Here is a 72,089-nt window from a genome sequence, read left to right on the forward strand (position 1 = left end):
CGGGCGTTTCGGTCAGGACTTGCGCTGCGGGCGCGCGTAGGCCGAACGGGGCTTTCACTGCGTTTTCGTGAAACCTGGCCATGGTCAGTTCGGCGTTTATAGTCATTGCGGTATGACCGGTCGTCACCACGGGACGAACGATCGGTGCTTCGTGGTGGGGATCTTGAATTTCTTGTCTTCTTGATGAACTGCCGCAAATGGCCAGCCTGGATGAGCTCTTCGATTTTGTCCTTCAACGTTTGACATCCCTCGTTCGTGTGGCCTAAATTACGGTGATACTGGCAATGTTTAGCATTGTCTGCATTCGGTGGTGTTTGATATCGTTTTAGTGTCGGAATTAACTCCGTTTGTAATGCTTCATCTAAGGCTCGCCCCTTGGGAACAGTTAAAGGGGTGTAACTGTTGAACCTGGGAATTTGGCGTCCTCTGTTCCGGTCGAACCTTGGAGTGGTCCGGACGGTTCATTCTGTCTCAATTTCTCTTTCTTTGCTCGGGGTTTGATCCTTGAGGACTCCGGATCCGACGGCTTTGAACCGTTGGTGATAGTCAATGTGTTCCTCGATTTGAATGAATTTGGTTGCCCGAGTGCGAAGATCTTCCATGTCTTGAGGTGGCTTCTTGATGAGACTTTCAGTAAAACGACTCGGCCGGATGGCCGAAACCAAATGGTGTAATGCAACTTCCTGTTTGAGCCCTCGGATATTCATACATGCTTTGTTGAACCTATCTAAAAAGGTTCTAAGGGATTCACCTTTCTCTTGTTGTACCGCTAGGAGAGACATGGAGAACATGTGATGCGGTTGGCTGGTGGCATATTGAGTAGAAAACTTTGCGGCTAAGACATCAAAGTCATCTATGGAATTCAGAGGCAGCTCTGTAAACCAAGTAAGAATTTCTCCTTGAAGTGACGTGGGGAATACTTTACACCACACATTGTTATCTGTGGTATACAAAGTCATTTGCGTTTTGTAAACATTTAAATGCTTGTCTGGGTCGGTCGAGCCGTCATAGAGTTTAATTGTGAGGCCTCTCCAGTTGTCAGGAAGTGGTGTAGTGATAATTTCGTCTGTAAAAGGATGACCCCTTTTACTTAACTTTCTTTCGACAACTTCAGTTCTGCAACTAGGATTGGGGTCGGTCGGTGTAGGTATGCGAGAAGTTGTTCGGTCGGCCGTATGGGATTGGCCTTCTCGTTCGGGATTATCAACCTGTTGCTGGAGTTGTGCATTTTGCTATCTTAATAAGGCAATTTCTTCCTCTTGACGACGTCTATTCTCTTCATGTTGGCGACGGTCTTCAATCCCCTTTTGTCGCAATTCCTCCATCTGAGTTTGGAGGGTTTGAATCATAGTCATCTGCTCTGCCATAGCGTCGTTGTTGTTCCTCGTTGCAACCATTTTGCCTCAAAAATTGAAATCTTGCCTCGGCCCCACGGTGGGCGCCAATTGTACCTGAGTGGAGAGATGGGGCCCATGCACGGTCGATTGACGTAATATAATTGCTGACGTGTCGATCTTCCTCTTCTTTGGTCGGTCGTTCCTTCTTGATGTCTCCTTCGGTCGGGCGGGGGAGGGTACCTGCGAAGGCACTCCGACGCTCAAGTAAGTGAGAGATTCTAAGCGTGGTTCAATGAGTGGATGAAAAAACGTACCTTTCTTTGGCTTGAGCAGAGTATTTATAGGATTGCCTAATGGGCTTTCTGTCTCTTGGGTTCAGGATGGTCGTGAACAGGTCTTGCTAGGTTTTCCTCGGGATGCCCGGTGAGTATATCTTTAATAAGCACGTTCTCCTTGGTTTTCGGAGGTGTTATCTTAACTACCTTAGCTTGCCACATTTTTCGGAGGTGTATCTTAACCACCTTATCTTGTTACGTAAATGGTTGTATTTATTATGCATTCGGTCGGTCGGCCACGTGTTCGTTCGGTGCCTACCGGTACAGTGAGGATGTGTGAGGATATGTGAGGTTGTTTGGATTGAGGGATGATAGAGTGGATTTGTGAGGATGGTTTATTGTAAATTTACAAATTTATCCTTGTTATAAAAAATATTTGAATAATAAATTATAATTTTTTTTGTAGGTTAGAATTAATTAAATATTTATAATTATTTATATTTTTTAATAAAAAATTAAAAAATATAATGAAAATATTTTTGTGTTAAATTGAAATAAATTTATTAAATATATTAAAATTTATAAAAATAATATTTATTATTATATTCATTTGTTATTCTATATAACTATATATTATATATATTGTTGATATATATTATAATTTTTATTTTTTTAGTTTTATTATTTACAATTATATGTTTTTATTAATAGTATAATTAAATATTTTTGAAATTATAAATAATAAATAAATTTATATAATATTTAATTTTATATATTGTAATAAAATGAATGCAAAAGGGTATTTTGGTAAAAATACAATAATCCACATCAATTCCTCCAAATCTCTTCATTTTGCGAAGAGTGAAAAAAATCATTCACCCTCTCCCCCACTCTCAAAACCATGGAAACAAACACAAAAAACACCCCCTCCCTCCTCCCACTTGGAAGCAAACACAATGTGTCAAAGATAATCAGTTAAATTGCAAAATAACAGATTATACTGCATTGGAAGCATTTTCAACCCACACATTATAATATTAAGGTATATTGTCAATTTAGCTACCGAACATCCAATAATACATCTAATTTTCAAACAACGATTTTACCGAATTATGAAACATCTTCAACATGGACATTTTACAGGAACGTCAAGATTTTTCAAACTTCTTTTTCTCCAACCCTGCAAAAACAAGTAAATCAAAGTCTAACTAAGTCTCAAAATATTCCAATCCTCTCATGACAAATTGTCTACCCTTGGAAATGTTGATTATTGATTCTGATTTTATTACCCTTAAATTATTTTAACCGTTATTATTGCATTAATGGTCAGTTTGCATGTCTATTAGTATTCCTATTTTAGCTTTCAGTAATTGTAATTTTATTATATATATTATTGAGTAAATCAAAATACATGGATTAGTTCACCAGTTTTGCAATCTTGTGCAATTACGCTCAATTAGTTTCTATAACCTTTTGTCTTCTATTATTTCTTCAATTAGTTCCTACAACTGGTATCAGAGTCAGGTTTCGATCCTGGGACATCAAATGAAACTCCAAACAATCAGACTTGGTATTTGGATACAGGTTGCACGAATCATATATGTGGTCAGAAAGAGTTGTTTGCAGATTTGGATGACTCATTTCGCACAAAAGTGAAATTCGATGATGGTAGGTTCGTTCCGGTAACTGAAAAATGGCGAATTCTTATCACATTAAAGAATGGTGATCACAGGTACATCTATGATGTTTTCTATGTACCTGATATGAAAAGTAATCTTTTGAGTATGGGACAGCTATCCGAAAAGGGTTACGTGATGCACATAGTTAAAAATCAATTCTCAATTTTTGGTAAAAAAGGTAGTTTGATTCTTAAAACATTTTTATCAAAAAACTGCATGTTTCCAGTAGATATTCATATGGGTGATTTTAAGTACTTGAATACAATAGTGAATAATGAATCGTTATTGTGGCATTTATGCTTTGGGCACTTAAATTTTCAGAGTTTGGAAAATCTCTCCAAACGAAATTTAGTGAATGGTTTACCCCATATTCATCACCATGATCAATTGTGTGAGGCTTGCATTTTTTTGAAAGAATCACAAGATACCATTTGTTAAGGAGCCTTGACATGCAAAATTTCCTTTGGAGCTTGTTCATACAGATGTTTGTGACCCGATGAACATATCATCAGTTGGAGGTAATAAGTATTTTTTAACTTTTATTGATGATTTTTCAACGAAAACCTGGATTTATCTATTGAAAAAGCAAGGATGAGGTATTCCACTGCTTTAAAATATTTAAATCATTTGTTGAAATAGAGAGTGACAGACTAATTAAGATGGTGCGTAGTGATGGAGGAAGTGAGTACAAGTCTAATGAGTTCAAGAGACACTGTGAAGAACTTGGGTTGCAGCATAACATAACTTGTTCCTACACACCTCAACACAACGGAGTTGCCGAGAGAAATAATAGAACAATCATGGACATGGTGAGGAGCATGCTTAAAGCGAAAGGTATGCAAAATTATTTTTGGACTGAGGCCGTAACATGTGCGATATATTTGATAAACAAATCACCCACTCGGAGTGTTGCTAACACAACTCTGATTGAGGCATGGAGCGGATTCAAACCCAATGTGCAACACTTGAAGGTATTTGGATCAATTACTAATGCTCATGTCCCCAAGGCAGCAAGATCAAATTTGGATGATAAGGCAGTGAAGACCATTTTCATTGGATATAAGCATGGAGGATACAAATTGTACAATCCAATGACAAAGAAGGTGATTGTGAGTCGTGATATTACATTTGCTGAAGATGAGGAATGACAATGGAATGCAACAACTGAAATGGATTCAAAAAAACGATATATTTACGTTTTGAACGATGATATGGAAGATGGAGTCACTCTTGAAGCACCTGTAGTTCAACCTGAAGTTGTAATTCAACCTGAAGTTGCAGCTCCAATTGCAACTATGATGGAGCGACCAAGAAGGCAACAACGACAATTTGTACACCTTCAAGATTGCGAAGTAAATCTTGATGATGAAGTTGATGACAATGGAGATTTAGTTCACTTTGCTTTTCTTGTAGATTCAGAACCGGTGAGACTTGAAAATTCCATTCAACACCCCAAATGGCAAGAGGCTATGAATGAAGAATTGATGGCGATTGAGAAAAACAATACATGGCAGTTCACTGATCTTCCAAAAGGACACAAACAAAGCAATTGATGTGAAGTGGGTGTACAAGATTAAAGTGAAAGCAAATGGTAAGATTGATAGATACAAGGCAAGGTTGGTGGAAAAGGAATTCGAGCAAAGAGAAGGTTATGATTACCGAGAAATATTTTCTCCTGTAGCTCGAATGGAAACAGTGAGATTAATCATTGCTTTAGCTGCACAAAGGCAATGGAAAATTCACCAAATGGACATCAAGTTTGCGTTTCTAAATGGCGCACTTGATGAAGAGGTTTATGTAAAGTAACCGCTAGGTATTATACAATCTGGCAAAGAGGAGAAGGTGTACAGACTAACTAAGGTTTTATATGGTCTTAAACAGGCACCAAGAGCTTGGAACAAAAGGATTGATTCATTTCTTCATGCCACTGGATTCAAAAACTGTGCATTAGATCATGGTTTTTATGCAAAGACTAATGATTATGGAGATTTGTTAATTTTATGTCTTTATGTTGATGATGTGATTTTTACAGGAAGTAATCTCAAAATGATTGGTGATTTCAAGCATATCATGATGAAGGAATTTGAGATGACTGATCTCGATCTTATGTCCTACTTTTTGGGCATTGAAGTCATCCAAGGAGACGATGGAATCTTCATTCATCAGAGGAAATTTGTTGTTGAGTTTTTAAAGAAGTTTAAGATGCAGGATTCAAACCCAGTTAAGACTCCAATTGACACAGGAATTAAGCTCACGAACGAAGGTGATGGGCGAATTGTAGATCCAACATACTTTAAGCAAATTGTTGGGAGACTTAGATATCTCACGTGTACTAGACCCGACATATGTTATGTTGTGGGATTGGTCAGTCGATACATGGAGTCACCTCGACAAGTTCATTTACAAGTTGTAAATAGAATTATGCGCTACATCAAAGGTACTACAGTTTTTGGTCTATTTTACTCTTCATCTAAGAAGATTGAGATCGTCGGATACTAAGACTATGATTGGGGTGGAGATTCAGACGAGAGGAAGAGCACTAGTGGTAATTGTTTTATGATCGGAAAGATTGTTTGTTTGTGGTCATCAAAGAAATAATCAATTGTTGCATTATCTACTTGTGAAGCTGAGTATGTAGCAGCAGCAAGCTTGTCAATCAGTTTGGCTTAGCAATATCATGACTAAAATTGGTTTTAATCTAGATGTTCCAATTAAGATTTATGTTGACAACGTCTCTGCAATTAATCTTGCAAAGAATCCGGTTATTCATCAAAGAAGTAAACACATTAATATTCGATATCACTTCCTGCGAGACCAAGTTGGGAAGAACATGATCAAATTTGAATACTGCAGATCAAAACATCAGATTGTATATGTTGGGCATGAAGGTTGTTCCAAATCAGAATTAAGGGAGGATGTTGATTATTAATTCTGATTTTATTATTATTAATTCTGATTTTATTACCTTAAACTATTTTACCATTATTATTGCATTAATGGACAGTTTACAGGTCTATTAGTATTCATATTTTATAGCTTTCAGTAATTGTAATTTTATAACCTTTTGCCTTATATTTTTTCTTCAATTAATTCCTACAAGAAAGTCATGTATATTTCTCCTTAGTTACACAAACTTTTATGAAATAACATTTATTCACTGTATGGTCATTTTCATGCAATAGAAACAAAAGACATGACATTTATATGTACAAATATCACTAGTAGAAAATCATTAAATAAAAATTAATTTTAAAAATAAAATATAATTAGTTACTATATTGACTAAACTATATACTATTTTGATGACTACAAAAATTATTAATATTTAAATTAATTTTTATTATTGATAAATAATTTTTAAATTGATATCTAATTAGCTACTAAATTTTAACTATCAATTATTTAGATACTAATAATTTTTTAATTTCTAATAATATCTAATTTAATTAATATAATAACAAAATATTTTTTATCTTTAAATTTTGTTTAGCGTATTATATTGGAAAAATGTGTAATAACAAACTGGAAACGTGTAGTTATGATATCTCGTCAATTTAGCATATATTCAAATTATTGATAAGGATATATAAATAAATTTCCCTGACATTAAATACAACTAAAAATACAAATCTCCCTTTTCTCATCTTAACACATTAATATTACATAATATCATCAAATAAAAATTTATTGTTACCAAACTTCACGTTAAGAAAAGGAAGGGACAACAACAAATATTAAGATAGTGAAGAACTTAAAAATTATGTTGAGTACACATGTGAGGCGAGCCTGGGCCTGGGATGTACTGAAAGAGGCTCAGCCCGCTGTAGGGTTAGCCCATAGGCTTCATCCATGTTCAGCTTTTCTGGGTTGAGCCCATTTTCCAGTTCCCAATCAAAAGAATGGGCCAAGGTTGCAGTTAGAAGTTGGACCATACGAAGCCCAAGACTGAGCCCAGCACAAATCCTTCGTCCAGCACCAAAGGGTATAACCTCAAAGTCATTGCCCTTGACGTCAACATCAGCTTTCTCACCACCCGGAAGGAACCTCTCGGGCCTGAACTCTAGTGGGTCGGCCCATTCCTTTGGGTCACGGGCGATGGCCCAAACATTCACCAAGAGAGTTGAACCCTTAGGGATGTGGTAGCCGAATATCTCGCAGCTCTCAGCAGCGACACGTGGCAGAGAAAGAGGGGTTGATGGGTGGAGCCTGAAGGTTTCCTTGATCACAGCTTGTAAGTATGGGAGATGGGCCAAGTCCTCTTCTTTCACGCTCCTCTCTCGGCCCACAACAGTGTCCAACTCTTGCTGGACTTGGGCCAGAATTCTTGGGTTTCGGATCAGTTCTGCGATGGCCCATTCTGTAGTGCTTGATGACGTGTCTGTTCCAGCCGTAAACATATTCTGCAAATTTGAAAATGTAAATAAGTAGAGATTTGTAGCTTTTATGTAACATGCTCACTTTCTTTCTTTAAAAAAAAATTCTGAAGTAGAAAATTATTAGTTCATATTGTTACTCCAAATAACAGTTGATTACTCTCTTTCTTTTAGTTCTATGTTTACGGAACCGAATAAAAAAATTAATAAGTGATTTTTTTATAAAAAGAACAAACATATTTATTAAATAATGAATCTCTGAGCCAGATGATTCTAATATATTTTGGTGTTAGAAAGTGGAAGTGCACTATGAAATTATGTAACTTTATTTTAGATTTCTAAAAATGAAAACAAAATATTTTGAAATTGAGTAATTTGTAAAATTAAAGTCCTATTTAACATATATCACATGTATTAAATTTTACTAAATTCGTATTTCAATGTAAAACTTGTCTAATTCTGAATTTTTGTTTTAAATTTCTAAAATAACAAATGAAATTATATTATTTGGAAAGCACCTCGAAATAGGGTATTAAAGAGATTTAGTTGGAACTGTGGAGAAAAGGACTTGTGTTAAATTATACTGAAGTAAGTCTTGGAATTAGGTAAAGAGTTTTTCTATTTCTTAAAGAAAGTGTCCATTGGATTCTCAACAGAGAATTGCAGTTAGAACTAACAAGTTAGTTATGGATTTGTAATTACAGAAGAAAAATGAAATGGGCCATTAAAGTAAAAAGAATAGATAATTGATTGTTAAGGAACTTTGAAAACAGTGAATCTAAAAAGATAAAGTTAAGTAGTTGGATAATGATACGATCACAAAACACATTTTTTACATTTTTCATATAACTGATCACAATTTTTTTAATATTTTTTTAAAATCATTTAATTACAAATTTACTTTTTATTATATATATTTATTTTTAAATTCATCACATTAATAATTATAAAATCATTATTTTTGATTTATTTGTACTCTCAGCAAAAATCTGAAGTAAACACATGGGTTATTAAGAAGTGGGGCGATGTAATGAAGTGATAGAGAGAGTGAGTACCAGAAGGAGTGCTTTGATCTCTGTGTGAGTGACATGGTTTTCATCATCATCCTTCAGATCTTTAAGGGACAACAAGATACTCAAGAGATTGTTGGAAGAAGTATCGTGTTCCTCAATAATGGTGCTCAAAAATCCATCAAACCTTTTATGCAGTTTCTTCATCTTCTTCTGCACACCTAGAAGGTCAAGCCACTCAAGGGAAGGAATAAAGTCTCCGATGTTGAAAACCCCTGCCAACACCATCAACTCCACCACCATGCTCTTGAACTCATCAGCCCTAGGATCGCACCCTCCATTCCCGTCGTTGAACACTCGCCGTCCGATCATCACCCTCGCCAATGCGTTCGTCGTGCACACGTTCAACACTTGTCCCAGGTTCACTGCTTTTGCGTCAGAACTTCCCAAGTTACGTGTCAATCTTCCTACCTCTTCCTGAAACCGTGTTTTTCATTTTGTGAATTAGGTTTACACTATAAAGGCATCACACTTTTCATTAATGTCACCTGCCACACCTACGTCATTCACATCAACTTCAATCTCCATCATCAAAAACTCAGATCTACACTATTTCTCTTATTTTATACAAAAAAAAAATATCCCACACTTCATTCTTTTTCTCTTCAATTCAACTTCTATTTCTAAAATAATAATTCGATCATATGTAATCAACATTAACATTAAAATATATAATATTGTAATTTAATAATACTGAAAACTAATAGTGAAGCATTTTATCATAATATATAAAAATTGAACCGAAATAAATAAATAAATAAATAAAACTATTTTCATGAAAAGTTATGAGATCTTTTGAAGATGACGTGGCTAATAAATAACCATGCTTCTGACCATGAAACAGTGAAGTGGATATGTGGCACTTTTGTATGAAGTGACGTGAATGATGCCAGACCACAAACGAAGCAATCTAAGGTGTGGATGCATTCGCGTTCCATAATATACTAGCATCAAAATTCTACACGTCATTTTATTTTTCATAACAATAATTGATTATGTTAATGGATACATTAAATGAATATTTTATTTTTATATATTTACGGTAAAGTGATACAATATTTAAGTTTTTGTAAAAAAATTGTATAGTGAAGAACAATAATGGAAAATTGGTAATAACTGAAAATTTTAACTTTTTTAAATATGTATTCGGGACAAAACTTTAACATATTTTAAAGACTATTAGGAAAGCTTTTTTTTTAAAAAAAAATGTTAAACAAAACATATGCAATAAGTGAGACAAATCTTTTGAGTATATATATACCATAAGTGAGAAGCATTGAAAAGAGTTTTTGTAGATTAAGATATGTGACGTTGAAAAAGAAATTAATTATACCGGTGTGCTTGTTACTTTTAATTAATTCGCAATTAAAGTGTGTCTTGGTATTAAAATTTACGCTTCTGATATGTGGCGTTGAGAAATAAAAGTATACTAAGCTTGTCATTTTAAATAAACTAACCTAAATAGCTTTTATGACTAACACAGAACAAAATCTACAGTTATAGCATTTTAAAAAGTTTATACAGGTCAATGGTGTAAAATAGTTGAATTTACAAAATAAAAAAGTGAAAAGCGGAAAATATTGTTTTGAAAAGAAAAAGTAAAAAAAAGTTAAATATTTTCACGTAAAATTATTTTTCGTCTTATATCAAAATTTTAGATCTCCTAAATAATTCTAATAAAAAATTACAAATGTTTAAAATTTAAATTAAAAATAAAAATCAAATTACATTAAAAAAATATATTTAACCTAAAAAATGCAGTTTTAATTTAAAAGTATGATACTCCATGTATACATTTAGAAGCAAAAAAAATGAGTTAAGAATATTAACTTAAAGAGTAGTAAAATAAAAACTAACAATAATAACATAAGGTTATCCGTTTTAATTTAGAAATGAATTAATTTTTTATTTACTTTCTTCATTTTAAGCCACTCAAATAAACTGACTCAAAGTAGCATGTGCTCTTTCCCATTTAAAAAGTATAATGTAAACCAAAACACAGAATCCATGTATAGACTTAAAGTCATTATAAACAGTGAATAAATCTATAAAAATTTAAATCAAAGCATTCACAGAAGAAAAACAAAATAAATTTTTACATGAAGATAGAAATATCATGCATGATATGTAAATATTGTAGGTGCAGTAGCAGAAAACTCACCTCACGCAAGTGTCTAAATACATCCAAGGCCTTCCCGGAGAAGAGGTGAACGGAGGTGAGTTTCCGGAGCAACCGCCACCGCGGGCCGTAGGGGGCGAAGACCAGGTCCTGGTAGTTATAAGCGATGTATTTGGCTCCGGCGTTGGGCGGTCGGCTGCTGAAATTAGAGTCATGAATCTTCAAAAACTGTTCGGCCACGGAGGCTGACGCCGCCACTACCATGTCGACGAACCCGAGACGCAGGTGCATCAACGGGCCGTGAACTTGGGCCAAGGCGGCAAGGGAGTGGTGCGGCACCGGGCCCATGTGTGGGAAGTTTCCGACAACAGGCCAGGGTTTTGGGCCTGGAGGGAGGGGCAGAGAAGAATTACGCGTTAAGAACTTTATTAAACGATGTACGAGAATAACTGCTGCCACTGTTGCGAAGGCAACCATGAACGGAGACATGGTTAGTTTTGGAAGAGATGGTGTTATATGAAATGAAACTGTAGTAGTAGAAGTAGGGTGTTGGGGTTTTTCCTCTGCTTGGATCAACCTTTCTGCTATTATATAGAAAAGGAAAAATAATTTTTTTTTCTCTAACTATTTTTTAACAATTTGTTCTAACTATTCACACGGTCCCTTTTTGTCCTTTTATATATTAAGAGGTTGGTTGTCGGAGGCCAACCGGAGGCTACTTATGATATTTTAATAAACATATATATTATCAACTATATGTTTTGAAAATCTGTAACAACTAATAATAAAAGATTTAATTTTGTAACTATATAATTATAAAGAGTAATAAAAATATTTTTATAATTTTTTTGTGTAATAACTTTTAAAATGCTTGAGAGTTAGGTTGAATAAGTAGTTAGTGTGTGAGATTAAGGTTATCTAAGATTTGATGTGTTTGTTGTGAGTTTGAGTGCTGTCTTGTATTTTTATTCATTATTTATGATTATGTTGGATCTTATTGTATGTACATCAAACCTGAGTTTTCTAGTAGATACTTCTTCACGTGCTTCTAACATTTATCATGAGTATTAGCATGATAAAAATAGTTAACTTCAACTTTTTTATACATTAAAGCTTAGAGTCAAAAGTTAATTTGGTGATGTTCTTTTAAGAATTATTTCCTTAATAAAAAATTTATACACATAATTGTAAAAATTTATCATAAGCATATTATTTAATACATTATTTGTTTATATATTCTTAATTATAAAATAAAATTTATGAAAATTAGGAAAATGGAAGCTATAAATTCCTACAACAACAGCATATTTTGAAGATTCTTTTTTGTATCTCTCAATTTTTCATTATAATTACATTTCAATGTTTCTCACTTTCCTCTCTGTCTCTCTCTTCACCCAATTTTCCTGTTGTACAGTAAATACAGTGATTTTAAAATTTATTGAAATTTCAGCTTACATTTTTAATATTAATGTCAGAAATATATTTTTCTTCACATTTTCTACACCATTAGTTTTTCTATGATAAAATAAAGCAACCATAAATTCATTCTTTTGTCAATATTTTCGTCCAAAACTAGAACACAGTACACAGTAGAAATGTCATTTTCACAATTATTTCACGAAATTGAAATTTATACTTTGTGATTTATGAACTCAAAGAAAGGAAGAAATGATTAATTAGAGTGCAGTATGAGTTAGGTTTTGTATTGGATATGATTGAAAGTGAAAGGAAAAGGAAAAAGATTGAGGAGGTTTAAGTTTGTAGGTAGGAACGTGGTTGCAATGAACTAGTCTTGGTATGACTGTTAGTTGAGAACGTTTTCATATTCTACTACAGCTTCTCATACAATCATGCGTCAGTGTTAGGTAAGCACTGCATCAATTTCACCTTCCCTTTTCTCCTACATAGACTTTGATTCAAAAGAAAAAATTAAAATAAACAAAAACTCATTAAAAATTAATACAAGTTCATTTTAAAAATATAATATTATTTATTGTTATTTGGTATTATACTTAGTATAAGATCTAGATAATATCTGTTTAAATAATTTCTTCTCATACTTTCTTTGATAGTTTCTAATTCATCTTTCACTACAAGAAAAAAAGTTTTAATAGAGATTATTTAGTGGAGGTTAATATAACCTTAGGAATTGATTTAATTAATGGAAGTTTTTTCTAAAATCTCAACAAAATAACGGAGGTTTTTTAACTTTAGCTAAATTCCAAAGGTTTATTCTAAAACCTCAGTAAAATAACAGAGGTTTTTTTAACCTTTATTAATTTCCAAAGGTTTATTATAAAACCTCCGCAAAATAATGAAGGTTTTTTTAACCTTCGTTAATTTCCAAAGGTTTATTTTAAAACCTCCACAAAATAACGAAGGTTTTTTTAACCTTTGTTAATTTACAAAGGTTTATTTTGATGAAATTTCTTCTCGTATTCATTTTGTACTCAATCGGTTTTTCAACAATCAAATAAGTGTTTTGTATTAGAGTGAATAATATATTAATAAAAACGTATCTTACTTTTGTATAAGTGTTTACGGTTGATTATTTCGTTTAAAAATCGTACTTAATACAATATCTTTGTTGAAAAACATTAAAAAATTTATCGTGTGTTACTGAATTTATAGTATATTATCCTATTTTTTATGTACCTCTTTATTTTAATTTAATATATTGAATATATTCAATGGGTCGACTTCCAATACTGATTGACGTGTCTATGATCGGGTATTAATATAAGAACGGAATGAGAAGTTTTTAAAATTAATATTTTTTTAATTATGATATGGTTTGAAGGAGTTGTTGAAGATATTAATTGTTAGATTTGATGGAGATACACATTTTTATCATTTATATAAATCTGCCTAACTGATTATAAAATTGAAATATAAAATGTTTGTGTTTTTTCATTTTACATTTTTTTATGTGTTCTCTAAGATTAATAGTTATTTATTAATCTTCAATGAGTTTACAAACACACAAATCGTAAAAAAATTGAACTTTGCAGTTTTTTAGCTTTAGATGATAGAATTATTTTTCAAGGTGAAACTCATGATTTTAATGAAATATACTATAATTTATTTCTTTTAAAAGTACTGATTCACTTTCTTAAAGAAAATAAATCATTCTAAATTAACTTTTTAAATGTTAATATCAAATGTAAACTATTATTTTTTAAGAAAAAAAAAAGAGTTCATGTACTAATGAATAGTTGCTTTTACAATACAAAAATAAATTTATTATTGTTCAAGATAATTTACGTTAAAAAGTTCCATGTTTCGAAATATTTTTGTTAAAGCTTTTTACACGTAACATTAAATGAAAATTAAGTTTATTTTAAAAAGTCAACTGTTTGAAAATATCTAACGTTTATTTTAATAGTTTATTCAACGTCATTTTTCATTCAGTATATCATACTTTACCTTTATTTGGTTTAATGAAACTAAAAACGATGATTAGCACGATTTTACGATAACTTCATACATAAATTATTTATCTGGGCAATAACTCAGGTATATACTTAGAAAATACGTATTCGAAAAAAAAACTGTATCATTACCCGAAGGAATACTTGTTAGGAGAAATTGAAATTGTGACACAAATAAAATTAAAAAATAATTTAGTTCATTATTAGAATAAAGTAATTTTTGGAAATCCTACCTTGACTAGAGATTAATATATAAGTGGGTGTAAACCTCATCTTATAAATCAGTTTTATGAGGTTGGTTAGACTTAAAGTTCACTTCTTAATAAGGTACAGAGTCATTTCGAATCTATCCTATAGATTGTTTGTTAGACTTATCAGGCTACCCGCTATCAAGGCATTAACAAATCATCCATAATATATAGTTTCACACACAAATTAATAGTCTCACAATGGTGTGTTGGAAATCCCACATCATGTGATTGATATCAAAAACTCAATTAGTCACACTATCATTGTTATACACACTTTACAAAACTTAGTGTTTATTGTATTTGTGTATTTTCTGACAATTTTAAGACTTTCAAAGACTATGTATTTATATTAGTTTAAAAAAATTAGTTATATAATAAATATTAATTATTATCTTAATTTTGAGAATGTCAAACACATTCTACTCTTTTATTTCTCTCTGACTAGACTTAACTAGTTTTTATTAAACAATTTTAACCCTACATTAATATATTTAGAATTTATTATCTTACATTCATTCTAATCGTATTTATACATAATTCTAGATTTTTTTGAGTGATAACACCTTAATAAGCATATCTAATACATTCTTGTAAATGAATCTTCACTCGATTCAATTCAATGATTGTGATTAGTAAGTGAATTATCAATTAAGTCTATAATATTATTGTGTATTCAATATAACAAACATCAATATGCTCTATGCAAAAATATATATTGAATTTTTACTTAAATTTTAAAGTACTTTTACTATCATAATATATAATGTACTTATTTTGCTTAATTATAAGGTTTTTGAGAAAATATTTTAATCACAATTATTTGTTCTGATTTTAAGTGTGGTTATATACCATACATTTATTGTAGATAGACTTTAACTGTGGTTATATACCATACATTTATTGTAGATAAAACAACATACTTATCCAATTTTGATTGTGAAGATTTCCCACAAAAATATTTATGTATGTGTTTCTATAATATATATATATATATATATATATATATATATATATATATATATTAGTTTTAATGTATACTTCGTGTCATCAAGATCTTTAGCCATGTCAATATCTATATAACCTTTTAAGAATGAATCAACTCTCCATAACACAAACACATCTTAGATGTGCCTTTAAGATACCTTTAAATTCATCTAGTTGCCTTCTTACTACTCCAATAGTACATGAGTTATATCTAGCCTCTTGCACATCATTAGATCCAACAAACTTCCAATCATTCATGAATAAGGATATATTAACATTTTTATCAATTTCCTTTTTGAAAGAGGAGCATCAATTTCCTATAAATGTGCATGCCAAGAATTTGCTCAAGTGGTCCTAAGTTTTTCATATCAAAAGACTTGAAAATATCCTACTTCAAATATTTATCTTTTGATACATCATTCCTAACTATTAACATGTCTACATACAACATAAGTGGACAAAGTCTCTTCTTAGCAACTTCTAAAAATATACACACAATGAAAGGGTTGAATTTCTTGTACCATTATCAGGGTGCTTACTTAAGACTGTTAAACTATTCTTTGGTTTACAGACAAGGATCTCTTTTTCAGGAACATTGAAACCTTTAGGTTACGTCATGTATATTTCTTCACATAAGTCTTCATGAAGGAATGCAATCTCCACATCCATTTATTCACAGTAAATCCAAGAATGACATGTATTGATGTCATCTTTACCATAAGTGAGAATATTTCATCAAAATCAATTCCTTTCTTCTAGGGGAATCATTTAACTCCCAACCATACCTTGTGCTTCATAACTGTGAAAGCAGCCTAAAAGCGAAGGAAGAGTTAAATTATGTTTTAAAAAAAAAACTTATATTTGCAATGTATCATCTAATGTTGTATGGTCAGATGATAGTTTTACTTGATAGATTATCTGTCAAAAAAAATAATTCTCAAACATTTTGTAAAAATCTCATTATTTTTGTTAGTTACAATTAAATAACATGCAATTTAAAGAGATAAGAGACAGTAAGGATATACACTATGTTTTTATAATGCTTAGTTTGTTAACAAAGATTACATCCATATTTCAATCAACTAAATTGAGTTCCATTAGACAAACTGACATTGCAAAGATACAAATGAGTATTATTTAGACCTTGGTCACTTTTGGCTAAAATTGAGTATTATTTGGAACATATTTAGGAGTGATTAGACATAGTGTATTATTTGGAACGTAGCCAGTCTTAAATAAACACAAAATATTATTTGGAACATAACCACTCTTGACTAAAGCTTGGTATTATTTGGATAACAACCATTACTGGCTAAGACTAAGTATTATTTGGAATGCAACCACTCTTGACTAAACACATTATTATTTAGACAACAATCACTCCTAACTAAAACCAATAGATTTACAAAGAAAGTGATATAACAAAGCACTAGATTGGTCACTAAAGAGAAGTTATGTCTTAAGGAGGATACAAAATTTGGTTCACTCTTTTAGATCACTCTTGAACACAAAAAGTGGTCTTCCTCACAATTACTAAGACTAAGGATACTTTAAGATCATATGCTCATTCTTGTTGCAAGACTTTCGTCAACCTTCCTTCTTCAAAAGAGATATTCTATATAAAGAGTTTGAGAAGAAAAAAGCTTATAGGTTCTATTTTGATCTCTCTAACTAATTAACTTCCCTTACTTGGACTTTATGTTCTCGAGAGTTACATGATCGGGTGAGAAAACACCTGGAGGCTCTAAGATGTTAATGTTCAGTTAAAACAAAATTTAGAATCTTGCAGCTGCTACAGGTGGGATTTCATTCTGAAAAGAAGGAGGTTTGAAGAGATGAAGGTATAGAGAGAGATAAGTAAATGGGACAATTGCATGCAAGTGAGAAAAGGAAAAAGAAAAAACATGGTCTTTGTACCGCTAGGAACTGAATCGTCAAGGATTTGTCGATATTCGATACTGACTTAATCGCGCAAGATATCATTGTTACTTAAAACACTTTAACAATTAGGTAATACACGGTTAATTATGGCTGATAAAAAAAAAAGGACTAATTATGGCACACACACACTTTAATCTAGGCCCAACAGTAAAATGATTCATTAATATACTATAATTAGACAGAACAACCAAAGTAAATGCACGTCATTATTATAACAATTATTGAACCTGAATCTAAACACTTACTTGAACGTTAAACATGATTACTTATTAAAGGTATAATCTATAATGATTGTTCATAAATGTAAAGATTTTTATAAACTCAAAAAAATAAGTAGTTGTATTCAAATATATCAAAATAAATAATTAAATTAAATCATAATATAAAATTCAGTCGTAAAAGGTAGAGGTCACCAAACTTGTTCATCCTCGTAAAAAAAACTAATCATCCAGATATTCAATAAATCAATAAATTTAGAATCTAAATAATTGGTAGTTAAAACCTTGGTTGTTAATTAGATATCATTTTAAAAACCATTTAATAGTAATAAAAAGTAATTTAGAAATCAAATTTTTTTAGTTTCTAAAATGATTTCTACTTTAGTTACTATTGCAACTAATTATTTTGGTATCTAAAAATTAGTTTTTATTGAATGATTTTCTTGTAGTATAACCTTATTAATTGAGTGATGCACAAAGAGTTTATCCAAGAAAACTACATATATTATTTGGTGATTATCTTCATTAATAGATACACATATCCAAAAACCTATAAATAATATCATTATTAAATGAAAATATATACTGAATTCTTTTTACTTATATTATTGTCATTCAAAAGCTTTTACTGTTTGGAGCATTAGCGTAGAGACATATTGTATGCAATCTAAAAAAAATTTATAAGTTGTCGGTACTTTCTAATTTAATATATTGCAACAATGAAATCAGAATTGCATATTTTGAAAATATAAAAAAGGAAAAAAAGAAATAATAAAGATTAAAGGTTCGAATTCTAAAAAAAAATCACTATAAATAACATTAAAAAAATTATCCTATGTAGTCCTATTCTAGAATACAAGTTATTGTCAAAAGAAACTATTTATGGAATTGAAATTATTTTATTTTATTTTATTTTTGCTATTGCATGTGAACAACTAATTAATTATACTTTTGTCTAATTTGAAATTTGACAAACATGGTATATCGGCAAAGACACAGAATCAAAAACCCACCAAAGGTGAATGAAATGAAAGACCAAAGCTTTGGATTTTTGTTGATTCAACGACCTCAACAGTTTTTATTTTATTTTTCATTTTCAAAATTCAAATTAATCTGCTCATAAAAGGTCTATTCAAACAATTATGGGCATAAAATAAAATAGTAATGCATGATTTTTTCCAAATAAAGATGCAAGTACCTAAAGTTTTTCTCATGTGTTCATACTAGAACATTTTGTGAACACATTGAAGATTATTTTCTCATGTTTTCGTCAGATATATACAGAAGAATTTGACCAAGGTAACTTAAGGAGAATGGTAACTTAATTTGACAGTGCTTACAATATTAAAAATATAAAAATGACTAACTATGTAATTTAAAAAATTAAGATTGCATTATCTTATAATACTTTATTAGGATAGTGATTAACAAAACCATAACCTCTAACTAATTTTATTAAACTTGGTTTAATTACATATTGACTTGATCGGGTATTCAACACGTCAATCTTATAGTCGGCGAGAAAAGTTATTTGGTGGTTTGATGTTCTTGAAATTTTTATGATCATGGACCTAACGTTGAATATTTTGAAAAACAAAACACTTTGTGACTGTCAAATAATTAAATATATATTAGCCATATTTTATTTAATATTTTATAATAAGACAATTTTAAGAAAAATAAAACAAAAATTATAAATAAAACACTAGGAAGTAAATCAAAAAACAAAATGATAAAAGTTGAAAACAGAAAATTAACTTTTATTTAACTGTCTTTTATTATATTTTTAACTTTTAAACTATTTCCTTTGGCTAAGAAAAACAATGAAAAGAAAATAGGCATGTTTCCAATTAAGAAATCTTGAAGTAAGTGATAAAATAATTTGAGCTGAATTAACTTTTTTTAAGTAATTCATATATTTGATTTTTTATACAGTGCTGTGAGAGAGGAAGATTTTTGATTGAATAATTAATTTTTTTTAATTATGCTTTCGTTTTTTCTTTCCTTTGTTCCTAAATCTTAAATTTTGATTTTCGATTAAAAGGTATTCTAACACGTTTAAATAAATGTGTTAGATATTCAATTGCAATATTTGATATTATAAATGACGTACCTTTTTATTTTGATTGTTATACTTATTTATAATATATTAATAAATTTTTATACTGATGAACGTAAATTAACGTGTGTATACCATAATCATTCACATTACATAATTACTAATCATGATACTTTTGATCAGTATAGTATACCACGTTCTGGATCATTTGACTTTTATTAAAAAATTATTTATTTATTTTAAAATGTTTTTTTTATTTAAATGTCTTATTATTCAATTTTTGTAAAAATGTGACTATTATTTTTATTTTTTTATGTTTAATTTATTCATCAACTTGGTTCGCAAGTCTACTCATTCGTTCTCTCTCCTAAGTTAATTAACTAGTAAGTTGAAAAAAATTGGATGGAGAAAAAATGTGCAAAGAGAAATAGCAACCACATTATTCTGTTGACTACGAAATAAAATGATATAATATTTAAATAAAGATAAAAAAATATTTTAATACCTAATAGAATGAAAATTTTAATTAAAAATATTTAATTATAAGTTACTTAAAATTTAATTAGGTCAATAATTTTTAAAAATGACACACATAAAAAATTAAATAACTAAAATATAAAAAAACATAAAGCAAAGATAAATAAAATAAGATATTTAAAGTTATAAATATTTGTTAAATAGACGCAGAAAACTAAAAGAAAAGAAAACGTTGACATAAGATAGAGTCCAAAAGTAAATCATTAATTTAAATGACTTCTTCATTGGTTCTGTTCCGTACAGCACTCTGCCGTCGTTTAAGATCTTTCCTCAGTTAGTTCAAAAAGAGAGAAAATTCAAAACATAGAATAAGTCGTGTTGTTTTTGTACAAAAGTGAAGTTTATATATTAAATAAATACGTTAAGATAATTTTTAGTATTTAAAATTTCACCGACTTATATGGATTTTAATGCATTTAAATATATTTTTTATCTTTCAAAATAAATTTTAAACAAACTGTAAAATGCTAAGCAAATCAATTTGGAATCTTATTTAAATTTAGGAATAACTCCAAACGCAAGTTCTGTAATACTTAACCCATTTGTATATAGTTGCCATGAATCTAGGTAAAGTAAAAGCACCTAAAGAGAAGAGTGAAGTTCATAAAGGGAATAGATTTACCAAATTGGGATAACTTGCTTTTTTGCAATTACATTTATTTTAAAAAGATACATTATGGGTAAGTTTGATAAATTAAAAAAGGGGTTCTTTCGAGTACTATTTCTATTTCTTTTAGTTTATAGATAAATTATCATTCTAAAGATGATTTCTCCTTTTCTTAATCTATGAAAAAAAGTTGTAATTTTAAGTATGATTTGTGTTTTTTAATTATAAAAATATGTATAACTTCATGACCATGACATATACATTTCTCATCCTATCAATATATTTTATTCTATCATATCTTCATTTTCTTTTCGGAACTAAAACTGTTTATTATATCTTTTAAAATCGGTACTTTTACAATCGTCTTATAACTATTAACATGGAAGTTTTCAATCTTTCACTTGCAAAATATAGTCCCACGCACGAGTTGGCAGTCTCGGCGTGAGGGGAGTGTGTTGGAGATCCCACATCGACTAGAGATTAGAGCCTTTCATTGTATAAGTGGGTGCAAACCTCACCCCATTGAGCCGGTTTTATGGGGTTGAGTTAGGCTTAAAGTCCACTTTTGTAATATGGTATCAGAGCCATTTCGAGCCTATCCTATGGAGTATTTGTTGGGCTTATCAGGCCACCCGCTATCGGACCGCTATCGGACCACCCAAAATATGTTATCCCACGCACGAGCTTCTATCTATCACTCTCGGCGTGAGGGGGGTGTGTTGGAGATCCCACATCGACTAGAGATAAGGACATTTCATTGTATATATGTGGGTGCAATCCTCATCCTTATGAGCCGGTTTTATGGGGTTGAGTTAGGCTTAAAGTCCACTTCGTAATAAGTTACATTATCAACTAATGCAGCACTTCACTCTCAACGACATCCCACTCATGATAATCAAACAAAACTCTCATTTGCACACACCACCGATTGTAATTTTTTTCATCAAGGATATGGACTGATAATTGGGTAGAGTTCATGATAACAACCTGACTTTGATACCAGTTGTAGGAACTAATTGAAGGAAATAACAAAAGGAAAAAGGTTGTAGAAACTGATTGAACGTAATTGCACAAAATTGCAAAACTGTTGAACTGATTTCATTTATTTTGATTTACTTCAATAATATATATAATAAAAATACAATTACTGAAAACTATAAAATAGAAATACTGATAGGTATGTAAATTGACCATTAATGCAATAATAACGAAAAAATAGTTTAAGATAATAAAATCAGAATTAATAATAATAAAATAATAACCAACATTATTACTATTGACATTTCTCCTGTAAGTCAGGTAGTTTTTCCTCTTATATGTTTTGCAATAGTTAAACTTCATTGAGCTGATTAGGTCGTGCAACAGATTGACTTTCACCAAAGTATTCGAACTGACATATTAAATCTAGATCAGGTGCACAAAAAGAACATGAAATGAATAATTGATCGATATTGGCCACAATAGCACACAAGGTGGATAGTAATGTAGAATCACCAACATAACCATGTAATTGAAGGAATTCAGTCCCATATAAATAGTCACTTGTGTGATAATACACCCTACATGCAATGGTACATTGGACATAATATATTTTACATAACACCTTTAGAATATGTCTGACGATGATGTAAGTTCATTTCACAATTCTTCTATATTATTGTACTTTTATTCAAAATAAACTAACATATTATTTTCCATCAACACAACACCAGACAACAAAGTAAACAACCTCATTCCAAACCCCCCCCCCTCCCCTCATAACTATCACCTAGACTTTTGCTCTACCAAGCGAAATGATCAGATATATGAATTATCACCACAACATGTTTTCTCTATTTTCGTAATAAGAGGTTTCATCCACTTACACTCTTTTCCATTGCAACAAAAATATGTTTTCTTGTCCATCAAACATGTTTGGTACTTCCATAATGACACCATCGCATTCGTCCAATATAATCAGTGCCTTCACACAAATCTGATAATCCACCTGACGACAACCAATCAAAATATAGTGATAATAGTATAGTACCACCACCTTTTAATACCAAACATGATCCAAAATGATGACTTCAAAGACAGAGAAGAAGACCACCATGTGATACAACGTCTCATAAATAGTTTGTTTCCATTCATGTAATAACAACAATGTTATGGTCCACATTTACTTTCAATGTAATAATTTTCTTCTTATTTTACTCTATTTACTAATACTTTTTTTACTCAATAAAACAATATAAACCACAATATACATTAATTCTACAATATACATACTCATTAAATCTACAATATAGTTATTAAATAATATTTAACATAATTCATTAAAGTACTGTAAAATCAAGCACTAACTAAACTTTTAATGCATCCACTCTTTACTTTAAATATTATTACACGCAAATTTAAAATAAATTATTACTTATTTTAACTTGCTAGATTATACACAACCATTGAATTAACACAAATACCTAATACGTATGAACCACAACTGAAGTCGTGCAAGGGTTCAATGTTAAATAAGAGCAACTGAAGTCATTAGAGCCATGCATGACTTTAGTTATTTTTTTTTACATTAAAGTCGTGACACCCATGCCCGAATTCAATTAAACCATAGTACACATTCTAACTAAAGTTGTGCATAGCATGCATAACTTCAATTTTACAATTTTTTAATCTAATTTATTTTACCAATGACTTTGTTGTGTTACTTGAAGTCGTCTTGCACTAACACAACTTCTTCCAAACGAAATCATGTCAATGAGACAACTTACTTAAAGTATGAAAAATAATTCGGTCTATTATAGTAATAAACCAACAAAATTGCACCACTGTGAAAACCTCCATAATTAATTTTATTTGTATAACCTATTTCAAAATTGAATGTTTCTTTCCTTCTTTCAATAAAAGAACATGTATAAAAACAATTTATTTATACAAAGATTATATTTTCTATTCCAGCATCCCATGTCTTTAAAATATAATCACTTTTACGATTTAGAAAAGAAATTTTTTTAAACGTTTCTTTCTATTTTCAAAAAGTATATTTTTAAATTAATATTATATGCATGTTCATTATTCCAATTAAGTAAATAGTGTATTATAATTCAAAATTTTATAAAAATTAAAATTTTCATCCTTTAATTTTTATTTATATCATGTATCTTCATAAAATTTTATAAGAGTTGGTATTTGGAAATATTTAGTATTTCATGATTTATTTAATGTCCTTTTCTTGGATATTCAACTTCTTCCTCCTTTTTCTCTTTGCATGATTATTTTTCTAAACCTTCATTTATAAGAGATGATTTTATAATTATTTTGAGAAACTTGAAAGGATTATTTTATTAATAACATTTTTTTTATGATATGAATTTTTCTTTAATTTTCAAAAATTATTTCTTTTTTAACATTCACATCTTTTTTTCTCTCTTTTTGTTTTTCTTTTATTTGGTCCCATTCATATATAGAGGTTTGAGTATGACTTGGTGCCACTTCAAGTTAAAAGAAATTTATTTGTAAGGTCATTAAGTAAAATCTTTCCAAAATATTGTGGGTTTCTTCCATGGGCACAACATTACGCCAAACTTCATCCCCATGTTCACAAATAGAGAAGGTAATGTGAATTTGTTTATTTACTACAATTTCTTACTCTTTACACAACCACTAAAGTTTGTAGGGTTTGGTAGGAGAAATAGTGGATAATCCAACCACTTTAGCACAAATACCTCCATATATAATCATGGAACATAATTTTTCGTTGACAAAAATTTAACCTATGAAAAAAAAATCTTTAAGTAATGTCAAAATACTTGGGGACTTGACCAAAGATTCTCCTTACCATCAACAAATCGCCTTCATATGGAACTCCAAATTCATTATAACTAGATGAAGGCGAAGACTCATAATTATTTGGATAATATTGTTCATTATGGATTATTCCCTCTTTAGTTATCATGGTTGTTGTTTTCTTGGGACAATTAAATGCAATATGCTCAAATTCAAAACACTTAAAACATTTCATTTGACTTGTATATTGGGATGTGCTAGAAGAAAACGATGTTAAATTTTTATTCTTAGAGACAATATTTTGTGTGATCTCTTGGAAATTTGTAAAAATGCTCATCATTTTTTATTTTATCTCTCTAAGATGAATTGTTGAAACTATCATTATAAATTTAAAAAAAAAAACATTTTTCCTCCTTTTTCTCCTTCTTCTATGCATTCTCCTCCTTCTCCCCTTTCAACTCCTCCTCCTCCCCATTTTTCTTCTTCTTTCTCTTCTTCTTCTTCCTCATCCTCTTCCTCTTCTTTTCCTCCTTCTTCTTCTTCACAAAAATTTTCATATAAAATTAATATAAATTTGGTTTAGGAGGACACTTGAACCTTCTAGCTTAAAATCCATCAGACTTTAAATCAAAACATTTTAGCTTTCATTGTAAGACTAGGTAAAAAATTTCCTAGTCCCACAAAAGAAACCATGAGAAATCAAAGACAAACAGTTCAACCCGAGGAAGATGGGAATGCCTCTACTTTACAACAAATCTTCAACATTATAAGAGATTTTCAACGAGATAATGCAAAAGTTAAAAGAAGGGTAGATGAGGCTCAGGAAGAGCAAGAACGACTATAATAAGAGATAAAATTATCTCGTCATCTACTGGAAGAAACCTTGAAAGTGAGAGCTTCAAAAATCAATGAAAAATTACAACAAGCCACGTGCAAAAAGATGACCTACCAAAGACATGTTGATCTGCATCTAATCTACACACAAACAGATTGTCAAAATCATGAATGAACCAGTACCACCACATTATATGGTACACAAGATCACTTCATTTTCCAAATAAGGAGACTCAAAAAAATCATCTCAAGACCTTCTAAGCTTGGATGTTAATCTCGGGAGGCTTTCACTTGGATCGCCATGCAATGATTCAATGGATTTTTCTTCAATTTAGTGAACTTCGTAAATCATTTCCTTCAAGTTGTAATAAATTGGATATACATAATTATTTTAATTTTGTATTTCAACTTAACCTTTATTTACTATTATTTTTGACTAATTTTAGTTGGATTTGATTCTAAATTTCCAAGGCTTCAAAATAAACACATGGTTTGTTGAATTTAGATTCTTCTTTTGTTTTCTGCAATCTTTAGAAGTGTAGGCAGAGTTACTATTTTTTTATATCGAAACCCATACAAATTTGACTTTCTTAGTTTTAGTTAAAATTATGGACCTAATTAGAGTCCAAAATTAAGTCCATGTGATTATAGTACTTCTATGTAAATTAAATGAGCTATAGGTAAAGAGACTAAATTAATTTGGTTAGATTTTCAAATTTAAACATTGTTTCTTCATTCTCTTTTCTCTCAATTTCTAAATTTTCTTCATTTTGTTCTCCTTTTTGTGTTATTCATTGTTCATTCGTAAAGCTCGATTTCCTAATATGATTCATTTTATGTCATGTGACAAAGTAGACGATGTTAGTCATATCTCAACACCTCTTTTTAGATAAGTTTCCAGAATTTTTTTCAAATAAGTTTCCAAATTGAAGGTTTACCCAAAATCTTAATGTCATATGGGGATGTTAAGTTCCTAAGTCTTTTTTGGATAATTTTTTCATAAAAACTTGAAACTAAACTTCTATTTTCTACTACTAATCACTCAGAAACTACTAGTCACCCATAAACTAATTGACAAATAGAAATAGTAAATATATTAATTTCTACATTATTAAAGGTACTTTGAAAATCCAAGAAGTTTTGGAATGAGTATCTTCTTCATGTAGAATTTGTTTATAATGAGGTTGCTCACAATACTGTCAAACTTTTTTCTTTTAAAATTGTTTGTCGTTTTAACCTTATCACTCCTCTTTGTTTCCTTTCACTCTTGAATACACCATTTTTGTATTAAGAAATGAATATATAAAATATGAATTTGTTAAGAAATATCATGAGAAAACTAAATTGATAAACAACTAAAACATATGTCCCATCACAAGGATAAAAAATAATTGAAAAGAAATATCTAATTTAACTAATAAGAAAGATTTTTATCTCGAAGACAATTAGAACTTAATCCAAAAAAGATGATTTATTCAAAGTCTTAAAAAAAGAGTTATAAAGAATCAATTATGTAAATTCATGTTAAACTTATAACATAACTACAATAATTAAAGAAAAATAAGTTACATTGAAAGACTCTATTTATTCCGAAATTAGACTACTAAAATTTCTAAAGTAAATAACTTTAGAAGTTTAATATTGTTTGTACTTTTCGAGCCATTAGGAAATGTAAATAGAATTGGGCCAACCTTCAATTTAAGCCAAGACTGTTTCTTCCTGCACCTCCATACCTTCTTCTCTCACCTCCATAAATTTTTAAATTTCCAAAAATACCCTTCTATAAAATTCCGGATTATGTAATCTGGAAGTCATTTTTCAAATTTATAATTAGCTTCCGGATTATGTAATCCGGAAGCCTTTCTTCAGATGCATGATTACTTTTCAGATTACATAATCCAGAAGTCTTATTTAGCTTCCGGATTATGTAATCCAGAAGTCTTTTTTTCAAATGTATTCCGGATTACATAATCCGAAAACTAGTTTATGAAAGTGACACAAAAAGGATAAAAATGTATTTTCATGTTGTATATGGAGGTGGGAGAAGAAGATATGGAGGGGCAGGAAGAAACAGTCTAAGCCAAACATGGGCATCAAGACAACACATTAATGGCCAAGAAAAACCAAAAGAAGCAACATCATTTGAAAAAGGTGCCAAATCAAGAGTACAAAAAAAAAATCCAAATGCCTATTCAATCAAAGTGCCTATGCAAAATTATATTTAATTATCTTTATCTCACGCTGATTTACGAAAACCTCCTCACAGTGAGGCCACAATTAAATTATATTTATTGTTTCCATCAAAATCCTTCAAATACACAATTCAGTTCCCACTTCTTATATATTTTTCTAACTCTATATTTTACAGTTTTCACAATATTTAACACATACACACACTAACTCAATTAATCACATACACTAACTAGAACTTTTCTACTAAATAATTATAAACAAAATTTTATTAGTTTAGACATTTTTAAAAACACATGTCAGAATATTAAAGCTTTATAAAATTTAGGAAAATCTATATGTAAACTTCGTTGATTTTTTATATATAAGAAAAAGAGCTTAATACTAAAAGCACCATTTCTTTTAAAAATAGAAAAAAAAATTCTATTAAAATACAAATGAGATCTTCATAATTTATCACTCTTTTCTCTTTTTTTTTTAATTCTTTTATCACTTTTGTTCCACTCTACTTCCCCCTTCATAATCTTGTTCTGAAAGAAAAGAAAATTTGTGATATTTGTATTGGTTTTTCACCCTCCCTCTAATCACTTGTTTGTTTACTTCTTCCACTCTTCCTCTCCATTCTGCTTCCACGTCTTCTTCTTCTTTTACTTCAGTCTTCCATTGATAACCTTCAATCTTTACCTTTCACACAATTCCTTTCTTCATTCTCATCGTTTTCAAACGATACCAAATCACTTTGAATTTTAATCATTCTGGGGTCGTGTCGGCGAGTTTGTGTTTTATGTGCATTAAAAAATAGAAAAAATAAATCATTTACATGATGAATATTTTTCATATTAGATAACAAATTAGTGTAATTATTATAATTTTGTATATTTTTATTATGACTATAACTTTTTTTATATATTTTTATTATGTATTGATGATATTTACAACTTAGTATAATTTATAATTGAATTGTAATGTTGTGAATTTTGAATTTGAATAAGTGTGATTAGAGTTTAATTTGATTTTAGTGTGTTTTCTTTAAATCATTTTGATGGTAGATTTTTTAGAATTACTAATTATATATACGTGTGTGTAGTATGAGGATGTTTATTGAAATCAAAATAATTAAATTTCTAATTATATGCATTTTGTAAAATAATATAAATGTTGCACGATTTTGAGAATTTCAACGCACATTCTTAACTTCATCAACTTAAATAAAGAAATAATATATTTTTTTTAGAGAAATTAATTTTAAATTTCTAACACATACATCAGGTATCTCTTCCTATCGAGAGGTTTTCTTAACAAATCTTCCTTGTTTACCTATTTTCTGACCATACTTAAAATCACATTCCTCAGAAAAACAAGTATGAACTAGCAATTTGCGCAGAAAGTGCTTGAGTAGAAAATCAGGATTACAAAAATAACATTCCGTTTATAATTTAGCTTATTTCTGAAAACAAAATTCCATTCATCCTTCAACAACCTCATGCAGAAAAAAAGTTGCTCAAAAGGAAAATAAACATCAGCTTACAAAAAATATTTACAAAAGGATGCTCATCCTGCAATCACTCCCATTCACAAAAACTTAGAGATGATGCAAGAGTATAAAAAAACATGTTCAAAAGAACCTGCACTCACATCTCCATTTCACCATCTTCATCCTCATCCATTTGCTCAATCTTCAACTTCTTTACTGCCTGGGCAGCATCAGATCTTGGTAGTGATCCATTAGGGATCTGAATCAGAATATCAGACTTCTGACCAGTTACAGCATTAACCATCCCTCCATTGTTTTCCACCCGGTAAATTAGCTCGCTGCCCTCAGGACCAGCATCAATGTAAACAGTTGAGTTCTCATCAATTTCTTCCTTCACGAGCATTCTAGAAAGCTCCGTCACAACCTTCCTCTCGAGCCACCTCCTAATTGGTCTGGCACCATAAACCTGAAACATAACAGAAAGCTTATTCAGTACTCACACTCTGTGTTGAACGGTAAACAATGTTTACAATATCATGATAATGATACCAACCGGATCATAGCTCTCACTAAGGATATAGTCAAGAGCTGCTTCAGTCACTGCCATTGCAATTCCCCTCTCAGCAAGACGAGAAGCAACATCCTTCATTTGTAACCTTGCCACCTTCCTTAGTTGCTCGTGCGAAAGAGGATCAAATACGACAATTTCATCAAGCCGGTTCAACAATTCTGGCCTAAAATGTCTTCTCACCTGTTGAAGACATATTCAGCAGTCACAACAAAGAAAAACACCAAAAATCTGTTCGAAATAAAAAATGGTGCCAAGAAATATACCTCCTGCATTACTTTATCACGAGCCACTTGCATCGAAGATTTTCCTGAAAGTCCAGTAAGGAGGTGCTCTGCCCCAAGGTTAGAGGTCATGATAATGACTGTGTTTCTAAAGTCCACAGTGCGGCCTTGGCCATCAGTTAACCTTCCATCATCCAAGACTTGAAGGAGAGTGTTGAACACAGATATGTGTGCCTTTTCTACTTCATCAAACAGAACCACATTGTAAGGTCTTCGCCTTACAGCTTCAGTTAGCTGACCACCTTCTTCATGTCCAACATACCCAGGTGGTGCACCAATCAAGCGTGACACAGAATGTTGCTCCATGTATTCAGACATGTCAATTCTCACCAACTGATTTTCATTGTCAAAAAGTTGCTCGGCGAGGGCCTTTGCAAGCTCGGTCTTGCCAACACCAGTTGGACCCAAGAACAGGAAGGAGCCCGTTGGCTGTTGAGGTCTCCCAAGCCCGGCTCTTGATCTCAGCACAGCCTCTGCTACACAATTAACTGCTTGGTCTTGCCCTACAACCCTATTGTGCAATCTGTCACCAAGACCAATCAACCTTTCTTTATCATTTTGCCCAAGTCTCGTCACTGGTATGCCAGTCCAGCGGCTCACGACCTCCGCAATGTGTTCAGGTCCAACAGTTTCTGTCAATATTACATTCCCCTCAGTGTTCCCTTCAAGCTCTTGAATTGCAGATTCCACCTCCTGAATTGCCCCATACCGCAAATCCGCAGCTCTGGCAAGATCATATCGCCTCTCAGCCTCTAGAAGAGCGAAGTTCAGCTCTTCCCTTTTTTGCTTTAGTCGTCGAATATCATCAATCCTATTCTTCTCCTTTTTGTACTTCATCATCAAAGGTTGCAGCTTGTCTCTCAGGTCATCCAGTTCTTTCCGCACCTAAACATAAAAATAGAATTACAACGTTGTAAAACAAAAATAATCCAAATTACAACGATATCAAATTAGCATGTAAATAATCAACACTTACTTCTGCTAAACGAGCTTTGCTGTCTTTGTCTTTCTCTTTCTCCAGAGCATGAAGTTCCACTTCTAACTGCATTCTCTTCCTTTCAAGGTTGTCAATTTCCTCTGGCTGGCTATCAAGTTGAACTCTCACATTCGCGCAAGCCTCATCAACTAAATCAATTGCCTTGTCTGGAAGATGACGATCTATACAACCCAAATTAATAGCCATATTAATAATTTAAAATAACTTACTTAAACATATAAACTCCGTTTACTTTATCCAATACCTTAATTCGATCGTTCTATAGTACTCTATATTCTATGTTTTAATTCACATACCACAAAATTGTAAGTTTTAATTATGGAACATTTGTAGCAGCTTTACGAAGCTTTCAATGAGAACCAAAACTATGTAGAGACTAAGCTTCATACGAGGACTAAAACTTACAACGAAAATAACTAGAAGAGCAAGCAAATAGTATAACCAAAATTAATATACTAAAACAGAACAGCACATACCAGTGATGTAGCGACTAGACAATTGAGCCGCAACAACTAAAGCACGATCAAGAATCCTTACACCATGGTGACCTTCGTATTTTTCTTTCAAACCACGAAGTATACTTACAGTATCAAGTACACTCGGTTCCGCCACATACACCTGCTGAAACCTTCTCTCAAAGGCTGCATCCTTCTCCACATACTTCCTATACTCGTCGAGTGTGGTGGCACCAATGCACCTCAACTGACCCCGCGCAAGCATAGGCTTAAACAAATTTGCAGCATCCATGCAACCCCCAACTTTCCCAGCACCAAGAACCAAATGAATCTCATCGATGAACAAAATAACCTTCCCCTCAGCCTCTTCCACCTCCTTCAAAACTGCCTTCAACCGCTCCTCAAACCATGTCCAACGCAATGAGCCTAACATCAGCAAGATTACTAGGAACATCCCCTTTAACAATCCTCTGAACCAACCCTTCAACCACGGCAGTTTTTCCAACACCCGGTTCACCAATCAAAACCGGATTATTTTTCGTCCTTCTAGATAAAATCCTCACAATCCTTCGTATTTCCTCATCCCTTCCAATAACCGGGTCGAGCTTCCCAGCTTGTTCCACAAGATCTCTTCCATAGGTAAGCAAAGCCTGAAAACAGAGACACAAACTAGGTGAGTTATATATTTGAACTTGTTAAATGCTTGATCATGATCCTTGTTTGTTTGAGTAAGCAAATGTTTCATCAAACTAGTCCAACTCGAATTTCACAAGTTTACTAAATTATAACTTCTTTTCAAGAATTATCACATTTTCGATAAGAAATTATCGGATTATCATCATGCGTCCTATCAAGCTAGTTAAACTCACATTTTACAAAGCATATTCAATTATAATTACAATTGCGTTTATTCATTCGGAAAACTTAAACCAAAAATCTCATTTATTAAATGTAGTTGGGCTAACATGTCTTTTAGCATTTAACGACGAGACAAGAGGAATTTCTCCTTAAATAAATTATGTAAGCTAAATGAAGTACCTTAAAGGTTGTGTCACCGGTGGCGCTTACCACTTTCTTCCGATCCTTGCGGCGAAGCTTCTCGACTTCCGATTTGACATTCGATGCCTCCACGCCGGCTTCCTTGAGCAACTCCGCGATCTGAGAATCCCCCAGAAGGCCGAGGATGAGCTGGTCGACGGCCAGGTGCGTGTCGCCACGCGTCTTCTGGAGAGTCTGAGCTCTGCGCATGGCTTTCATGAGGTTCGTGCTTGCCGGAACCTCGTCCGGAGGAGGAGTTTGCGAGGGCAGTTTCTTCAGCGTTTGGCTGAACACGCTCTCCGCCGCCCGCGCCGATTCCTCGCCGCCCACGTTAGATAACACTTGGAAGAAGATTCCACCCCTGTCGGAGAGTAGAGATGAGGCGAGGTGAAGAGGAGTGAACTGCGCGTGGCCATTGCTCACCGCCGTTTCGTGAGCACTCACGAGAGCCTCGTTGGTCTTGTGCGTAAACTTCTCGGCATTCATCACTTTGCCTGCATCATCAAAATGACGATTCATGTTATTAGATTAATGACAATAATAATGATTATAATAATTTATTGGAATAAGAATATGGAAGATTATTACTACGTGACTTCTTATCGTGGGATGAAAACTTTGACTTGTGGGAATGTAGAGACGAATAGTGAAAGAACGAACGAACAGAATTTGAATTTGAATTGGTTTGAGTTTTGGAGTAAAGAGTTTTTGGTGATCAATGTATGAAGTGAAGAAGAAAGGAACCAGACAATTTATGAAGTTGAAAAGACCTTTCTTAAAAGTTTGAGAGCTTCCTTACGAGAAGAAGCTCCCAGACTTCCATTTTTTTGTTTTTATTCTAAGCGGTTAATATCTCCCATACTATTTAGGCATCTTTTTATTTATTTTTTAATTAATTATCCAAATTTGAGTATGAGAAGGACTTAGTTTCTCGCACTATTTAAATTTTTATTTTTATTTGTTTCTTTTTGTTTTTATTTTTCTATTTAATATCTTTTTATTTTTATTTACTTATCTAATATCATTTCAAAAGTAAAAAAAATAGTAAATTAAAAAAATTGATAATTTTAATTTTAATTGCATTAAAAAATTAAATATTTTTAATATTTAAAATAGTTAGAAATATAATTAATAAATAAAAGTAGAAACAGAAATAAATAAAGAATGACATAAAAAATAATAATAACTAAAAACAAAAAGTATATAAAATAAAAGCAAAACAAAATAAGATAAAGATCAAAGATATAAAAAAAATAAAAAATAAATCTAAACAAGATAAAGATAAGAGATATAAGACGATATTAAATAAGTATGTCACACTCAATATCTTTGATTTCTCTATCTTTTCTTTTGTATTTATCTTATTTTACTTTTATTTTTATTTTTATTATTGTTGTTTTTATTTTCTATACTTATTTATTTTTGTATAATATTTCCATTTTTTTTTAAGATTTTGCATTTAGGGTAGACACTTCAATATTATATGTGTGCATTACTAAATAATACTAATTGACTTTAATTTTTTTATAATTATGTCCTATATTTTTTATATGAAATTAACATGATTACATCATCAATAATAATAAAAATAAATACTAATTTATGTTTATAAATTCAACTTTTATGTTGTTGTAGGGTTTAATTTTTTATTTTCTTTATTCTTTAAAAAAATAATTTTAATTTATTACTTTTTTTTATTTTGTAAAAACTCATTTCTTTATTTATTAATTATATTTTTAACTATTTTAAACATTAAAAATATTTAATTTTTTAATGCATAGAAAATTAAAATTATCAATTTTTTAAAATTTATTATTTTTTTTTATCTTTTGAAATTGTGCTAGATAGGGAAATCAAAACAAAAAGATATTAGATGGGGAAATAAAAAATTTAATAGTGCTATATGAGGAATTGAGCTAATAATGGGTGTTTATTTTTTTATTTTTGACATTAAATTTAAGACAAAAATCAAAATGAGATTAATAAAAAGGTGTTACTAATTTTTTTAATTACTACATTTTTTTATTATATTTAACTATTACTTACAGTGAGTGAGTGAGTATGAATATTGGCATAATTTTTAATTGATTAACAATATAGAAATATTGAACATATTTTTTTCAATTACAAATATGAAATCTAGTAACTACTAGGATCGAGTTTAGGAGTGAGTTTAGGAGTGTTATCGTGACGTCTAGTAAATAAACATGGATTTTCCTTACCTAAACTAGGTTCGTCTTATTATTTATTTTCCATCTTCATGTTTTCTCTTTACATTTTAATACTTTATATATACATGAAAAGATTAAACTATTCATAGATTGAAAATATTTAGAATTGTAAAATTTACAAGTTAATTTTAAATTGTACAATATGAAACTAAAAAATGTATTATACATTGTATAATCTAAAATAACACTACATTTAAAGATTCATAAAAGTATTCTACATTATATAAATTTTTAGATTATGTAATCCAAGAATTTGAAAATGTATTATAGATCACACATATCAGAATACATTTCTAGATTCAAAAAAATGTTTCTAAATTTCATAATCCAAGCATAGGCTTTGTAGACATTTCCGACACCTTCATGGAGGTGCATGAAGAAACCATGAGGTGCAAAAAGTAATTTTTCATTTCGTATCGTTTTAAAATTCTAGCTACTTACAATCCAATTCATTTTATGTTGAATTTTTTTTGGATCGAGCTATCACATATCTAATGAAAACAAATATTATGTTTTGTTCTACATACAGTATTTCCTCCTACACTCCTCTTTCTAAATATTTATTTTATGTTTTTTTATTTATATCTCTTTGAAGTTCCAAACTCCATATTTGTGTTGGGCACTTCAACTTGTGCTTTTGACATTTCTTTTTGCAATGGATATTATTGGGAATCAAGATTTTATTGAAGTTGAAGTTGGGTAGGTCCCTTAGTAAGTATTCTTTTCATCAATTCATTCAAACAACGATGGGTCAGGTTTTTTATTTGCTTTTGTGTGCAGTTTGAAAGACTTCTAGATTGAACAATTTATAATAGAAAATTATAGTTTTAGATTGTATAATCTATAAGACCAAATATTTCATCTTAGATTGCATAACTTCTAACTTAATTCTTGAAATGGATTGGTGAATGTAGAAATAAAAAAAAATTATTCCAAATTGTGTAATTCGTAAACAAATTTCAAGTTTTAGAATTGGTAATCTAGAAAACAATACTACTTTGGCATAAATGATTATGCATGGACATAAATGATTATATGTTGGAAAGTTGAAATGGTGATTATGTTTGACATAAATGGATGATCAACTTTGGAGAAAAATATCAAACAAAATGGATATGTTGACTAGCATGAATGAAACTCCTTATATCTTAAATTGTGAGTCAACAAAAGATGAATGAGTTAAATGAGGTTGCAGTGAAACTTCTACAACGAACAAATTGAATACAATATATCATTATTTGTGTTAAAAATGTCACAATTAACATATCTTAATATTATAATGTATTTATGTTATTTAGTAAGTGAGATTATCTATTTGAATGGGTCTGATGTGTAGTATTCGAGTTTGGATTTTTCATTGTCATATTAAGATCTAATATCTATAACCAAAAGGAAAAGATGTGACTTAACCTCAAATATCAAAAAACAGAATTACATCTTAATTTATATTGTTTAGGAAAACAATATCTACCATGTTTACTTAGCTAACATGACTCACTTTTTAAGGCTTGAAGTTTACTAAGTTCAATAACCACTTTCTTATGTATATTCTGATAATAAACCAATCAAATATACCATTTTAGTGCAAAATCCTCTATAATTAATTTTATTTGTGTACTTTATTTCAAAATTTAATGTTTCTTTTCTTCTTTCAATAAATAAAAAATATATAATCACTTTTATGATTTAAAAATAAATCTTAAATATAATCAGTTTCACAATTTAAAAGGAATTTTTTAAAACTTTTATTTCTATTTTCAAAAGTTTATTTTTAAATAATTCTTGTTTATATTATATGAATGTTCATTATTTCAATTAAGTAAATAATCTATGTTATAATCCAAAATTTTATAAAAATTAAATTTTCATCCTTTTATTTTTATTCATCTCATGTATCTTCGTCAACTTTGATAAGAGTTGGTATTTAGAAATATTTAGTATTTCATGATGTATTTAGTATCCTTTTCGTGATACTCAACTTCTTCCTCTTCCTTGCATGATTTTTTTTCAAAACCTACATGTATAAAAGGCAACTTTATTATTATTTTGAGAAGCTTAAAAGGATTATTTATTAATAACAATTTTTTTTATGATGTGATTTATTTTTTTCAAAAAAAATTTATTTTTTAATTTCCACATCCTTTTTTTTTCTCTTTCCACTACCAAAAAATGTGTATGTGGTGGCGGTTATTTTCGTATAACGTAACGTTTATAACCGCCACAATATACGTGTGTGGCGATACTGCGTATCGCCACAGATCTGGCCACCACAAAGTATAATATGGCAGTCAATTACGAACTGCTGTAGCAAACACCATATAATACATTATATAAAGTGACGGTTTTAAGCGTGAAATTATGTCAGTTATAAATGTCATAATTTTGAAACTGAATAAACCAATTTTAATGTAAATAACGACAGATTTAAACGCCACTTAATATGGTATAGTATGACATTAATAATAGTCATTACAACGGTTATAATTCAAGTATTAAATATTTATTTTTATTTTTATAATTTTTAATAATTTATTCAATTATGCTTTATAATTTTATTTCATAATATAACTTAATTTCATATTATAATTAAATTTCAGTACACAATTAAATTTCATAATATAATTAAATCATAACATAAACTAATTAATTATAATACCATTTAATAAATATATTTTCATAATAAAAAATAAATACTCTTAAAATGAAATACTATATAAAGTTATAAGCATTCACTCATTGCATTAAAAATTAGAACAAGTTGATACATAATTGTTCAAAAATAAATAAAACACACAAAATATTTTTAAATATCATCATAACATTCAAACTATTACAACATGTTCATCTTTAATCGGTTTTGCTTTCAACACTCGATCCTCTTCCACCACCATTGGAAAACCTATCATTTGAAAATCTAGCGTTCCTGCCTCATCCACCTCTTCCAAACCTGTTACCACCACCGTCACCAAATCTACTACCTCTTGATTGTTCTCTCTGTTACAAACGGGGCAAGGTCTTCAAAACCTTTATACTTACATTAGCTTAGCTGCATTTTCCTGAACTGGAGAACAAATGTGATTTAATGAAAAACATGACCAAAATATGTAGAAATGTATTCTCATACTATAGTGAAATGACTGAAATCCTAAGTCAATAGTTATGTGAAATTTTAAATGCAATCAAAATTCCAATTCAATAATCAAGTGAAACTTTACCACTAAAATATGTATCTAAATCTTTCGCTGCTAAAAAAAATAGCACAATTTCCATCAGTAGTGAGTGAAAGACCTTTCACAACCTCCACCTTCTCTTCAGGCACTAAATTATCGCTAAAAAAAGAAAGGAACAAGAATGGTAAGCATAAATCCATTCGAGAAAAATATCAAAGATATTTAGGGCAAGAGAGAAATAAGCACAAAAAATATTAGGTCATTACCTCTTTTCGTACTTACAACAGGTTAAAGATTTTGCAGATTTAGAACACTAATAAATACTTCATCTGCCCCTAAATGAATGTCGTTTAACCTTTAAAAAAATGAATTTAATTGATAATTTATTTTATTTAATTATGAATTGATTTTTTTATACTTTGATTTATTCAATTAATTATGTTAAGTATACAGTTTTGTTGTACTCTATAAATATACTTTTGAAATAATACAAAGTCATTGTTTTTAGCTTCTTAAATTTGTTTCTTCTTCTCTGTTTCTCTTATAAATTAATCTCTTTGTAAAAAAGTTATTTTAAAAAAAGTATCATTTTTATTATATTTCTTAATTTGTTTTAAAACATATGAAACTTCGACTAACTATTATGGAAGAGAGATGAGTCATTTTAAATTGTTTTTACTAGAACAAACATACTTTCTTCATAAATAAATTAATAGAAAGAATAATTAGTGTCAAATTAAGAATAAAAGTTAATATATTATTAGAAGTTGACTACATTAATTTGAATTTATCTCCAGTTTTAAAGTAATTTTTTTCGAAACTAAATTTGGAGGTGGGATAAGAGTACATAGTAACATATTAAAAGGTTAGACAATTATACTAAATTCTAAGCCGATTAAATTATTTTTTTTTTAATTTGGGCACGTTAATAAAAGGTATCCGAGGAAGAATCATTTGTGGGAATTGGTGTTAGAAAAAATCAATGAAATATTCTGAAGATGAAATGGGTAGACCTATTCTTTGATGGTAGAATACATATTTCTAATGGAGTGTCTTTTTTCACTTTTCTACTTATCTCTAAATACCAATCTTGATTAAGAAGAAGATTAGGAGTATCCAAAGGAATTTCTTCTAAGGTCAAGGAGGAGTGAAAAGAGGAAAGATATAGTGCAAGAATAGGAAATCACTGGTATTATATTCATTCACAAATTGCACCCAAGGCTTTACTTTTTGCAAAAGTTATGCAGTAGTGTATGAAATGTAGGGTGAATATAGTTGTTAACAATGTGTTGATTTTTTCTTTATGGTTAAACTTTTGTGTGGTCTTGATTGTAGCAATTTAATGCTATTTTCTTATTATCAATTAAAAAAGTATTATACATGTGTCCATGAACCCAACACATGCAGGGGAAAAAACATGAAGAGAGAAGTGAATGGAGCATTGGATTGGAGAATTCTCATGCATGCTTGAGTTAATGCAAAATAATTCATCATCATATATTAAAGATTACTTATTGAGAAGAAAATTCCCAATTTAGATCAGGAATCACAGTGCATTTATGATATATGTTAACAACAAACAATAACACCAAACACATTAACAAAGTTAGCAAATTACAAGCATACCTATAAGAAACTTGGATAATAATTTCAGCAGCTTCCCCACCAACAACTTTGACAATCATCAGGCCGAGAGGCAAATGTGTGTTCAAATTTTACACCAAACTCTTTTTCTATTTTAGATATGTTAGATCTTTTTGGATAATAAAGCGTAACAGCAACCCACTATTATCTGAATAAAAACCAAACCACAATATAACCTTAAAATTGATAACGACAATAAAAATATTAAATCCCTATTTCTTATTAAAACACCACTCACAATAAAGAGATGGCAGAAGAAGTAAAAATGACATATGAAACCACAAAAATCGAAATTTTTTCTTCGTGGAATATTCTTACCACACAAATCACACAACTTTAAAGAAAAAAAATGTCAATAAGTTCTTACCTTAGTAGCGAGGTGCTTATTTCCAAAGGTCGTGATGATGAGGTTAAATATAGAGGGTTTGGAAATCAAGAATAAAAGAATTGGCGGTAAGGGTTTCGAAATTAGGAACTTCAAAATCATATTCGGTAAAGGAAATACACCCAAAAACATAACTTTGCAGAAGAAAAAAAAAATCATTCCACATACCTGTTGTGACAACAAACCAACAATTGAGACGGTAATGGCGACCAAAAATTGCAGTGGAAAGAGTCAGAGGGGTGATATGGTTTGCAGTGATGCTGAGAATAATGATGGTGAGAACGTTAGCGGTAAGATTGAGAAGAAGGGTTTCCAGTAAGAATAAGAAGAGGGTTTGCAGTGAGAATATGAAGGGTTTTCAGTGAGAGTGATAAGAGAAAGGTTGCAGTGATAATAGAAAGGGAACATAACGAGAATGAGAATGGTTAGGGTGTTGGGAAAAACGGGTAATTTTCCCACTAAAACAAAACCCTAACAGAGCTACCCGACAAATAATATTGAATAAATAAAGCGGAATAATAAAAGAGATAAAGAGGAAAAAACACACCCGAAAATTGTTAACGGAGTTCGGCCTGTTTAGCCTAATCTCCGAGCACAGCAAAAACAACTCCCTTTTATTATTATGAGAGAAGATATTACAAATTGGGATATATAACAGTGAAGGAGAAGAGTTTAATTTATAACCCTCAAACCTCCTTCCCAAACAATGAACCCACCGATGTGGGACTTGGGATTAAGCCAAAATCAACAAATCTCCACCTTGGCTTAATTTCAAGTCCCACCTAAAACAAATCTTCTCACAACATAACAAAAAACAAACTTTACAGTGCTTCAAATTTGCGCCTCCGGGCGCCAACTTCAAATGTGCAAAATATTAACCAAGTCTAAACAATATTCAAACTTGGCCCTTGTAACCACCTTGCCTTGTAGCGAACATCTTCTTTATTAGAAAATTCTTCTTTCTTTGCAAATACCCATTTGCACCCAATTGCCTTCTTACCTTTTGGTAATTGTGCCAACTTCCACGTCTTGTTCTTCTTCAAAGACTGCATCTCCTCTTCCATCGCACCCGCCCAATTACCACTCTCTGAACTCAAAATGGCTTTTGGGTAAGTGGATGGAATGTCATCAACAACTGGAAGTGCATAGGCAACCATATCCATGAAACGAGCAGGCTTCTGAATATCTCGTCTTTGTCTTCTAATTGCAATTGGCGCTGATTGTTGTTGAGATTCTTGGGTAGGAACCTCTTCCTCATCTGACTCTTCTTCTGCCATAGGAGAGTCACTTGTGGTATTTCGTGTTGGGATCACCACTGTCGGCTCAAACTCCACCTGCTTCCGAACACACTCCACCTGTTGTGGAGTACTATCAGCTCCTTCTGGATTTACCTTCTTTAACATGGCAGATTCATCAAAGGTAACATCCCTGCTGATAATCGTCTTCTTTGCCTCTAGACACCACAAACGGTATCCCTTCACTCCAGGACTAAAGCCCATGAAAAGAGCCTTCTTTGCCCGTGGATCCAACTTTGATTCAATCACATGATAATATGCAATAGAACCAAAAACATGCAAAGAATCATAATCAGTTGCAGGTTTTCCAGACCATACCTCTAACGGGGTTTTGCCATCTATAGCAGATGATGGCAAACGATTGACGAGATGTTGAGCGTATGTCACAGCCTCAGCCCAAAACTCTCTGCCTAACTCAGCATTAGACAACATACAACGAACTTTCTCCACAAGTATCTTGTTCATACGCTCCGACACCCCATTCTGCTGTGGTGTTTTTCTAACAGTGAAGTGCCGAACTATGCCACAATCTTGACATACCTTCAGGAACGGATCACTCTTGTATTCTCCTCCATTGTCTGTTCGGAGAACCTTAATCTTCCTTCCTGTCTGGTTTTCAACTTCAGCTTTCCACTTAAGGAAAATTTCAAGCACATCATTTTTGTTCTTCATAGTAAACACCCAAACTCTCCTGGAAAAATCATCCACAAAAGTGACAAAATAATGCCTACCTCCGATTGACGGAGTCTTGGCAGGTCCTCACACATCTGAATGCACATAATCCAGAATACCCTTGGTATTGTGAATTGCAGTGCCAAACTTCACTCTTCGTTGTTTTCCCAGAACACAATGCTCACAAAATTCAAGTTTGCAAGCCTTCGTACCTTTCAACAATCCCTGCTTGGTAAGAATTTGCAAGGATTTCTCTCCAGCATGTCCCAACCTCATATGCCACAACTTCGTTGCCTCAGCATCCTTCTTAGAGCTAGAAGTTTCTGCCGCTACTGTCCCCACCACTGTACTACCTTGATAGTAATACAAATTGTTCTTTATCACGCCTTTCAACATCACCAGTGCTCCCGAAGTTGCTTTAAGAATTCCATCTCGCATCGTCAAAACTAGGCCTTTAGATTCTAAAGCCCCCAATGAGATGAGATTCTTCTTCAACTTTGGCACGTACCGTACATCCCGCAAAATTCTGGTGGATCCATCATGATTCCGCAGCTTGATTGAACCTATCCCGACTGTCTTACATGGATTATCATTACCCATGTAAACAACCCCGCCATCGAGTTCTTGAAAATCAAAGAACCATTCCCGAATGGGACACATATGATAAGTACAACCTGAATCCAATATCCACTCATCTGGATACGATGATGCTGAAAGCGAGACAATTAAAGAGATATCTGATTCCACGTCACTTTGCATTCTGCAACATTTGCATCTTGTGGAGTCTTCCCTTTCTTCTGCAGTTTTGGGCAGTCTTTCTTCCAGTGTCCTTTCTCATGACAGAAAGCACACTCATCTTTGGCAACGACTCGACCTTTAGACTTAGACATCCCTCTTCTCTCCTTTGTTTGGCTTTGCTGACGACCTCTTGCCACCAATGCTTCTTCTGATGTCGTTGATTTGGTTCTCATCTTATCCTGCTTTCTTAATTCATGACTATATAAAGCAGAACAAACAGCATCTAACGACACATTCTCCTTCCCGTGAAGGAGCGTAGTCTCCAAATGTTCAAATTCATCAGGAAGAGATGATAACAACATCAAAGCCAAATCCTCATCCTCAAACTTCACATCTAAATTCAACAGGTCTGCTACTAATTGATTAAACATAGTGATGTGTGCATTCATAGTAGTACCTTGTTGGTAGTCAAATCGGAACAACCTTTTCTTCATCAGGAGCTTGTTCTGACCACTCTTCTTCAGAAACTTGTCCTCCAATGCCTTCCACAGTTTGTGTGCAGAAGTCTCATTTTTTACAGCGTACTTCTGCTCTCTGGACAGGCAGGATCGAATAGTTCCGCATGCCAACCGGTTGATGATGTTCCAATCTTTCTCCTCTACCTCTTTTGGTTTCTCTCCTTCAATAGCAATATCAAGACCCTGCTGAAAAAGAGAGTCCAAGACCTCTCCTTGCCACATGCCAAAATGTCCAGTGCCATCAAATATTTCCACCGCCAATTTCAAGGTGGACACCGGGAACCTCGACCATGATGAAGAGGAGCCCGACACTCTGGATACATCATTGGCTTCTTCTTCTTGATTTGCCATTACAAACTCAAAATATAATATTCAATATTACAAATAATTTCAAACAACCCAAGGCGAACCTTCGGCTCTTGATACCACTTGTTGGGAAAAACGGGTAATTTTCCCACTAAAACAAAACCCTAACAGAGCTACCCGACAAATAATATTGAATAAATAAAGCGGAATAATAAAAGAGATAAAGAGGAAAAAACACACCCGAAAATTGTTAACGGAGTTCGGCCTGTTTAGCCTAATCTCCGAGCACAGCAAAAACAACTCCCTTTTATTATTATGAGAGAAGATATTACAAATTGGGATATATAACAGTGAAGGAGAAGAGTTTAATTTATAACCCTCAAACCTCCTTCCCAAACAATGAACCCACCGATGTGGGACTTGGGATTAAGCCAAAATCAACATAGGGTTCACTGAGAGAGGGGAATATGAAAGAGGGGAAGGTTTAGTGAGAGGGGTTTTGTTTCAGTGAGAAGGTCCAGTGAGGAGAAGCTTGATCAGTGAGGGGGTAATGTTCAGTGAGTGAGGGGGGAAAAGAAAAAAAGAGTAAGGTTGTATATTTTCGAAAAGGGTAATACGAAAAAAAAAACATTGGGAAAGAGGAAGGTTACGGAGGGAACGAAACGCGGCAATGCGTTTATTTCAAAGGATAATTGTGGCGATTCTACATGCCACATTTCGAAGGAAGATTATGACCGTTATGAAGTTGTCGTATTATACAGCTAATTGTGACGATTTTTAATACCCGCCACCACATACAAGTTTTTTTGTAGTGTTCTCACCTCTCTAACGAAAACAAATATTATGTTTTGTTCTACATACGGTATTTCCTCCTACACTCCTCGTTCTAAATATTTATTTCATGTTTTTTTTTATTTATATCTCTTTGAAGTTCCAAACTCCATATTTGTGTTGGGCACTTCAACTTATGCTTTTGACATTTTTTTTTTTTTGCAATGGATATTATTGGGGATAGGTTTTATTGAAGTTGAAGTTGGGTAGCTCCTTTAGTAAGTATTCTTTTCATCAATTCATTCAAACAACGATGGGTCAGGTTTTTTATTTGATTTCATCTGCAGTTTGAAAGACTTTTAGATTGAACAATTTAAAATAGAAAATTGTAGTTTCAGATTGTATAATCTATAAGGCCAAAAAAATTCATCTTAGATTGCATAACTTTTAACTTAATTCTTGAAATGGATTGGTGAATGTAGAAATAAATAAAAAAGTATTCCAAATTGTGTAATTTGTAAACAAATATCAAGTTCTGAATTGGTAATCTAGAAAACGATACTACTTTGGCATAAATGATTATGCATGAACATAAATGATTATATGTTGGAAAGTTGAAATGGTGATTATGTTTGACATAAATGGATTGAGAAAAATATCAAATAAAATGGATATGTAGATTAGCATGGATGAAATTCCTTATATCTTAAAATGTGAGTCAACAAAAGATGAATGAGTTAAAGGGGGTTGTAGTGAAACTTCTACAACGAACAAAGTGAATACAATATGTCATTATTTGTGTTAAAAATGTTACAATTAACATATCTTGATATTATAATGTATTTATGTTATTTAGTAAGTGAGATGACTATTTGAATGGGTCCATTGTGTAGTATTTGAGTTTGGATTTTTCATTGTCATATTAAGATCTAATATCTATAACCAACTCAAATGGCAACGTCGACAAACATAAGGCGCGCCTTGTCGCAAAAGGGTACACTCAGATTGAAGGTGTCGACTATTGTGAAACTTTTTCACCAACAGAAAAATTAACAACAACTTTGAGGTGTCTCCTTACCATTGCAGCAGCAAGAAATTGGTTTATTCACCAGCTAGGTGTGCAAAATGCCTTCTTACATGACAAATTGCACGAAATTATTTACATGAACTTGCCACCCGGGCATCATCGACAGGGGAGAACATTGTATGTCAACTCAACAAATCCCTTTATGGTCCCAAACAGGCATTCCGAACATGGTTTTCAACATTTTCTCATGTGATTAAATCTGCAAGATTTCAATAGTCCAAGACAGACTACTCTCTATTCACAAGACAAAATAACTCATCATTTATTATCCTTTTGATTTATGTGGACGATATTCTTTTGACCGGAAATGATTTGACAAAAATTCAGCATGTTAAAGACTGTCTATTACAAAAATTTTGCATTAAAGATCTTGGAGACTTAAATTTTTTTCTAGGGATTGAATTTTCCCGTTCCAAAGCTGGTATTTACATGTCCCAAAGAAAATATGTACTTGATATTTTGCAGGATACAAGACTCAAGGTGCTCGTCCAGACAAATTTCCAATGGAGCCATACCTAAAACTCACATCAGACGATAAAGAGTTATGAAAGGATTCAGTCAAATACTGGCGACTTGTGGGACGAATATACCTCACGATTACTCGGCCTGACATAGTATTTTCGGTTCGGACCCTACGTCAATATATACAGGCTCCACGGAAATCGCATTGGAATACCGCAATTTGAGTCCTAAAGTACATCAAAGGATCACCGGGATAAGGATTGTTATTGCCATCCGAGAACAATCTGACATTGATAGCTTATTGCGACTCAGACTGGGAAGGTTGTCAGAAAACTCGGAGATCAGTATCTGGGGATTGCATTTTTCTTGGTTATTCTATTATCTCATGGAAGTCAAAAAAACAGACAAACGTATCAAGATCATTTGCGAAAGCAGTATATCACGCGATGGCCAATACTTGTTTGGAGATAGTTTGTGTGCAATGTCTGTTGTAGGACTTAAATGTGTCATGTAATTTTCCAGCTCAATTTTTCTGTAACAATCAAGCAGCATTACATATAACAGCAAACCATTATTTCATGAATGCACAAAACACATTAAGATAGACTGCCACATTGTGTAAGAAAAATTACAGGTCGGGATAGTTTGTCCTTCATATGTACCGACATAGTACCAACTCGCAGATATTATATTTTTATGAAGGCACGGCAAGGAACATTTTTTTACGCTACTTCACAAGTTGTGAGGTTCAACATCTTCACCTACCAACTTGAGAGGAGTATTAAGTAAATAATAATTATCAAATTATACGCAATTATTGTACGTGTTATATTGTACGATCTTGTACGCAATTATGTGCAATTAATTTAATAATGATAGAATCTCATATGATGGAAGAGACCCCAACACCAATCCTTTGAAAGGCCACCTAAATATCAAAACAAGGCAACCACTAGAGTTATGGTCAAAGAGGGGCCAAGAGGACACATTTTACATGTCATAAATAGTTTTTAAAGTAGCATAGTTTTATTTCTTTTTGTAATTGTGTTGAAACATGCAAAGGGAAGGCTAAATCTTAAGTTTAATTAGGATTTCCTAATTAAACTAAAGTCCAACCCACACATAGGCATCATGGAGCCTAAGTTCTAGGCCTTTCCACACATGGAAGGATTCTAGAACCTACCACCACATGTGTGCTCTCATTTAGGTGCCAACTTCATTTCATTTTGTGCACATTTGCCTTTCATTTAACTCTTCATTTCCGGCCTCCTAGTCCTGTATAAGGAGAGCTTGGGTGCTGAAATTGTAAGATTGTCAAAATGTGTCATTCAAGGGTGTTAATGGCCTTTTCTTTTATTATTGGGCATGACCCATTTTGTATGTATTTCTTTACTTAGTTCTCGATCTTTCTCCTTCATTCTATCTATCTTTCTGTTCTTCGCATTCATTGTGCCTAGGTTTGCCACCATTTGTACTTCGTGCCGACAACCAACGCACTCATGTCCAATGCAATGAGCCTAACATAAGTAAGATTACTATGAACATCCCTTTAACATCCCTGAACAAACCCTTCAACCACAGTAGTTTTTTCCACACCCAGTTCACCAATCAAAACCGGGTTATATTTTCTCACAACTCTTCGTATTTCTTCATCCTTCCAATAACCGTGTCGAGAGCTTCTCAGCTTGTTCCACAATGTCTCTTCCATAGGTGTGCAAAGCCTGGAAACAGAGATACAAACAAGGTGAGTTATATATATGAACTATTATACAAACGAGGTGAGTTATATATATGAACTATTTTAACTTGTTAAATGCCATGATCTTGCTTGCTTGGGTAAAAAAATGTTTTGAAGTTTTTTTCAAATAGTTATATTTTTATTTTTATTTTCTCAATTAGCACTTTTGTTTTTATTTCCTTTAAGTATTTTTTTTATTATTTTTTTATCATCTTTTTTTTTATGGTTTCATTTTTTATTTTTGAAAAAAAAAACTCTTTTAGAATTTGGTTTTAGGATGGTGTTTTTAAATATATTTTTTTCTTTATTTAGAGTGAATGAAAAAGAAAAAATGAAATATAAAATAAAATAAAAATAAATTTAAGAATCAATAAAATAAAATAATTTTGAAAATATTTTTTAAGTAAAAAATGTTTTGAAAAAATTAATTAAAAATAGGGAGAATAAATTTTAAATATTTATAAAATTTTAGTGAATTTAAATATTTAAAAAATTGAAATAGAAAAAAAAATAAATAAAAAATTAAATATATAAAAAATTATGAAGAAATATCAATAAAAAATGAAATAAAATATTTTATAGGTATTTTGACGTAAGTAAATATTATGGATAAAATAAATGTAAAATGGTAACATTATTTTGCTTTTTTTTTGTAATTTTATAGTAAATTTAAATTGTGGGGAATAAATTATAATACATTTGTAAATATATTTTTATAAGAAAATTCAGACGAAAAAATTATAATAAATTATAATGTTGGTATTTTTTTGTTTGTTAAAAAGATATCAAAATAAGTAATAGTAAAAATTAAATAAAATTGTTTGGATGTTTTACAAAAAAAAATAAAATTAACTGAATGGTTTTAAAAATTATAAATATAAATTAAGTTATTCATTTATGATATATATGTAATAATAAAAAAAAAATAAGTGAATAATTGTGGAAGAGTGATATGACAATGCACATTATTGTCTTTTGTTTGAGTTTTCTCACACATTTTGTATCTTTACTAACATTGTGAATTGTTTTTAAATGTTTTCATGTTTATTAGTTGTGAATTGTTAATTTCTCATTTCAAAATTATATATGTGTCCATTATTAATTAATACTAATTGATTTTGAGTTTTTATAATTATGTACGATATTTTTTATTTGAAATTAACATGATTATATCATCAATAATAATAAAAATAAATACTAATTTATATTTATAGATTCAACTTTTATGTTGTTATAGGATTTAATTTTGTATTTTTTAATTCTTCTTAAAAAAAATTTAAACTAAACAATTTTAATTTATTACTTTTTATTTTTATTTTGTAAAAAATCATTTCTTTCTTCATTAATTATATTTCTAACTATTTTAAACATTAAAAAAATATTTTTTTACAACTAATACAGTTATTTTTTTAATGCATCCAAAATTAAAATTATCAATTCTTTTTAGTTTATTAATTCCTTTTTACTTTCTATTTTATTTTATTTTATTGATTCGTAAATTTATGTTTATTCTTTTTCTTTTTTTCTTTTTTCTTTTTTATTCACTCTAGATAAAAAAATAAAAAATTCTAAAACCATTATCCCCATTATCGGATTATCATCCTGCTTCCCAGCAAGCTACTTAACTCAATTTTTTTACAAAGCATACTAAATTATAATTAAGATTGCGTTTATTCATTGGGAAAACTTAAACCAAAAATCTCATTTATTAAATCTAATTGGGCTAAAATAACGACGAGACAGGTGAAATTTTTCCTTAAATAAATTATTTAAGCTAAATAAAGTACCTGGAAGGTTGTGTCCACGGTGGCGCTTTCCACTTTCTTCCCTTCCTTGCTGCGAAGCTTCTCGTCTTCCGGTTTGACCTTCGTATCTCTCATACTATTTACTAGTATATGGAATATTTATAATATTTTTTATTTAAATAATAATATTATAATAATAAATCTATATATGAAAATTAAGAATTATTTTAGAGAAAATTAAAATTATAAATTAAAAGTATTAGTAAAGAATTAAAAAAATCAAATCGATCAATTATTCAATTATTAGTAAACAATTAGGAATACATAAAAAAACAAAAATAAAAAATGACCCAGTGTATTATATTTATTGTCATAGCAATGTATAAATATATTTAGATACATGTTTTCTCAAATTTAAAAGGAAGGCAGGTTTCCATAAATAGTAAAGTTTTGTTCTGAATAACTGTGCTTGAGCATTTTCTCTTTGAAATTGGCAATGGGTGTTTTGTAGCTGAGCATTTTCTTGTTCATCAAATTGTCAACGGTGTTTTGTACCTGCAAAATATAAAGCATACAAAATCTTTTAGATACAATATCCATGAGGTAGTCATATATTCATAATTTTATAAGTCATATATTCATATAGCTGTCTTGTACATGTTAACCGCATAGAAAATGGTAAACACATTGTTTAAAAAAACAGCAAGCAGAACTTAAATGTATACACCTACATGTATGCATAATATTGTAAGTCATTGTATTCTGTTTTCATATTATTAAATAAAAACTTTTGACATAATAAATTGTAACATAATGCAATATCTCATTAATTATAGGAAATACTATTATAAAATAAATATGAACTTCATTACTTCTGGCCAAGTGTATTTAAGGCTGAATTCAGAGAACAGTAATTTCACGAGAAATGTAAATAAATTCGATAACATAAGAAGTAAGACGTATTTTTAAATTCAAAGTTTTATAACAGAAAATATACTCCGTAAGAGAACAAAACATACTAAAAAAAACAAATGGACTACATAGTTGCTTTTCTTTAGGTGCTATAATATGAGGGTTGATCAATATTGTATTCAATGTCAACACGTCTCATTACACATCTGATGTTAATTGCATCATTGCAAATATAATAAATAAAAGAGAAATGTCAATAAAAGAATGGACAATTAATAGAATTATGTAAATATTAAAAAAGAATAAGAATGAATTTGTACCTATGTTAGGTTTTTGATTCAGTAGTTTAAAGAAATCTACTGAAGAAGTGAATATTTATGAAACAAATAAGATAAAATAATATGATACAATAAATTTAATTAGCAAAAGTTCCATGGACTTTTGATGATTATGCTGCTTGTTTTTGTAAACAAAGAACCATATACCTGTCTGAATACAGCAGAATTTTGATCACTTTATTTAGGAAGAATTATGTAACAACACATGTGTAAAATATTATAATATAGAACCTGTGTAAAGTATAATAGCTTCCTATTTTCTGTACTAAATATACCCTTCTTTCTCAATAATTACAATGGAGTTCCTGTATTAAAAACCTCCGAAGAAACAAAATCATCAAAACAAAATTATACACAATTTTAATTATGAAATTTATTAAGAAAAAATAGATGAATACCTTTCTTTGTAATGCATTATAGTCATGAAAGATCTACTATGCAAATTAAGAGGAAACCTGTAAATACCAAAAAAATATTAGTTTAGTCTTGCTATATTAGAAGATATATTAGAAGAAAAATATCAGAATTAAAAATAGTTTTGTATTAAAGAATTTTCATACCTGATAAGTATTGCTGTAAAAATATTTTCAAATATTTCCCTGTAAACCACATTAGTAGTTGAATTAGTTGTATTTCCATCATCATCCAAAATTAATATTTTCAACCTTTTATTGGATTTAACTCTGGAAATAGCAACATATAACTGTCCATGTGTAAACACTGGACGTGGTAAATATAAACCAACTTTATTAAGGGTTTGTCCTTGGCTTTTGTTTATTGTCATAGCAAAGCACAAAGATATTGGGAATTGTCTTCTCTGGAACTTTAAAGGCAAGCCTGAGTCAGAAGGAGTCAAATTCATTCTAGGAATTAATATGTTATCACCAATATTTGTTCCGGTAATAACTTTGGCAGCAATCACATTTTTTCCCAAGTGAATTACTTGTAATCTGGTTCCATTGCAAAGTCCATTGGCTTGATCAATGTTCCTTAGAAGCATTATTGGAACTCCTACTTTTAATTTAACACTGTGATTAGGAATTCCGGAACATTTGATATCGTTCAAAAATTCAGTTGTAAACCACTCAGCTTGAGCATTTTCTTGTCCTTCAGATTGGCAAGGGGAGTCTGAACTTAAATAAGTAACTTCTTCTCCGGGAATTAAGGTTAGAATGAAGTCATTGACTTGGTCCACACATTCTGTAGTAGGACACAATATTGCACCATCATCAAAAAATGCATCAGAGTTGAGATTCTGTATGTACCCTGGATAAACAAATTCAACCAAGTGCAATAAAGGTTGTTCAACATTTAGAATTAGAATGTCTTGTGGTATTTCAATAGTTGCTTGTCCCAACTCATTTAATTCCATATCTCCATCTCCAATGTGAAGTATCCAATCTGCAAAATCTTTTATTTCTGATGCAGTTTGCTTTGATTTTTCACTGTTTAATCTCATATTTTCAGTAAGTTTGAAGACTTTGCAATGTTTCCACAATTCTGAGTAGTTCAATGTTGCCTTCACAATATCATATCTTGATCCCTTTTTTACAACAGGCAATATCTGTCTAAAATCACCTCCCAAGACAATGACTTTGCCACCAAAAGGTTTAAGGGCATTTTCTTCACTTACAGCCCTCATGATATCCCTTAGAGTTCTATCCAGAGATTCAAAACAGAACCTATTCATCATTGGAGCTTCATCCCATATAATTAAATTAGTTTCAATCAACAATTTGGCCCGAAAACTTCCTTGAGGTATGTTGCAGGTTGAATGTTCATTTATTAACAAAGGAATGCAAAATGTAGAATGAGCTATTTTTCCTCCAGGTAGTAACAAAGAAGCTATGCCGCTAGAAGCTACATTTAACACAATCAACCCTTTTGATCTAATTGCAGTAGACAGAGTTTTCCACATAAAGGTTTTTCCTGTGCCATCATAACCGTATAGGAAAAAAAAACCTCCAACTTGTGACAGTACTGTTGTCATTATATTCTCATACACAACCAATTGCTCCGCAGTTAGAGATTGAAAAAGAGAAGAATGAATTTCAGACATTTGTATCTTGTCATAATTTAATTCATCAATCATTAATCTATTCTCATAAATAAAAGAATCTGAATGAATAGGTTGTGGAAGACTGTTAAAGTCTTTTAAAGATTTACCATTAAGAATCAATAATTCTTCTATTTGTAGAAGACAAAGGTTTTGTATTTGATCATCTTCAATTGTAAGACCTAGCAAAAGAACAACAGTTCATATTTTGAACAAAATAATATGTTATAATGTTTGAAGAAAGCAGAAACTTATACCTGGTAGGTTAAACTCTTTCCTTTTTTTGTATACAATGTCATCAGATAACAATTTCCAAGTTTTGTTCCAAACTTCCTCAGGTCTAGACATAGTATTCATGAGTAGCAGTGTAACAAACAATCTTCTCAACTGAGTTCCTGAAGCAAGGGTGCTGGCCTCTATAATTGCATCAATAAATTCTTTATCCTCTGCCAACAGACCCATGGCATAGCATGCCTCTTTATAATTTTTGTAAATAACACCATTAATAGTCCTGATGTTATCATAATTACAACAACCCTTTTTAAAATTCAACAATAATCTAAGATAATATAATTCTCCTGTGCAAGGAGGAATATATGTTAGCCTTCCAATACTAACTCCCTTTTTCCTTGGTTTCCATTCTCTTTGTTCTGACATCCACACAAAATGGTTAGGTATTGAGAATAAGTCAAATTTTTTCCCTCTGGATAGATTTTATTAGCTTCAAACCAAGCTAAAAACATTGTTCTTTTATGTTGATTTGTATGCAATATTTCATCAATATCTTCATTGTCCTTAAATAGAATGGGTTGCTCTTAGTCACTGATTGCAGGATTTCATCACTGTATGCCCTGGACCTGTTATCTAAGCTTATTGTTTTCTTAACTATACTTCCACGATTGTAATTACCTGTAGAAAAGTGCATTTAATAAGTATTAAAACATTTGTTAAGTTACAAATTGAATATCAATTTGTAATTACTTTTTGTCATAAATGTATCAAAAATAGTAATTTTTTAAATTTATAATTATAGTACCTCTTCCTGGATGATATTTTTCCCGCAATCTACCAATTAAGTTTTTGGTATTTCCTCCTGTATTTTTTGCCTCATCTGGATTAATAGAAACAAAATAACATTTAACATTTATCTATATTAGTATATATTCCACTCTGTATTATCAGTATCAAATTTAATGAACCTAATTACATGAGGAGTTGTGAACTCACCATGAAGGTATTCTGTAAGGCTATTTTGTCCTTTAGTAATAGTTCCCATTGATGACACTACTTTCGTAGTTGAATGCATAGTGTTGACTTCTTTGTTTGCTGTCATGTTTTCAGAAACTGCGTAATCTCTTCCCGTAATAACCGATGATTGAGAAGAAACATAATGAATTGACTTGACAGTATTTTGACCTACAAAAATTATTTTGAAATCAGTTATTTGAATTATCTTCAGTACTGTAGTAATATAAGTAATGTAGTAATATAATTAGTACACAATTCATTGTAAGAACATAATATAATTAAAAAACTTAGAAGATGATTACATTCAATGACATAGTGTGTTAGTTAAATAAAAAACGAAATGCAATTGTAACAAATAAATTGATTCTATGGTTTAAATTTATTGTTCTTTTACAAAATTCAATTTAGTTGAACAATAATTTTAACTGTACTTCGATTATAAAGAGAGGTAGAGTACCTGTTCTTTTGATATTTGTATTGTGCATTTCAGACTGTATATTTTTTCGTTTTTTGTGGCAGAGTTTGCATCATCAATATCCAAAACTAAAAAATAAGTAATTAGTAATATATATATATATATATATATATACATAAAATATGGTAGTTTGAAGTAAAAAAACAGATAAAATTAAGTTTACCATGGCTTCTCCCAGATAAGGATATTGTTTTCTGACTTTGATGATAAGATTTTGTTGTTCTTGCATTTCTTGCTTTTTCAGGATGACAACCTAAACAAAATAAATTAGAAAATAAAGTAAAAAAATTTACACTAAGATTTCTCATTTAAAGCAAAACAAAAAATAAAATCAGCTTACCATTACTTATCTCAATTAACGGTTCTCTGTTGGGAATGACTTCGTTGTCTTTAATAAAATGGGTTGCTCACAGATGAAAAGTCAACCTTTGAACTGGAGTCCATCTAGTTGACAATCTAATTGACAAAGCATGCCAAGCAACAAACAATGGGAATTGAATAACATAATTTTCTTACTTTAGCTGACATAAATTGAGTGTTGAGCAATATTGAGTTATAATATCAACACATTCCCAGTGCAAATAATAGAATTGATGGAAGGAAATATATGAAAGATAAGAAACTATTTTTCTACGTGTCATACGTGTACTGTTAAGTCTTAGAAAAAAAAGGAAGTAGAAGTATTATTTTGTCATTCTAATGTTGTATTTCCTGCTTTCGAAAAAGTTCATTAGTCAAATCAAATTTAATGTGATCATGTTATTATTCTTATTTTATTTTAAATAACATTAAAATATTTTATATTTTATATTTCAATTCATTTTAAAAATTAGTTCTTAGTTCTTATATAAATAGTGATAATAATAATATTATATTATTATATTTGACCTTTTTTCATTTAAAAAAATAACACACATTTTATGTCTCTTTTGAAAGTTACATTTATTTAATGATATTTGACATTTATAAATTTTGAATTAACTTTTATTAAACTAAAATAAGTATGATAGTCCATATAGTGAAAAAATTATAAAATAACAAATTGAAATAAAGAATATAAAATAACATTCCATAATAACATTTAACATAAAAATTACATAACTTTAACATGTATGTAAACGAAACTTCATAACTAAACTAAAATGTAGGTCAACAAAACTTCATAAATAAACTAAAGTAAAAAGGATTATATATCTCCAGAGAGTTATATTTATCCACTGAACATTACAACAACTTCAAAATGTTCCATGTACTATTTAAATAAATGTTCCCAAAAAATAATTGAATTATATTGATCTCCTAGTGAGCCTGTATGTCTAGTACATCATATGAAGATTTAATATATCTTGTAATACTTCCTGTAATATAATTTTATAATATCAATGTAAAATCAATAATATTAACTTAAAAGTAAAATTAAATACATTAAATTGAATGAATAAAAATGTATGTTTCTTTTCAGAAAATGACACATTAAATTACACCACCACCTTTCTCATCAAAAGTAAAAAAAAAATATAATATCTGATAATATAAAAATAATATTATGAAATTTTGTGTTCTAAAATAAAATAAAACTCATAAATATAAATATAAAAAAACAATATGAATCAAACACAAATGTTACAGTATAAAAACAATCAAAACAAATATAAAAAATTACAGTAAATATCAATTATAAAATAAAACAAATAAAATATAAATTGTTATGGTTTACGGAAAGAAAAAACATTACCCTCAAAGTCTAACAAACATAAATCTTTTATATTTCAATAAAGATAATATTCTTATATAAATAGTGTTAATAATATTATTATATTATTATACTGAAACTTTTTTTATTTAAAAAAATAACACACATTTTATGTTTTTTTTCAAAGTTCTTACATATTTATTTTATGATATTTTACATTTATAAATTTTAAATTATTTTTTATTAAATTAAATAAATTATAATAACTCATACAATGCAAAACTTATAAAGTAACATATTGAGATAAAAAATACAAATAACATTTCATAATAACATTTAACATGAAATTGCATAATTTTACCTTGTAGGTAAACAAAACTTCAAAACTAAACTAAACTAAACTGAACATAATTAATTTTCTCCAGTGGAGATTACAACAATTACAAAATGTCCCATGTACTATTTAATTAAATGTTCCAAAAAAACAATACATTAAAAATAACTCATCATTTTAAAGATCTACTGTATATTTTTTTTCTCATTATATGTTATATACTTAGGTTAAATATCTATGATATAATTAAATTAGACACTATTCCAACTTTACATTATTCAGACAATGTTAAATCTTTAGTTTTACTTTATTCAAAATACAAGTGAGTGAGTAATGAATTTAAATTTCTATATTGTTAATATGCTTAAATTAAATAAACTTCAAAAATAAAATTAAATTAATATAAACACATAACATGTAAGAAAACAAAACAAAACTTGTAATATTAAAATAAGCAAAACAAATACATATTAAATTTTGAATAATTTTGAATAATTTAGAAATTTTATTAATTTTTTATTTTTATTTAAGAATGACATTATAAATTTTTGGATTTTTATTTTATTTCAGATTTTGAATAATTTAGAAATTTAATTTAATTTATTTAATTTAATTTATTTTAGGGTTTAGGGTTTGAATAATTTATTTATTTAAAATTTTATTTATTATACGATTGTGACAGTAATGCTAACAGATTATTATTTTATTATTACTATTATTAATATTTTATTATTATTTTTATTGTTATTTTTTATTTTACACTGCACTGTAATTAATTTACCTAAACCTACACTTATAGCTTTATTTTACAATTTTTTCTGAATACCAATACACATATATACACATATACATAAACATTACATATACCAATACACGTCATAACCATAACAATTTTCATTTCAATCAATTTCCTTCAAATGTTATTCATCCCTACTTATTTAATATTTTATATTTAATTTAATATTTAATCTAAATGATTTTAATTATTTAATATTTATATTTAAATCTATCTTTATATCTTGATATTTATTTATTTATTTTATATCTTTATCTTTATATTTAATATTCATTTAATTTAAAATTTATTTGTTTATTTTATTTATTATTAGATGATTGTGCAAATTTCTTTTATTTATTATACGATTGTGATAAGATAGTATGTACGTAAAAAAAATAGTTGACATAATAATCATTCACAAATATTTGACATTTATAAATTTTGAATTATTTTTTATTAAATTAAACAAATTATAATAATTCATACAATACAACAATTATAAAGTATCATATTGAAATAAAAAAATACAAAATAACATTTCATAATAACATTCAACATGAAATTACATAACTTTAGCATGTAGGTAAACAAAACTTCATAACTAAACCAAAGTAAACAAAATTAATTTTCTCTAGTGAAGATTACAATAATTTCCAAATGTCCCATGTACTATTTAATTAAATGTTTCCAAAAATTAATAGAATTATATTCGTCTCTTAGCAAGCAAGTATGTCCAATACATTATATGAGAGTTTAATATATCCCGTAGTACTTCCTCCAATATAATCTTATAATGTTAGTGTAAATAAATAATATTAATGTAAAATTAAAATTAAATATATTAAATTAAATTGAATGAATAAAAATGTAGGTTTCTTTTTTTATGAACCTTATTTCATATTTTTATTTAACTAAAATATTAAATCATTTAGATTTATATTTATTTTACATTTTTATTTAAGTAAGAAATAAAATAAATTAGGATTTTTATTTGTTTAAAAATTTGGAAAACTTAGAAATTTAATTAATTCAGATTTTTAGTTAATAATAACATTAAATAATTTAGGATATGTATTTAGTTAAAATGTGAATAATTTAGAAATTTTATTGATTTTGGATTTTTATTTAAGAATGACATTATAAATTTTTTGATTTTTTTTTATTTCATATTTTGAATAATTTAGAAATTTAATTTATTTCATATTTTTATTTAAGTAAAATTTATATTTGGTATTTATTTTATATTATTATTTAAGTAGGAATGTTAAAAAATTATGGATTTATATTTATTTAAGATTTTTGAAAATTTTATAAATTTTATTTATTTAATATTTTTTAAATTAAAAATAATTAATTTAAGATTTTTATTTATTTAAAATTTTGAAAAACCTTTAAATTTTATATATTTAAAATTTTATTTATTATACGATTGTGACAGTATGTGCTAATAGATTAATATTTTGTTATTACTATTATTAATATTTTATTTATTATTGTTATTTTTTATTTTACACTGCACTCTAATTAATTTACCTATACCAATACTTATAGCTTTATTTTACAATTTTTTTTAAATACCAATACACATATACATAAACATTACACATACCAATACACATCATAACCTTAACAATTGTCATTTCAATCAATTTTAATTCAAATGTCGATTCATACCTTGCTTATTTAATATTTTATATTTAATTTAATATTTAATCTAATTGATTTTAATTATTTAATTCTTTAATATTTATATTTAAATTTATCTATATATCTTGATATTTATTTATTTCTTTTATATCTTTATCTTTATATTTAATATTCATTTAATTTAAAATTTATTTGTTTATTTTATTTATTATTATATGATTGTGCAAATTTCTTTTATTTATTATACTATTGTGATAAGATAGTATGTAGTAAGAGATTATTATTTTTATTATTACCATTATTAATATTTTATTATTATTATTATTACTATTATTATTATTTTACATAAAAGAAATAAAAGAAAGAGTTTACGTAAAAAATAGTTGACATAATAATCATTCACAAATATTTAACATTTATAAATTTTGAATTATTTTTATTAAATTAAACAAATTATAATAGTCCATATAATACAACTATTATAAAATAACATATTGAAATAAAAAATATAAAATAACATTCCATAATAACATTTAACATGAAATTACATGTAGCTAAACAAAACTTCATAACTAAACTAAAGTAAACCGAATTAATTTTCTCCAGTGAAGATTACAATAATTTCCAAATGTCCCAGGTACTATTTAATTAAATGTTCCAAAAAAATAATAGAATTATATTCGTCTCTTAGCAAGCAAGTATGTACAGTACATTATATGAGAGTTTAATATATTTCGTAGTACTTCCTGCAATATAATGTTATAATGTTAGTGTAAATAAATAATATTAATGTAAAAATAAAACTAAATACATTAAATTAAATTGAATGAATAAAAATGTAGGTTTTTTTTATGAACCTTATTTCAAATCTTTATTTAAATAAAACATTAAATCATTTAGATTTTATATTTATTTTACATTTTTATTTAAGTAGGGAATAAAATAAATTAGGATTTTTATTTGTTTAAAAAATTGAAAATTTTAGAAATTTAATTAATTTATATTTTTAGTTAATAATGACATTAAATAATTTAGGATATGTACTTAGTTAAAATTTGAATAATTTAGAAATTTTATTGATTTTGGATTTTTATTTAAGAATGACATTATAAATTTTTAGATTTTGTTTATTTTATATTTTGAATAATTTAGAAATTTAATTTATTTCATATTTTTATTTAAGTAAAATTTAGATTTGGTATTTATTTTAGATTATTATTTAAGTAGGAATGTTAAAAAATTATGGATTTATATTTATTTAAGATTTTGAAAATTTTATAAATTTTATTCATTTAATATTTTTTTAAATTAAAAATAAAGTAATTTAAGATTTTGTATTTATTTAAAATTTTGAAAAACTTAAAAGTTTTATTTATTTATTTAATGGTATTTGATATTTATAAATTTTCAATTAACTTTTATAAACTAAAATAACTTTTATTTGTGTAAAACATTAAATCATTTATTTTTGTATTTATTTAAGAATTTGAATGAAATGCTAAATAATAGTAATCTTAAACATTTTATATGAATCAGAAAGGTAATTAATGTTTTTAAAATTTTAAAATTTGAAATTTTGAAAAATTAAATATTTGAACATTTGTAATAATAATAATAATATTGGAATTGGAAATAGTGTGTAGCATAAGAAGTCAGAAAAAGAAGATATGAATCACAAAGGTAATTAATGTTATTAATGTTGTTGAAATTTTAAAATTTTAAAATTTTAAAATCTGAAAAATTAAATATTTGAATATTATTAGTAATAATAATAATATTGGAATTATAAGAGTGCAGAAGAAGTCAGAAAAAAAAAAGATATGAATCAAAAGGTAATTAATGATCTTGAAATTGTAAAATTTGAAAATATGAAAAATTAAATATTTGAAGATTATTAATAATAATAATAATCTGGAAATTGGAAATAATATCTGCTAATATGCTTAAATTAAATAAACTTGAAAAAATTAAATTAAGTAGAAAATTTTATTTACAAATTTTATTTTTTTAAATTATTATTTAAGTAGAAAATAAAATAATTTAGGATTCGTATTTGTTTAGAATTTTGAAAAACTTAGAAATCTTATTAATTTTAGATTTTTATTAAATAATTTAGAATATGAATATATTTAGAATTTTGAAATTTATTTAATATAGACTTTTATTTAAAAATGACATTAAATAATTTAATTTTTTTATTAATTTTCAATTTTTATTTAAGAATGACATTAAATTTTTGGGACTTATATTTATTTAGGATTTTAAAAACTTATAAATTTTATTTAGCTTAGATTTTTATTTAAGTAGGAAATAAAATAATTTAAAATTTTATATTTATTTCATATTTTTAACTTTAATTACCATTAATATTTTATTTTATTGATTAATTTGCCAATATTATAATTTATAATGTGTTCATAAAATCAAATGGAAAGAAAATCAAAGATATTAACTTTGTTATGATTTGGCAGTCTTTACTTTATTCCATGATATCTGTTTATACATTCATATAAAATCAAATTAACTTCACGTGTTATGGTTTGAAAATCTTGATTTATGATTTAAATTTAAATTATGGTTTAAGTGAATATTTGTTTTACTGTATTAACAAAAACATACTATCGAGTAGTTAATAAAAATTGTATGAAGAAAACCAACACTGTATACATTGTAAAAATCAGTATAATTCACTATAATTCAGTACAAATTATGTGAAGCTGGAAACAACAAATTAGATCAACTACAATTTAAAATTTAAATTAAAAAAAATATAATTATATTATATATTACATTGAAATTACATGAGATTTATCTTATACAACATATCAATTATACATGAATAAATAAATAAATCAAAAAATTCCTAAAAAAAACTTAATCCTATTCCTACATCAGCTTACCTGCAAATTGAAATAATGTGTATTTCTATGAAAAAAGGATTATGGAATTAGGTACCAACTACTGAATTAAAATAATAAAATATAACTACATAAAAAATAATAAATTATTAAATGTTGAATACATGATTTTCACATAAAATTATGCCAAATACTCCATTAAATCAGACTATAATGATAGAGAGCTCAACAAAAATAATATAATACATATTATTATTCAAATTAGAACCTGAATTCTTGAACTCAATAGAAAAATATAATAATACACCTTACGATTCAAATTCTCTAACAGAAAAATGTATACAAATATTAATGCAATAAATATCTTGTTAAAATTTACTCTAGTGGCAAAAAAATATATATAAATGCATAAAAAACAAACATAAATGAAAAAAATATCACAAAAATGATATATATTACTTATTACTATTTACTAATTACCGATATATATATTACTAATTAAATTTAATTAATAGTTAAATTAAATATATTAATATTGATATATTAAAATATATGAAATATTTAAATATATTAAATATTTAAATATGTTAACTTAAAATATATTAACAAAATAAATTACAAATATACATATATTAAAATTTAAAATATTAATACATTAAATTAAAATGGAGTGATATGACATAAAATAGTAAGAATCAGAAATCATAATTACACATAATTATAAATTATATTGGAATTAGAAATGAACCATTAAAAATATAAAACAATAATAACATGTTATAATGACATTCAGAATATATAATGGAGTGATATGACATAAAAGAGTAAGAATCAGAAATCATCATTACACATAATTATAGATTATATTGGAATTAGAAATGAACCATTGAAAATATAAAACAATAATAACATGTTATAAGGACATTCAGAATATATAATGCAAAAAGGTAATTAGGCTGCTCAGATTAAATAATAATAATAGTTAAATAATATAAATGGGTGGAAACAAAAATACCTTTTTAAAGTTGGATCAAATGCACAAATTAGATGAAGAAAAAAAAATGACAAAGTCACCAATAAACCCTAAATGAGATGAACATAATGCATCAAGAAAACTTTGAACAGACAGAAAATCTTGAACATAAAACACTACAAAACTCCATCATAAACTTCGATTAAAAAAACCTAGAAAAGTTAGAAACTTTGAACAGAAAACGAAGAATGTAAAAAAGAATGGAGAAAAGAGACTGGAGAAAACAAACCAATAAACCGCATCCGCCAAAAAGATAAAAGACAGTACAAAACTCCATCAGAAACTTCGATCGGAATAACCTAGAAAAGCCAGAAACTTTGAATAGAAAAGCCTGAAATTTTGAACAGAAAATGAAGAATGTCAAAAATAGTGGAGAAAACAAACCATAAAACAGATAAAGAGTATGATTCCGAAAAGATAATAGACAAAAAATATCAAAACACAATAGAAATGTGAGAAGGAGAAAACAAACCAATAAACAACATCCACCAAAAAGATAAAAGACAATACAAAACTCCATCAGAAACTTCGATCGGAAAAACCTAGAAAAGCCAGTAACTTTGAACAGAAAAGCCTGAAACTTTTAACAAAAAACGAAGAATGTCAAAAATAGTGGAGAAAACAAACCATGAAACAGACAATACAAAACTCCATCAGAAACTTCAATCGGAAAAACCTAGAAAAGCCAGTAACTTTGAACAGAAAAGCCTGGAACTTTTAACAAAAAACGAAGAATGTCAAAAATAGTGGAGAAAATAAACCATAAAACAGATGAAGAGTATCATTCAAAAAGATAATAGACAAAAAATATCAAAACACAACAGAAATGTGAGAAGGAGATGAACAAAGGATAGAATAGATTACCTGAATCATGGACAATGAAAAGAAGAGAAACGAAGAAATAAAAAATGGCTCGAACATAGCTCGAACAGAAATAAAAAAATGGAGATTAAGGATGAGCTAAAATGTTGAACATAAAACAAACAGAGTACAAAAAATATAAAAGCAAGCAACTTTAATCAAAAAATCCCAAAAAATTCAAAAACGTAACAAACAGAGTACAAAAAATATAAAAAATGCACCAAAAATGTGAGATTGAGATGAACAAAGATATAAAAGATTACCTGCTCCATGGAGAATGAAAAGAAGAAAATCGAACAAAAATGAAAAATTGATCTATACAACAACGTGTGTGTATATATATAGTAAAAAACAATCGTCATTTCCATTTCAAATTTCAAAAGAAGGCGCCATTTCTACAGATGTCTAAGAGTGATTTTAGGCAAAAATGCTTTCCAATACAGCAGCTCTGCAGTTGCCGAAATGGTGAAAAAGAGTACAGGGAAAAATGAGAGAAGGGGGCAAAAGATTGAGATGTGATTAGGGTTTGAGAAAAAAAGGGATGAGAGAGAAAAAGGGTTGTAAAGAAAGAGGACTGAGAAAGCAAAATGAGAGAGAATGAGGAAATTAAACGGGATGAGAGACAAAAAAAAGTGAGTTTGAAAATGTGCTACGTGGCACGTTCTGGTTGGCCCAGATGTGTTGTGTTGATTGGTGGAAGTTTTTCTACTTTTGGTATTAAATGTTTTTGATTTTTTTTTTTCAAAATTTTGTGGAGAGGACACGTGTTTAAACTTACCCTGAGAGTTCCCTCTATTTGTATTATGTATAGATTAGGTGTTTTTTTTTTATTTTTTAATTAATTATCCACATTTGAGTGTGGCAAAGAGGAAGCCAGTTCTTTTCTTTATTATTTCTAAAAATAAATTTCAAAAATATTATTCATGATAAATTAGAATATGAGTAAATTTTACAAGCATTTATTTAAGTAAATTCTTGATAGTGACGTAACATATCATTCTTAAAAAAAATTTATTAAGATTATACCTTTCTTAATAATGGGTGCTTATTTTTTTGTATTTTTGACATTAAATTTAAGACAAAAATCAAAATGAGATTAATAAAAAGAGTTAATAATCTTATAAATTACTAAATTTTTTTTAGATTTAATTACTTTATTCGTTCCTATATTTTGGGTCAATAGTCAGTATAATGAATTTTAAAAAAATCAATTTGGGTCAATAGTCAGTATAATGAATTTTAAAAAAATCAATTTAGTCAGTATATACAAAATGGTCATTTATGCTAAGTCGCACCAAACGACGTCAATTACTGCTTATATGACAGATAGAAGAGGTTTTGTGCACTATGAGTTAAACGACACGTGAGATTGGATGCTTAAGGTTTGCCATGAAGTAAGGAATATAATTAATGTTAGGTATAAGGATACATCCACGGATAAGAAAAACTAAAGCAATTCAAATTAAAAATGAATTTTAAATGCAAAATACATATATCAATTAATACTATTTGGGTTATGTTTTTGGATGCATCCAGTTTGTTTAGTGATGACGACGACGACAAGGAGCCGTTCGACGGCAGTTTGGGGATGCTGGCACACGCATTCCACTGCCGTCACAGCCACAATCGTGGCCTCCAATTCATTTGTGTCTTCTTTCGCTTCTTCTTCTCCTTCATCCACCGCCTCTTCCACCTCTGCTTTCGATGCCGACAAAACCAATAAACACATAATCCAACCATCCAAGAGACACAATGTGCCTTTCTGAGCTTGAAGGCAGGGTTGAAAGAGTTAGAGAAACCCTAACACCTTCAATTTTCATTAAATTAATCCAACCATCCACGACACTTGACAACTCACATCTCACCCTAAACACATAATCTCTTCTCTTTGCCACATAAGCACAAGTTGACGCCAAGTTGACGCCGTTTGGTGCAACTTAACAGAAAGAACCATTTTGCATACATTTAAACAAACATATGGACGAAATTAATTTTTTTTAAAAACCACTATACTAAATTAACTATTGTCCCATAAAGTAGGGACGAATAAGATAATTATACTTTTTTTAATTATATTTAACTATTACTTCCAGTTAGTGTGTATGAGCATTGGCATATTTTTTAATTAATTAATAATATAGAAATTTTGTAACGTCTAGTAAATAAACATGGACTTTTCTTACATAAACTACGTTCGTCTTATTATCTTATTATTTTCACATGTATTTATTTTACCATCTTCATCTTTTTTCTTTACATTTTAATACTTTATACATATATATGGAAAGATTAAATTATTCATATATTGAAAATATTTAAAATTGTAAAATTTATAAGTCAATTTTTAAATGTGCAATCTGAAACTCAAAAATGTACTACTGTATAATCTAAAATAAGACTACACAATTTAAAGATGCATAAAAATATTCTAGATCATATAATTCATAAGATTTTCAAATTATGTAATCGAAGAATTTAAAAATGTATCATAGATCACACAAATCATAATACATTTTTGGATTAAAAAAATGTTTCTGAATTTCATAATCAAGCATAGGCTTTGCAAACATTTCTAACACCTTCATGGAGGTGCGGGAAGAAACCATGGAGGTGAAAAAAGTAATTTTTCATTTCGTTTCATTTTAAAATTCTAACTACTTACAATCCAATTCATTTTGTGTTGAATTTGTTTTGGGTCGAGCTATCACCTATCTAAAGAAAACAACTATTATATTTTACATACTGTATTTTCTCCTACACTCCTCTTTCTAAATATTTATTTTATGTTTTGTGATTTATATCTTTTTGAAGTTCCAAACTCCATATATGTTTTGTGCACTTCAACTTGTGCTTTTGACATTTTTTTTTTTGCAATGGATATTATTGGAGATCAAGGTTTTATTGAAGTTGAAGCTAGGTAGCTCCTTTAGTAAGTATTATTTTCATCAATTTATTCAAACAGTGATGGGTCAGGTTTTTTATTTGCTTTCATGTGCAATTTGAAATATTTTTATATTGAACAATTTATAATAGAAAATTTAAGTTTCAGATTGAATAATATATAAGGAGAAATAATTCATCTTAGATTGCATAACTTTTAACTTAATTCTTGAAATGGATTGTGTAATTGCTTAGAAATAAAAAAAAAATATTCCAAATTGTGTAATTCATAAACAAATTTCAAGTTCTGAATTGGTAATCTAGAAGATAATACTACTTTTTTTATGCATGGACATAAATGATTATATGCTCGAAAGTTGAAATGGTGATTAAGTTTGACATAAATGGATGATCAACTTTGGAGAAAAATATCAAACAAAATGGATATGTTGACTAGCATGGATGAAATTGCTTATATCTTGAAATGTGAGTCAGCAAAAGATGAATGAGTTAACGGGGGGTTGTAGTGAAACTTCTACAACGAACAACGTGAATACAATATGTCATTATTTGTGTTAAAAATGTCACAATTAACATATTTTGATATTACAGTGTACTTGTGTTATTTAGTAAGTGAGATGACCTATTTGGATGGGTTTGTTGTGTTGTATTTGAGCTTGGATTTGTCATTGTCATATTAAGATCTAATATCTATAACCAAAAGGTAAAGATGTGACTTGACCCTCAAATATCAAAAGATGGATAATTGAAAAGACATAATTACATCTTAATTTATATTGTTTAGGAAAATAATATCTACTATGTTTACTTAGCTAGCATAACTAAAATTCTAAGGCTTGAAGTTTACTAAGTTCAATAACCACTTTCTTGAACTTTAATAAGTGAGAATGATCCAAGCAATCATGTAAAAGTTTAGGAGATGAGAATAAAAAAATACACAAATGAATTAGTTTTAAAATAGTATAAGCCTATGAATTCATGTCCTTCACCAATCAATCAAATGATACTACGTTCTATAATTAAAAAAAATTGACATCACAAGTTACTAAACAATTTAAAGACTTGTTTAATTGACTTAAAACACTAAGATTGAATGACAAACATGAATAAGATGAATAAATTTTTAATTTAAGGAATGACAAAAGGAAACTTGACCAACCTCTTCAAAGACAATTTTGGAACCATTGACTGGTTATGAAGTTAGAATTTTAGAAAAAGAAATGGAGGAGAACAAAGACATATTATCATAAATATAAATAGAAGCACCTGAGTCAACTATCCATTGACTTTGACTTTTCACAGATTGTGAGATGTAAGTTGTTGACAAGTTGGGGTTTGTAGATGATTATGACAAGAACCTATCTGCGAGATGAGTTCGCAGTTAGGGTCAAAACAATACCTCGTCCAAGGAAACCACAACGCGTCTAACCAATTAGCTTGTTGACGCCCACGGAACTGATTCCGAGACTCAGCAAGTTGAAACCAAGAATGGATTTCAAAGGAACTAACTTACTTAAACCCTTTGTGAGGAAGAGTGAAGAAGGAAGTGAATGGACGAGTGCGAGTGGAGTGATGTTATATTTCAACCTCAAATATTCTTGGTATTCTTCATCAGAGAATTTGAACTCAACTACTTTACCTTTAGTTATATTGATGACTCGTTCTCTTATAATACGTGCATTGAGGACATCCCTTATCACTGTGTCTTTTTTTGTGTATTGTGTGCAGTGAAACCAAATAGGTGTTGGAGGAGCACGAACCTGACTGAGGAAGATGCCAAAAGTGTCACAGATGAACGTATCAATAACGACACAAAGGCTTCACTAAGACAAGGTTGGAAGCGTCGAAGCACCAATGTCAGACGAGAAGAACACCGATGTTTTCATAGGAGGTGATTGGATGACATGACAACGATGATTGGACAAACAAAAGACACGTTGATGATGATTGGACGAACTGAAGACACAACGACGATGATTGGAAGAATTGAAGATATGTCGGTGGTGAGTTGAAAACGGAAATTTAGATTTTTTAATTTCTAAAATTCGTTTAAGCAAAATGGATATCTGATTTGAAAAATTGATAAAATAAGAATTAAAATAAAAACCAAATTTTTAAATAAATGATTTTTTAATGGATAGTGTCCTCCTCTTGCACATGTAGATATCATGATATAAGATTTATCAATGCTCTTAAACATTAATGCTTTGAAGAGTTGGAACTCGAAGACTTTTCATAGACCGAACTTTGTGGGGTAAATTTCCTATCTAGCACCATTTACACTTTTATTTCCCCATCTAGCACCTTTTTGTTTTTATTTCCCTATCTAGCACCCTTTTGTTTTTATTTTCCTATCTAACACCATTTTATTTTTTATTTCCCTATCTAGCACCATTTCAAAAATAAATAAATAAATATTAAATTTAAAAAATTGATAATTTTAATTTTGAATGCATTAAAAAATAAGTATTTTTAATGTTTAAAATAGTTAGAAATATAATTAATGAATAAAGAAATGAGTTTTTACAAAATAAAAATAAAAAAGTAATAAATTTAAAATGTTCAGTTTAAAAAATATTTTTTTAAGAATGAAGAAAATAAAAAATTGAACTCTACAACAACATAAAATTTGAATCTATAAACATAAATTAGTATTTATTTTTATTATTAATAATAATGTAATCATGTTAATTTCAAGTAAAAGATACAGGACATAATTATAAAAAAAACAAATTGAATAAAGACTGATATGGACATATTGTCAAACACCAGGACACACATAAAGAACTTGTCCCAACATTACTGGATTGTGCACTTCTTGTCATTAATTATGTTTCATTTCGTACAAACTATTTAATGTACCATTGAAGAAAATATTAAATGAATGATCATCTTTCATTTATTTTCTTTTTTATGAACAACATATACTTATTTAGTATCGTCTTATATCTCTTATATTTATCTTATTTGGATTTTTTTTATATCTTTTATCTTTATCTTATTTTGTTTTGTCTTTATTTTATATCTTTTATGTTTTTATTATTTTTTTTCTGCCATTCTTTATTTATTTCTGTTTTTATTTTATTTTATTGTTGTTGTTTTTATTTTCTAGACTTATTTATTTTTGTATTTTTTCTTCTCATTTTTAAGCATTAAGTGTAACATTTGAATTAGTTTTTTTTTTAGGATTTTGCATTTAAGGTAGACACTTCAATATTATTTGTGTGTCCACTATTAATTAATACTAATTGACTTTGATTTTTTTATAATTATTTCCTGTATTTTTACTTGAAATTAACATGATTACATCATCAATAATAATAAAAATAAATATTAATTTATGTTTATAGATTCAACTTTTATGTTGTTGTAGGGTTTAATTTTTTATTTTCTTCATTTTAAAAAAAATAATTTTAAACTAAACATTTTAAATTTATTACTTTTTTATTTTGATTTTGTAAAAACTCATTTCTTTATTCATTAATTATATTTCTAACTATTTTAAACATTAAAAATATTTATTTTTAATGCATTCAAAATTAAAATTATAAAAAAATAATAATTTCTTATTTATTTATTTATTTTTGAAATGGTGCTAGATAGAAAAATAAAAAATAAAAGAGTGTTAGATAGGGAAATAAAAACAAAAAGGTGCTAGATAGAGAAATAAAATAAAAATAGTGCTAGTTGGAGAAATAAAAGTGTAAATGGTGATAGATAGAAAATTGATAAAATAAAAACCAAATTTTTAAATAAATGTTTTTTTAATACATAGTGTCCTCCTCTTGCACATGTAGATATCATGATATAAGATTTATCAATGCTCTTAAACATTACTGCTTTGAAGAGTTGTAACTCAAAGACTTTTTTCATAGACCGAAATTTGTGACCGGTTAAAATTTTATTTATATCAAAAATCGAATTCATGCCATAAAGAATCAAAATTGTATAAAATTTATCCAGCTTCCTCTTAATCTCATCTAATTACTCAACCTCCAAAAACATCTTCTTCTTTTTTATGGCTATTTTAGCTCCAATCATAAAAGATATCATGTCGTGATTTGTTTATTTGATAGAGATCAGTCTTTTGGTAGAGTTATAAATGTGTTGACTATCATTTGAAAAAAATATAGAGTTTTTTTCCAAAATGAGTTGCCCATCACGAAAGATCTGAGTGTACCCACTATTTTTAGTTCCACAAATTACCACAATAAAGCACAAAATTGACAATATGTTTTCTTCCACTGTTTAGCTTAATTTAACGGTTCTTTTCTTCCATCTTCTTTAGGTGGTCATGAAAATCTTGGCCAAGGAACCATAGTTCAAATGAGATAACTTTTTTCCATTGGGTTTTTTTAAGTGGTGTTAAGAGTTTTAGAAAGAAGGTGGCAAGTGCAGAAGACATATTGCACTGAGGTGAACAACAAAACAATTAATAAGAGAGAAATCATGATGAAAAATGACATTTTTCCTTCAACCAAACTAGAAATGGAGAATCAAAGGGCAAAACAGGAATCAAGAGGTCTAGCAAACCCTATGAGGCTGGGAAAAAAAGCTATGATGATAAATAACAACATATATTAGTTGGACAGCATATTCTTGAATAAGACTAAAATAGAACGAGACTCACTCTAGTATCAAATCAAGATAAATAAATAAAAATAATATTATTTAGAGAGTTTAATTCTCCTCATTTAGTTCTCATAGTATGAAGAGAAGCTGTTCAGCTATGCAATGAGATGAGGAAAGACTAACAAAAAGAGATATATCTAAGGTCCGACTGTTCTTCCTGCACCTCCACAGTTCTTCTTCTCACACTCCATAATTTTTTGTATTTCCAAAAACATTGTGTAATCTAAAAGTCATTTTTCAAATTTATCTAAAAGCCATTTTTCAAATTTGTCTTTTTTTAAATGCATGATTAGTTTCTGGGTTACATAATCCAGAAGTCTTTTCTAATATGAGATTAACTTTCAGATTATGTAATCTAGAAATCATTTTTCAAATGTGTGTCCTAATTACATGATCCAAAAGTTACTCTCACTCAAGTTCATTCTTTCGGATTATATACCATTCTGAGTTATATAATCTGAAATTTGTGGGTGGCAAAAAAAATAAAAAGATATTTTCATATTTTATATGGAGTATATGGAGGTACCAAAAGGAAGAATCAATCCTAAGGTCCTAGGTACAAAAATAGATACATAAGAAAAACCATTTAATAAAACCTATTTAACATTTATGCTAGCTAATATTACTAACATTATTTATACTTAATGTAAAATAAATTGTGTAATGGATATAATTTATTCAATTTATAAAATTAAAATTCAATATATTTAAATTGTTGTAAAAAAACAAACAAGTATATGAAATTTAGTGAATTTAAAATTTCACAAAAAGTTGTGAAGTTTCTTGTTCATGCATATAGATAGGATTCAATCTCATGCAAAAGAAATTACTTAATCCTTGAGAGCCCGAGTAGAACATTGGTCTGTTGTTCTTTCAGAAGTCTTAAAATTTCATATGATTTTTTAATGCGACCGAAGTACGTCACATTCTCTAATCTCTATAGAATTCATTAAATAAAAACTAAACCCAACTTCCTGTACTATTCGAAACATCTACAAGGAAATTTGGACGTTGGTCTTTGAATATGCATATGGAAAAACTGTTGTTTTCTGGTCTCCTA

At 29.1% G+C, this 72,089-nt stretch overlaps 4 protein-coding genes across 4 annotated transcripts in view; all 4 read right to left on the bottom strand.

The window, feature by feature from the left end:
• The window catches only part of LOC150025263 (uncharacterized), a 1,183-nt gene extending 718 nt beyond the window's left edge, over positions 1–465 (bottom strand). The window contains exons 1-2 of the mRNA XM_090295694.1: positions 442–465; positions 1–374 (exon numbers count right to left, since the gene is read on the bottom strand). The exon at positions 1–374 is cut by the window's left edge and continues 718 nt beyond it. Coding sequence (XP_090151820.1) covers positions 1–374; positions 442–465 — 398 coding nt within the window. The remainder of the gene's footprint in view (positions 375–441) is intronic.
• On the bottom strand, positions 462–959 carry LOC150025264 (uncharacterized). Its single transcript, XM_090295695.1, has one exon. It carries the CDS (start codon positions 957–959, stop codon positions 462–464), a length of 498 nt encoding a protein of 165 aa, XP_090151821.1.
• Positions 960–6,876: 5,917 nt separating this feature from the next.
• On the bottom strand, positions 6,877–11,499 carry LOC137817775 (flavonoid 3'-monooxygenase). The gene is made up of 3 exons (XM_090295615.1): positions 10,896–11,499; positions 8,720–9,151; positions 6,877–7,691 (listed from the first exon to the last, which is right to left on the bottom strand). Exons 1-3 carry the CDS (start codon positions 11,340–11,342, stop codon positions 7,050–7,052), a joined length of 1,521 nt encoding a protein of 506 aa, XP_090151741.1. The 5' UTR covers positions 11,343–11,499; the 3' UTR covers positions 6,877–7,049.
• A 17,595-nt stretch (positions 11,500–29,094) lies between these two features.
• On the bottom strand, positions 29,095–33,277 carry LOC137822687 (chaperone protein ClpB1-like). The gene is made up of 7 exons (XM_090295927.1): positions 33,090–33,277; positions 32,502–32,995; positions 31,485–32,113; positions 30,988–31,169; positions 29,994–30,896; positions 29,713–29,910; positions 29,095–29,625 (listed from the first exon to the last, which is right to left on the bottom strand). Exons 3-7 carry the CDS (start codon positions 31,915–31,917, stop codon positions 29,317–29,319), a joined length of 2,025 nt encoding a protein of 674 aa, XP_090152053.1. The 5' UTR covers positions 31,918–32,113; positions 32,502–32,995; positions 33,090–33,277; the 3' UTR covers positions 29,095–29,316.
• Positions 33,278–72,089: the final 38,812 nt, after the last annotated feature.

The sequence above is a fragment of the Phaseolus vulgaris genome, chromosome 9 (assembly GCF_051622355.1).
Source record: "Phaseolus vulgaris cultivar YP4 chromosome 9, ASM5162235v1, whole genome shotgun sequence".
NCBI lineage: Eukaryota > Viridiplantae > Streptophyta > Magnoliopsida > Fabales > Fabaceae > Phaseolus > Phaseolus vulgaris.

Bases quoted from the DNA above. Each gene is read 5' to 3' on its own strand.
- LOC137822687 (XM_090295927.1), bottom strand. From the start codon at position 31,917: ATGTTCCTAGTAATCTTGCTGATGTTAGGCTCATTGCGTTGGACATGG. The intron at 31,170-31,484 runs GTATGTGCTGTT...TGGGTTGTATAG, and splicing joins GTCTAGTCGCTACATCACTG to ATCGTCATCTTCCAGACAAG. The intron at 29,911-29,993 runs GTATATTTCTTG...TGTCTTCAACAG, and splicing joins GTGATAAAGTAATGCAGGAG to GTGAGAAGACATTTTAGGCC.
- LOC150025264 (XM_090295695.1), bottom strand. From the start codon at position 959: ATGACTTTGTATACCACAGATAACAATGTGTGGTGTAAAGTATTCCCC.
- LOC137817775 (XM_090295615.1), bottom strand. From the start codon at position 11,342: ATGTCTCCGTTCATGGTTGCCTTCGCAACAGTGGCAGCAGTTATTCTC. The intron at 9,152-10,895 runs GTGAGTTTTCTG...ACACGGTTTCAG, and splicing joins TATTTAGACACTTGCGTGAG to GAAGAGGTAGGAAGATTGAC. The intron at 7,692-8,719 runs GTACTCACTCTC...TCAAATTTGCAG, and splicing joins AGATCAAAGCACTCCTTCTG to AATATGTTTACGGCTGGAAC.